Consider the following 51472-nt stretch of genomic DNA (forward strand, 5'->3'; position numbering starts at 1 on the left):
AAAAATCTTGATTACTCGAGTAACTGAACTTTTGAGTATTCATAATTTCTAATTAATCGAATAACTGAGTTATTTACTTTGTCATTAATTAAAATTTTGAGTAATCAATTAATCGCACAGCCCTGTTTTACAAGAAAAAAGAATAAGTTTAATTTTTTTTTACAATTATTTATTTAAACATAAATAAATGAATCGAAAACTTGTTGTGTTTAATGAAAAATATACTAATTTTTAATCAGTGTAAGAGTAGGAAATGCTCTTTAATTACTCCTTGAGGAGGTTTCGGGATGACTTTTATGGGAGCACTCCTCTATTGCTCGTTTTGGAGGAATGTGGGATGACTTTTATGGGACTGCTCCATTATTGCTCGTTTGAGAGGAATGTTGGATGACTTTTATGGGAGTACTCCTTTATTACTCGTTTGGGAGATTATTATGGGAGTACTCCCGTGTTGCTTCCTTAGGATGATATTTATGTGTATGCTCCCCGATTGCTCGTTTAAGGGGTGTCAAAGGGAGTATACAAAATTACATGCTTATACACAGAACCATAGGGAGCAATGGGGAGTATTCGTATACTCCTTAGGGAGTACTCGCGGAGCAATCGTACGATGCTCCCAAGTTCTAATGGATATGTATGTAAGTATATATGTATATAAATGATGTGGTAGTTTTTTTTTTTTTAAATATATCCGTAAATGAATTTGTAACATACTTACATATAAGCCATTCTTTTTTAAGTCTACCAAAAAGGCCAAAAAAAGTAAATCAATCGGCCCTAGGCTGAATATGGTCATAGTCAGTAAAATTGACGATACGGCCGTCGTCTGTCATTTTACTGATGAAACTTGGCGTAAATGGGTGAACTTTGAAATACACAGCTGTCGTGTGACGAACCTGCATATCCCAGAAAAATGCTAATGAACTTTTCGTTCTCCTCACAAATGCCCTGAAGAGACAAGCTCACATTCTCCATTCGATCGATGTAATCGTCTTTATATTTTGGCGGATCAATAACAATGTGGATTCCATTGATGCAACCTGCAGTTTTAATTGAATCGTATTTGTAAATTTATAGCGCAAGGCGTTTTTCACGGAAGCAAGTACCACTAACATATGAAAGTTTAAATACATACATGTGTTACCTATTACTCTAAAACAGGAAGGCACTTGCTTGTGGACTTCTGCTAGCGTTGGGCATGACTGCTCTAGAAAAACTACATTTCTCCTTCAAGTGTCTGCTGGACTCCAACATTCGCTCCTTACTAGGACTTTTAATTGTGTCCGGGCTTAAAGAACTCACAAACATTGTTACACGGAGAATCATATGGCCTACTGTTCCAATCCAAAAATTCAAGCGATCCGCGAGGTCTCTGTAGCTACATGCCTCATGGCCCGGGAACAATAACAAAAAACTGCAACTTGGACGGATGCGAAGACTTTTGTAAATATTGCTTTCAACAAATTTATTACAAGAAGCTTTCGTATAAGCTCCTCGAAATTCTGAAATGTTGACGAAAGTCTTCTTCCATATAGAAGGGCATTGTAGCATTCAAATAGTTTTTTACACAACTCCTTTTTATAAAGTTTTCTCCTTTCAAATAAGGAACATGCTTCAAGTAAACGCAGATTACTTTCTGTTATTTTTTGGTGCACCTTTAACACAAAATGAAAATCATCAACGTCATCATCATCATCGGATGTGCTACTACTCAAAGGTGCAGCTCTACTGTCCATGGAATAAAGTGAATCTATAATCGCAATAGCAAAATTGTATTAGAAAATTAAGATTGGTGAATGGAAATCGTGGAAACTTTCCATTACGGCAGATCATTGTGTGTACGGTGGAAAGAGGGTATGGCCCACCGTTTCCAACGATACCAACCCGCACCTCCCGGACCCCTAGGGAGCCCCTAGAAAAATAGGCAATAAAATGGTGGTGTCTTTCACACTAATTTCTTTCTGCGTGGACTTAAAATTTGTATAGAATTCATTAAGGCAAAAAACTTTGGCGGAAAATTGGCCGCAAAGTAAAGCCAACCCCAGAAATCATCAATATAGATGATACCCGCGGCGATGTGAATTTTAACATCGCTAAAGGAACAAAAATATACCTGCAGCGATTGCTAATTCGTTGTCCAAATTGGACGAACATATTCCTCCGGCATCAACTTCAAGTTTTACCCGCTTCTTAGACGGCCCTTCCTGCTGTAAATTTTATACAATTCAGTTTTACACACTTTTCTTTACACACAATCACTTACAGAGTCTAGAACATCATTAATATTTTGATTTCCACTCATTTTACTTTTAACTAATTAGTTTTAACTTTTAAAAATTTTGCTTTTGTTTACGTTCAACCAGTTCACCAAATGGTGGCTTCTTTGTTCTTGTTCTTCTTCCGCTCTTTTCTGTTTGGTAAGGGTGGTTACTTTACATATAAAAAGCATCTCAATCAAAGCTCGTCTGTTAATCACCCCGTTTAAACAGGCAAATATCAAATAAGCAGCCGTCAAATTAGTTGTACTTGTTATTTTCACAACCAAAGGAAAAGTTAGGTTTCTTCTCTGTGCCATCGAGATCGATCTTTTTGCTATATTAAGCAATTTAAATATATTTTAACTTAATATTTTATTAAAAATACCTTTTAAAATCTCTTTTCCGAACTAGCGTCCATTTTTGTTTACTTTTACATTTGACATTTCACCTCTTCTTCGCAAAAATAATAGGTAAAACCAAGGTACATTGAACAGGTAGTATCAGTAGAGCAGCTGATTTGATTTATTTTCAAATTATTTGGTCTCGAAAATGTCAAATATTTTTTAATTTTTTCTCACAAAAATTCTGAATTGTTAAAATCCATTTGCATGTGAAACCTTTTTCCATACAAAACAAGCGATTGAATAGCTGCTTTTGGAACGTTCGCCCAACTCGGCAGCACAACCGCTGATTACTGGGCCTTGCAAAGGATGGATCAATGCTTCGAGAAGCAAACAAATTTACTAGGAAAGAAAGTTGCATCAATTTTTATTTTTTCCAATTTCAATTTTTTATTTTTTATAATTTTTTGTATTTCACATGGCACGCTTTGATTTAGAAGAAAAAATTCAGAACAGTTTTTGACACTTTCGATACCAGAAGCAACAACAAAATACACGCAAATGTTGTTTTTGCTCTACTGATTTAATGTGCCTTGGGTAAAACTAGGTTGGACACCGAAAAGTTATCGGTTTATTCTGAGATTATTTCATAATTATAGATTACCGTGAGCCGAATTTTGCATGGCTAATCTCTTTTGCTAATTACAGATTTGGGAGTTAAGCTCGAAAATGAGTATAATCTACTTATATGTAAACCTATATACTATTAAATACGATTATCCCGACTTCAAGGATAGCGCATTGTTCCACAAAAAATGTCATATGCTTACTAGTACACAAACACATCGTTGGGCACCCGATCGCACTAAACACTTTGGGGCCACTTCTGCTCAGTTAGCATGAGCGCATTTGTTTATTTGTTCATGCAAACAACCTCAGCCGAAACTGCAATAGTTACCTACAATCAGCCTCACACAAACAAACAATTACAGACATACAAGAGGTCCTAATAAGCATTACATTTACAATGTCCTTAAGGTGACTGAGCCAACTCTAACGTAATCTGTGTTGATTGTATGGTCAGGTGCTCAATTGTGGGTGTGTCGTAATCAAATTTCGGTTGCATGCGGCTAAAAGGCAAGCAATCAGATCAGCCAATAACTTAAGCACAAATAAGTCGGTGATTTGGGGCAGCGACGCCGCAGAGGTAAGGTTTTCACATACATATACATATGTATTTATGTAGTATGTACGTACATAAGCACTTTACCTTAGTATAAATTTACAAACATTTTGTGCATAATAAGTACATATTTGTAATTGTACATATGTATGTATGTATGCAGTTGCTAGGCATTCCTTGCATGATTAATTGTTACATACAAGTAGGTCATATAAAGACCCTGCAAAAAAATTTTGCGACTAATCTCTAAAGTGAGTATTCCGAGATTACTCTCAACCGGGTACAATTGGGCATTCTCATACGGGTACTATTGGAGATCAATTAGTCTCGACTTATCCCTTACGGGTATAATTGGAAATCAGTTAGTCCCCGGCTCATCTCTTAGGGGTACTAAAGGGTGCTGAAGTACGGTTCACCGTTCAGTTCGGCACATTTTATTTTGTTCTGAAGCAAACAGCTGATGACATAGTTGTCTACATACGATTTTTGGCAAAAAATACATGCAGTTCGCAGCAAACGCATATAAAAGAGAACGCGGCAACCCCCGAGTCACCTAGTCACCTAGTCGTTCGGACAGAAAATCAAAATCAATTTGATTCGAACAAAAAGTGTTCAGTAAATTTTTGTTGCGCTCTCAGTGAGATAAAGTGAGAAAGGAACGCGTAAAATTACTAAAAAAAAGTTTCCGGACACAAACGGTGTCGGCGTTGGCACATAGAGAGAGTATTTGTCTAACAAAACTGAGAACCCCGGTTCGAATCGCAGCTGGCGCAAATTCTTAGTTTTATTTTTTAAAAGTGACTAATAGCTTTTTATACCCATTCGGGTATGAAGGGGAACAATTAGTCTCTTCATAGGACTTGCTCGAACAAAAGCGAACAGTTCATTCCATATAAAGATACCAAAAGTGGTATTAGTCGTATGTTCCTTTTGCGATTGCTCCCGGAGTCATCCCGGATTAGTCGCATTTTTTGCAGGGGACATGCACACACACACCCTCACACGCACAAACACAAACGAGCATGCAAAGTCAACCCTGCATAAAAAACTATCAATTGATAAACAAGTTATTTTTAGCAAAAAAAACCGACTTCAATTCTCATATAAAAAAAATATATACTATATCTCATGATCCACTGAGCGCATCTTAACCAGATTAGCATGGGACTACCTCTGAGATACTACCTTTCCGATGCAAATAGAATTATCGAAATCGGTTGACGTGGTCCAAAGCTATGCGGTAACATACATAAAAAAAATAAGATAAAAAATATTCCGACGAACTGATAACCTCCTTTTAAAAATAATAGCTATAATTGTAGCTAGCTTGTTTGCAGGATTTCGATAAATAACTAATTTTTAATTAGCTATAACAAAACTAACATTAAGAATGTTTTAGAGTCGTGCAGGAGTCGTGCAGACGTTACCATGAGTTTTTCTTTAACCAAACTTCTATTTAAATATCCTTATATAAAAATTGCTTTGAACACACTTTCGCTCTGCACTTTGCAGATTCTTTGTCGAGTTCAGGACTAATGAAATTGAATTTTCTATGGAAAGTGACAGAAAATAAAAAATCATTTTCCATTTAAATTGCTGGTGAAACCGGCTGTAAATATTTAAAAATATATAGAAAGTTTAAAAAATCTTTTTTATTGATAATTTATGTCCAAAAGTAGTTAACTACAAGTTAGCTCACATTCAGTGCAGAGGAAAGCAGTTCTCACTATTTTGCGCCCATTGCCCTTCAAAATTTGCTAGTTACGGCCGAAGGAAATAAGTAATAAAAAGTTACAACTAGCTGCCTGCTGGGTAGGTATAAATTAGCTATAAACTAGCACCGTTTCCTGCAGGGAAGTGACTTTCTACGCACACATGTGCTTATAGGACATTTGTAGATACATACATATGTATGCACATATGCATACTATATGTAATTCCCGATTCTTACTTAAACCGCTTTTGGGCTGTTGATCTCCTACCGCCGCTGGTTTGTAATTCATGTATGTACATATCTTAGCTGGCTAATTTGCATGCGGATTTGTGGCCATGCGGTTCGCAAATATACCGGACAATTTTGCTTATAAGCCATCAAGGCATAAGCAGATGACAGGCATACACATATTTGTATATAATAAGTACTTGCATAAGTTAGTTATTTGCAAATTGGCATATGAATTGTTAAGACATTGGATGGATTAGAGACATGTAATTATATATGTGTCCCTTAAACCTTTACTTTATGTCTCTGGTTATGAAGAGCGTCTTCAGTAAATCAGACTATCGTGGCTGCCCTCATTCAGCGTTAAATGGAGGTACTCGACATGATGCCATTGTAGTGCGGTATTCAAAGCTCTTTACATTTTTCCATTCTCTAAAAGTGGAACCAGTTTGTCGTTCATATGAAGATCACAAAATCATACTGGGTGTATTCAGTTCAGCCTGACACTCAAGAAGGTAATAATGGAAGAAATGTCGGGGACATAGATAACGTTATACGTGCAACAGAAGTCATTCGACGGTAGACGATTTTTATCAGGCTTCTGGTCTGTATTAATCCCGATTGCATGTCGAAGCACTTGTCTCACCATTCAGAAGAATAGGTTGTAGGTTTTCTTTCATGTAATTTAGGTCTGATATGTCTTGATATCCTACACGTAAGCTTTGCGGACTATCTTCTATTTACCTGTTCGATAAAGTTATCTTCCAGCCAATGGGTTGTAAGATCCTAGTGGCATGCCCTCGTGCACTCGAAGAATAGGCTCAGATTGGGACCTTAGCCGTTTCTACTGATGCAATAGTACGGCCGTAGGCCGTTCCAACTGCCAAGACGGTATCCCTGAAACTCGTCACTTCTGAATGCCTGCTCAATACGAATACCAGCGGCCGGGCTGGTCGGAATCTTTTTCACTTCGACCATTCCAACAAGAAGCACCTACAAGGTGTGTCACAGTTTTAAGACCACCATACGTACACCGACATCTTTGCACAATTTAGCAGATCAACGCAAGAGCTACTATAGTCGCGTACCTCCGGATACCCACGATATCAAGGTGTGTAAGTAGTCAACATGGGGAAGTGGATTTCCACCTAATCCAAATATTTACGGGGCATGGTTGCTTCAAACCAGCGTGGTGACGATTTCTTCTCCACTTTCGTTTCAAAGGATATTACTGAAGACGCTCAACACTGATTGTTTGTCTGGCCGAAGTGGACAAAATTATTTACGGATCGTTATGGTGTATAAACATATAAATAATATACTGGTTTCGGATATATTATCTGTTTTTTTAGATTGGTTCATGTGTGCGAATTTTGCAAAATTTTCGCTTTCTCAAATTCAGAACGCTTTATGTATTTTAAATCTGAAATGACACAGTTGGTACACCCTGTGCACAACGACACACATAAAGGGGATCATAAATAACTCAGCAGTTCAATAGGCACTGGACGGAATAGCTAGGGCATGGACAAGCCAAACGATTATCTGTCCTTCAAAAGAAGCTTCAATGAAAGTACTTAATTTAGGCACAGAGGGCCTCAAAACTATCACTGGGTATTACACGGAACGCTGTTTCCCTCGTTATCATATCAGTAATAGGTGGCATACACCGTGCGTCTGACTCGTGAGTCGGTTTGGATGTGTTTGTGAAAATAAATATGTTACACCGACGTGACTCCTGGCAACTCTGAATGACTCCTGGTGACTCTGAATGATTCAACTGTGTATAGTCGAAGGGGAGTCAACACGTACACTCGCGAGTCAGACGCACTGTGTATGTCGCCTATAAAATTAATATTTCTAAAACACTTCTGTCGCTTTTGTGAGTTGAACGAGGACAGAACACATTATCTTTGAATGTGACACTCTTGCTAAGCGTAGACTAGCTCACTTGGGTGGTGCTACACTTAAAGTGCTAGGCTATATCAAAAGCCTTTACATATAGAGCGGCAGACCCCGCAGAATAAGTGCATAGGTTAATTTAGGGCAGCCCTGCTTGAGAAGGCAGCGACTGGTTTATTCAACTGCCCGACTTGTTCGCACGAACACAGTGACATCACTTGCTCGCACACTACAAAAACGCTCCGCTGAGGCTGCTACAGAGATCGCGGTGTGTATGGCCCATAATTTTTATTAGAGCAACAGAAGCCAAATCAACAATGTTTAGAATTGTTGTGTGTTTGTATGCGCATCACTCGAAAACTAATGTATGGAATTGAATGCATTCAGAAGAAATAATTAGAGAGTTGCCATCTGTAGGAATATTGCAGTTTAAGCAAATTGATAAGATAAAGTAAATATTGCAATATAGCTGTCAAAAGAAAGAGGTTTAAGAAGGCTTACATCTGAAGATATTTTTGTGGAATGTTGCCACCTGTTTGAAAATTTTATCGTGATTTAATTGATAAGCTAAATTTAATATAGCAACATGGATATGAAATTAAAAGGTTTAGGAAGTTAACTGCTGAGAATATTTCTTTCTTTAAGGTTGCCACCTGTTTGAAAAATTGTATTCAATTAAATTGAAGTACGGGTATTAAACTTAAAAGGTTTAAGAAAGTTTTTGTCGAAAATATTTTTAAGCGGGTTGCCACTTGTTTGCAAAATTGTATTCAATTAAATTTATAGAATAAAGGAAATATTATAAAGGAAAGTTTTTATCGAAAATATTTTTTAAGCGAGTTGCCACTTAGTTTAGGAATTTAATTCTGTCAAATGTAAATATTGAATTTTGAGGAAAGTGTCGAGTTTAAGACTATAAATTAAATTCTGATGAGAAAGTCGATACTTTACCTACTTCCTAAGTACCTTCGCAAATATATTAACCCACATTCATAAAAAATAAAGAATAACATAAATCGAAAATTTGTTTGAAAAATACTTTTAAGGCGCAGTGAAGCACACCGGGTATTTGCTAGTGATTTTTATAATTATGTACATATATAAGCCTGTATATTAGTACCAGAGTTCAGATGTGTATTTGATAAAAAATCTCTAAGTTTGCAATATGTTAGGCAAAAAGGCTTCCAGTATGAAACAGCCTGCGGAATTAGTTAGTTTAATATAAAAATGCATATTCATTGTGGTATCAATTTGTGTAAATATGAATGTATGCCTTGAAATATTTGCTTTCCAGCAAATTTGCAAGTATAAACAGCATAGCTCTGGTGAGTAATTAAGCCACATTCTAAGTCCTATTTCATTTATTTATTACGACTTGATTTTTGTTATGATAAATGGCATTTACTGCTCGTGTTCAAAGAAATAAATAAACATATTTCTGATTACAAAACAAGGCAATAAACACAATGACCTTAAGCCACTAATAGCTATAGTCGACAGATACAAAGAGAAATTTTCACTAACATTAAGCTGCACACAAAACCATTACGCTAACATAAATAAATATTTTAAAATACCAAGCGCTATAAATAGAAATTCTCTGGTCTTACTGCATTTTCTACGAACACATAACTCAAAAGAAATTATTTATAATACGCCCACAACCCCCAGTCCCTCAAGTACCCAAATCTTTTGTTATACAAAATGTATACACACACACCCGAACAAGAATATGCTCCACCTAAGTATGTATGTTTAATATCTGGAATTTGGGCAACCTTGGATCTAGGTAAATGCACTGGCACACAACTAAATTCAACGGCCATAACTACCACTAATACTCAAAAGGATTAAATTTATACGTAGAAGCAGTGTAAATCCTTTAAAATGACCAACTGCTGGCATCACGAATGGGCGATTGGGTGCCTTAATATCGTGTTGCATGCCACAGCAGTAAACAGTCATAGCGCTGTTGAAGCTCATAAGCAGAGAGAGATAACAACTCATGCACTTGCAAACATAGCTTATGATGCAACAGTAACTGAATTATGGCCCAAGAATAAACGCAGCAGCAGCATAGCAACAGAGTTGCATTCTAACATAGGTATGTGTGTTGGTGTGTGTGTACATACCCAACGGACTGAAATAGACAGCAGAGATGCATTAGAGAAGAGAAAAGCTTTACTGGCATACCAAATAGTGCTTAGGAACACGAGGGTATTAGTTCATATTAGAGCACTTGGCGCTATCACACATACATACATACATATGTACATATGTACGCCATTTGTATGTTAGCGCGGTGCATCTGGCTACAGCCTTGCATGAATTAGTAGACTCAGACTTTTCTGGCTGGGAAGTTATTGAAGCTACCCAACTAAGCGGCACTCAACTGACCGCTCACCAGCCGGCCGCCAGCTGCCTTTGGCACACACATACAGCAACAATAGATTTGGTAGAACAATGTCGAGATGATATTGCCAAACCTATTCAGCTATTCACTGGAATAATGACAATGGCAATGGCAACTGCACCAACACAAATAACGGCTATGACAACGACAAGGACAGCAACAACTGTCGTTTACTTGTGGAGTAATGCTTGTGGCATGCATACTCATAGTATAAAGCATAAGTTATGCACTTCCGCTGGGCGAACAATGAGCACGGAAATTTCATTTAAGTATTTCTACACCTTCACAAAGTCGAACTATGTAGGTAGGTACTACTATACATAACAGTACAAAAAATGGCCCTGACCATGGTAGAGCCAGTATCCGCCGCAAAGCTGCTGACCGGCAACCACAAGAGCTGCAGTTGCAGCTGTAGCAGCACCAATAGCACCAACAGCAGTAGCAGCCTTTGGCCGCATTGGCATGGTCAAGGCACACAGCACCGGAAATTCTTCATTTGTTTTAACAGCTTAGCAAACAATAACCACAACAAAAACAACGACAATGAAGAATGCAGCTTCGTACAAATGACCAACAAAGAGCCACCGCAACCGTGATGACTCAGGCGAACTTTTAGCAAATTAACACAATGGCAGCCTGGTGGATGAGCGTGCCGCCCACAATTGGCCAAAGTCTGAGGCGTGTATTGAAAACCTTGCTTCCGATTCATATACATACATACTTACGTATGTGAGTGAGTAACTTTGCAAACTACGAGTACTAAGAGGTACGCTGGCATAAATTCTGCAAAGGGCAGTGCTTTGTTTATTGCATTCTTTGGATGGAATTGCAAAAAGGCGGCGAGGCGATTCTTGTGAATCATCCAAAATAATCGTCTAATAAGCAGGGATTTTTGGCTGAGTGTATTCGCAGTTATGCATGTTTATGCGCTTATCTATATATAAATATGTGTTGACCGTGGCGTGGACGTGCCCGAATGGCAGGATTTCCCTTTAATTATGACATGGCTTTGAATCGGAAATTGAATATAGCAAAAAGGGCGGAGAATGCGAGAAACTCATCTATGTATGTGAATATTCTTTTTTAGATTACTAATTAAGAATTATTAAGTTTTGAAAGGTGGCTAAAATTTGTAAAGAGATGGTTCTGAAATCGAGCTCTACTATGGTTATGAAATTCGGTAGTTTGGTTGGCCCCTTCTTCCGATGTGGTTCTGCAACCATTTGTCCCTTTGGGTTGAGTTCAAAAAACGTTTCCATTTTTCCAGCCAGGCGCTGCCTTATTCACAGTTTTGCCGGAATAGAGCGATAATAATGAAGAAAAAATCTCCCTCAAGAGTTTTTATTTATCTAATTCAACGTTTTCATTTTTAATCGACCTACTAAAGGCGGATATGTTTGTTACTTTTAACGGAGAAAGGAAACATCTTAGCTCTCGGTATGGGTAAAATTTGCGTTAACCTAGGAGAAAATTTGTAACTGCTTCTTGGTATCCCAACAGAAAATCTGTGATTGCTTTTCATGTGCACCCACCAACATTTCTGGAGTAGTACAAAGCTATTTCAGGGCCTTTGGGGGACTATTTCACAACTACTTTGGGATCATTTCGAGACTAATAATAATACAATAGATTGGGGCTTACACATACGTTAGTGTTTGGCCGAGCTTCTTCTCCGATTTGTGGCGTGCGTTTTGATGTTGTCACACAAAGCGGAGGGACCTACAGTTTTACGCCGACTCCGAACGGCGATTGTATTTTTATGAGAAGCTGTTTTTCATGGCAGAAATACACTCGGAGGTTTGCCATTGCCTGCCGAGGGACGACGGCTGTTAAGAAAAAACCTTTTTTCTATATTTTTTTTGCGATGTTACTTTGACCGGGGTTTGAACCCAGGTGCTGCGGAATGGAAGCGCGCACTGCTTACCACTACACCACAGCGGCCGACTAGTTCAAGACTATTTCCGAAATATTGTGGGAGTGGTGCGGTTCATTTTGTTACTAGTTTAGAACAATTTTGGGACTTATTCGGGCTGATTTTGGGACTAATAAGATACCATTTCGGGACGGAGTCAAGAGTTGTTCGATATCATTTCGGAACAAGGTCATGACTTTTTCGATCCCTTTTGTTTTTATAGATCCTTTTTGTTTTTGAAATACCGTTTTGCAGGTGTGGTATTCCGCTAGAACCTTTATAACTTCCCCTCAGATTGCTTTTGAAATTCAGTTTAGAGTTCAAAATGTTGCCAGAGTATTTCGCTTTGGAAGAGAGATTTAAAGTAGCTGCCCCTAACCTGGACAAGTAAAGAAAAGGTGGAAACTTTTGTTTTTCTTGTGAACAGCGCCAGATCTCTTTTGGAGATTTTAACTCCAAAATTGTTATGGTTGGCCGGCTTGGAGATACTGCCTTGTGTTTCTTTAATTAGCTTATTTATCGTGGACTGAACTTTTCCGAGAAGAAGTATTACCAAATCGTCGGCATAGAAGACAGATTTAATTCCGTATTAACTGACTTCAAAAAAAGTAGGAATGCATCGGAATATTTTTTCTATGTAGGTTACTTTCGTACGTCTCCCAGGGGGGGGGCCTTCCGCTGATTACTCGGATCAAAAGCCAGGGTATAATTTACAAATTAAGTGGCTTTTAAGGTTAGGTCAGGTAAGTGTTGGCTCTTCGCTAAACTACTGCCACTTAAGACAGCTTATCACTGAGTACTAGAAGCATTGTGGGAGAACATTGGAGTACTCATTGCTAACTGGAACACCTCGTTGTACCCTACCTTGGCGGGGCTTCCAGATTAAGCAGAAAGCCTGCTCCCGGGGAACTAAACAACAGTCTCCTAAGGGCAGAAACTCGTTCTTTCTGCATATCCAAAATATCTTATCATTGGTCAGGTCAAGAAGCCTTCTTCGGCAAGCCTGTCGGCCTATTCGTTGCCCGCAATGCCGATGTGCCCCAGGAACAGTACAGATGTACGCCATTACCCGTGCATAGCTGCCCTACGCAGACACTGCTAGAGAAATTGCTGCGCGAGATAGGTAGGTTTAGGTTTCTGCTAAATAGCTCTCCTTATGGTGAATACTTCCGCCTGGAAAATGCAGCAAGAGCTCGGCAGCTTCTCATGCCCTCATGTCTATAGCGGCTTCGAAGCTCGTCCCAATTTGCTGCCGTTGGTATAGTCCTGAGTGCCACTCTCATTCCAATCATTGATCGCCTACAAAACCAATATCCCATGGAGCAGTATCGGTCTGGCTCAAGAATGATAGAATACAAGATTGCGCCGATCAGAGAGGATTTTTGAGAATAACTTTTGTGTGACGTCACACTGGTGCAATTGCGAGAGAGAAATGCCAAAACGTGAGCAAGAATGGAAGAAGAAAAAATGTTGCAAGGAAAACGTAAACAAATTGCACAAGTGTGACGTCATGCAAACAACGATTGTGTCAAATTCGTTAAGAGAGGAATAGCGGTCCGAGATCGGCGCAACCTTTGTATTCTCTCAATCGTGGGTCTGGCTATCACCGTGAAGATCCAGTGATAAAGAGAAGGCGATAGGCCCCAGTTTCCGCCCAGCATCTTTTTTAAAGCATAGAATGACACTGAGGTCTTCTTCGCCCTCGCCTACACATTATGGTGACCACGACAGCTTACTATCGAGTATTGTTCCGAGGTACTTGGTGATTTCCTTCAGCTGAAGGTTCACCCTATCCATCTTGGGTTTAGACTGGTGCGGAACCGTAGTGCTTGACTTATAAGTGAGCTGAGTGTGGACAGACACTTTTCGCGTACTATAAAATTTCCATAGTATTCTGTTGATCACCAGCGACCATAGTAGCAGCGATAATACGCACCATTCCGGTGTACCTCTGTTAACCGATTTGGTGGTATTATGCCTACCCCATTGCGCCGAAACACTTCTGAAGCTCAACATACTGCTTATCGAGTTCGAGATTACGGGACGAAGGCCTGTCTAAAATGGCTTGCTTTGAGACATTTTTGAAAGACCCCGCTTTGTCCAGTAAGACACCGTATAAGAATAAATAGATGAATTTTTATCGGGATAAAGTCCTTTGTCTGTAGGTGATTTAGTTTTGTTTTCCTTAGGGAAGAATATAACCGTCATCCCCTCGGCTCCTCAGCCTTACATCCAAGTTTTCAGCAAATACAAATCTGTTAGGCATTTTGAGAAAATATGTATTTCTTAAATAAGCTACCAAACTGCAACTTGAGTCAGTTGGGGATCAAGCTAATGTTGAGCTATGAACTACAGTTTAAGATACATTCGAGTGCATACTTACACAGAGAGAAATATGTTTCAAAAATATGAAAATACTCGTATGGCCTCTCTTCTAAAAACTTACCACGAAATAAAATATTTGAAATCATTAGTCCCGGAAAACATTTCAAACCATTCTCGTCAAAAGCTGCACTTTTTGGTCGCTATCACCTTGATTTTGGATTCTTATTTATTGGTCTCTGCTATGCAAAACTTACAATAATACATATACTACATGTCTAAACCAAAGTTATTTACGTTACCAACACCAGAAAGCAAAAAAATATACTAACTCTAATACGAATACTTATTAATTTTACTAACGCCCATCGTACTACCGCTGCTGTCATAGCAAACGGCCACTTACATTTACCACTCGTGTCCATGGCCACCATCACTGCTGCTGCTGCTCTCCTTCTTCTCCGACTTCTTCCATTTCTTTTTCTCCTCTTTGCCCTTCTTTTTACCGCCCTCATGTTCTTCGCCCCACTTCTTCTTCTCTTCATGCTCCTTTTTATGTCCCTTATGTCCCTTCTTCTTGTGGCCTTTCTTACTGTGTCCTTTCTTGCCATACTCATCCTCGTGTGCGCCTTTCTTATGGCCGCCCTTTTTATGGTGACCACCTTTTTTGTGTTTCTTCACCTCTTCAAAGCCGCCATGTTTCTCTTCTTCACCTTCGTCATGGTGTTCGTCATAGTACTTTTTCTCCTTTTTATCCTCGTTCAACTTGTGCACATGATGTTTGCCCTTAATGGAATGGCCCTTCTTGTATGAGCCGTGATCTTCGAATTCATGTCCTTTCTCGCCCTTTTTACCCTTCTTGTGTTTCTTGTGGTGGCCTTCATCTTTTTTATGTTTCTTTTCATGTCCATGCTCCTCCTCCTTCTCACCTTTTTTACCCTCCTTATCGTGATGTCCCTTCTCGCCCTTCTCATGGTGCTCCTCCTCCTTGTGCCCTTTCTTACCCTTCTCACCCTTCTTCTTTTTATGTTCACTATGCTTTTCTTCCACAGATTTCTCCTCATACGACTCCTCCTTTTCTTCCTCCTCCTCTGCTTCTTCTTCCTCTACCTTTTTCTCATCCTTCTCTGAGCCAGCTACCTGCAAGTCATCGTACGTCGGCTGTATCCTGGCAATAATTGCAACTGCTCCATCCGACTGTGCCATCAATGCGGCCGGTACATGTGCACTTATGGCAAACTGCAACACATAGCCCAGTACAATAATGTATCCTATACCGATGCTAGTCCACGTCCATGGTGGGCGCAATTTGCTTCGCAAACTCACAGCTGCCATTTTCCATGCACAGCAGGCCAGAACCGCTGCGCTTTGTTGCAATTTTTCGGTCTTGCAGTCGTCGTCCTTGTACAAGTACCTGTTCGTTGGCGCGTTTCAAGTCCGCTGCACTATCTTCAATGCCGCTTTGAAAACCGTTGTGTGCGCGTAGGTAGGGAGTAGAGGCCCTATTTATGTTAATCGTCCAGTAATTTGCTGCTGACCACTTCGCTTTTCGCTTTTATGCACTCCCAACGCTCGCTGGTAACGGTTTCATTTCGTTTTCCAAGTACCAGCAACTTGTCACTTTGTTAATTGAAAAATCCAATTGGCCGTGAAGTTACTGGCTACGTGCGGTCACAAAGCTTAGGGATTGGTGCTGTTTTGGTCCGCAGACTCTGCAAAGTTACTTTGCGCTCTGCTGGTTTCTAGCAGACGGTGTTTCTAATTTCATAAGGAAATACCACATGCATCGCAACAAAAAAAATTAAAATGAATGAAGATGAAAGAAAGAGTGAGGAATATGTATGTATGTACAGAAATCTTTGTGGTACACATTCTTGTTATATTTTCATCAGTTTGGTTGATTAAAAACTACGCAACGAATCAAATTTATTGCAAGAAAATGTACTAATTTTGACATGAATTTCCGGGACGTACTGTGTTTTATGTTCGGCTTTCGTTTTTCAATTTAACGGTGGTCTATTTGACGCACCTTTCCCGGTAGGGCGTGAATTAAATTAGCAAGCGTAAAACTAACCATATTTATAGGGAAAACAAACTGGAAACTCTTCCTCAGAACATCCTACGAGGCGAGCTTTCGTCCATAGTATGAAGCTCTTGGTGGAAAAATAAAAGCTTATAAGAAGAAACGGTTGACAGATTTTAATTTGCTGTACCAAAATATGCAGGATAAGTGAACAATTTCTGGAAATTTTAAAATGTAAAATTTAATCAGACATACATATAACCAATTGCCTAGGTGCGCTGCAGTTCAGGACTAGATAGCATTTAGAGTTTGCAGGTAGGCAAAAATAGATATCGGTCTTCGAGGAGCAGATAGGACTATAAGCAACCAGTGGGTCATTTCTAATGAGAATGGGAAGATGAAGAGGTTTTTTGTCATTTAAGATTTTCGTTAATTTCAATGATCGGATTTAAACTAAATTAGTATGGGACCACTTGTGAGGTAACACCTTTCCTTAAAAAAAAGGCAATTATTGAAATCGGTTAACGGGGTCCAAAGTTATGCGGTTCAATACATAACAAAAAAAACATATTCCGACGAACTGATAACGTCCTCCTTTTTTGGAAGTCGGTTAAAACCAGAATATCAAGTTTTGTATTTTTTGATATTCACCGAAATTATAAAACTCTGAGTAAAAATGGGGGAATTATAAAAAAAAATTAGCTAAAATGGCTAACTCGATTTAAAAAAAAAAGCTTAAAAAGTAGCTAATAGTCAAACCAAACGCAAATTTCTTAGGTAAGCGTCAAAAATAATAGCTAAATCTAATACATATACAAGAAAATATCTGGCAACTCTGGTCGCTATGCACGGTTGCAATTTCTTCAATATTCACACAGTTGCATAAGGCAATTACGTAATTACGTAGCGTAATGTTTCAAACCCGAAATAACAAAATGAGAGATCGGAATTACCAGTTGTAATTCATAAATACAATTTTATTCTCAATAGGAATGTTCTAATCAAAATGGTTTGTATATTGAATTACCCCAAATCTAAAGCCATTCCACGATTCCGCCGAGAAATTCAAATTCCATCGAAATCGGGGAATTCTCTTGGGGTTGTGATCACTGGCAGCAACTACGAAATTCGAACATTCGCTCTTCACTACACATAAACTTCGAAGATTAAAATCTATTCAGTGCTGCCAGATGAAGGACGCATTTGGATAAGTTCCACTATAATGGCGAAGTGGAATAAACAAGAATTCTCAACTACATATTCATAAAAACTGTTTCTAATCGTAGGAATAAAGATGAAATATTTTCATTTAGCAAAAATTCCACCAAAATGCCTGATTATTTTACCAGTTTCGATAAAGTACAGAATCCAAATCGTGAATTCAATAAAAATTTACGCGTGTAGAACCGTTTAGAAAACACAAAATGAAAAGACAAAAAATTGCTTTGGAGGAGTTGTTACATGTAAAAGCCGGCAAAGCACTTTTTGCTAATTTCAAAAAAAGAAAATATTTAAAAAATCACGATCATTACGGCCAAACTTTGTAATCTATGTAGAAGAGTTTATTTAATGATGATGGGCAGTTTTCATTGGCAAGTTACTAATTTAGCGTGTGAATAAATTTTGTCAACTTTTGAATTTAAGAATTTACAAAAATTAAGAAACGGTATCATTATCTTAATTCACAAAAGCCCTAACCAACATTTTTTTGAAACTGAATTTTTTGCAGATTTTGGTAGGAGTTATTAAAGTGCACCTTCAATCAAAATTTCAAAGTGATAGTTCCAAAAACAACGGAGTTACATGCCACTTTTTAGTCCTACCTGTTTTTAATACTCTTTGTAAAATATTTTTTGCTTCTCCTGTAAAGTAAAAAATTTATGGGTTAGGGCCTTTGTGAATTAAGATAACGGTATAAACAGTTTAAAGAAACAAATAAATAAAAATAAATAAAACTATTTAATTTATCGCGTTTCTATAAATGGACTAAAAAGGAGAAAATAGTATTCCGCAGTCCCATAGAATTTGTTTTGATAACTTCCATTACATTTAATTGACAATATGTCTGTCATTCAATAGTCAAACTTATAACATAGACCTAAAATCCCTACAGAATAATTACAAATTTGAGATTGATATCCATATACCCATATTTGTATGTGCATACATACCTAGTGGTACCAAAAAAAGATTAAGATCTACAGGCCAGTATGCAGCTCTCAAGTAAAGCAAAAACTCTATATAAAATAGCGTACAAAAAATGGCTAAGGAATTTTCTTGTGTAAAATTTTCTTCAAACAGTACGCAGTTCTTAAGAAATTTGCTACACTTTCAACTACGGGTTTCTAAAGTTTTTTGTGAAAAAATAGCACAAGGCAACCCATGCTTGCAACAGTAATATATGCCTGATCCATTATTTCTTGACGAAAGAGTGAGACAACAGGCTGGTGAAGTATAAGATGTCAAAATTCCTTGGTCACACACGCGAAATAATGGAATTTTTTTTTTCTTGACCGTTTTCTTGAGAGCTGCATACTGGCCTTACGGTTTAACCAAAAGAGGCGTCGCAACGTGGACGCGCGTATGACGTGTAATTTTTGAAGCCACAAACAAAACAAAAAGTTTGAAAACTAATTCAAGTATGTTTTTATTACGTTATCTCAACAGCTGGTGTAGCCAAATGGATGCGTGTTCGACTTCCGTCTTGTTCGTCACGGGTTCAAAATCTGTAGCACGGACTTTATTTTTAATTTTAATTTTTTTTTTTTTAATTTTTATAGTTTCGTAAAACGACATGCGACAAATTACTTTCGTATGATAACGCTGTAGAGAAATTCTTGCATATTTTCATGCGTAGGTTATAGGGGCTATCCATTACCTTTTGCATTCCCAAACATTACCCTTTTGCACTGCGGATAAAACTGAAATACAATGAATACATTGAAATCAAACTGATTGTTCGTTAAATTTAAATTCTGCTTTTTATGCATTTTTAAACAAAATAACATAAATGTAACGGCGTGATTATAAAATACAGATTTATAAAGATTGCAATATTTTATGATATTTTGTCGTATTACTCGGCCACTGTTAAATTTATGCATATGAACAAATTACTTTCAAAACTATATAGACGGATAAGTAGAAAGAAAGTTGAGTGTAAACGGGTATTCGCTTCAACCTAAGACAATCCAGTTTTTTAGTTAAAAATACAGATTTTGATACCCATTTGAAAACTCTAATGCATTTTTTTTTTAATTTGAGCTAATCTATTTCCCATCCTCGAAAAAAATGCACATACACGTACATAAATTTTTTTCTTTTGTCACCTAGTCTTATTTAATAAGAAAATTTGATAAACGGAACTTATCACCGCATTATAATTTAGTTTTTAACTCTCTAAGTAGTCAAGAACTATAAATAAACTTAATCTTAGAACACAATTGAAAAATTATTAAGTAGAATTTTAGTTAAAACGATAAACGATGAATGAATAACTGTATGTAATTAACTAAACAAGTAATTTTTAGCAAAAAAAACCGACTTCAACTCTCATGTAAAAATATATATATATGGGGCCACCTCTGAGACCCTACTTTTCCGATGCAAAAAGAATTATCGAAATCGGTTGACGTGGTCCAAAGTTATGCGGTAACATACATTAAAAAAAATAAGATAAAATAAAATAAATATAAAAAAAAATATTTCGACGTACTAATAACCTCCTCCTTTTTTGGAAGTCGATTAAAAAAACGTCATTCCGCATTAGCGTTTAATTAGTGTCGCCTTTGGGGACTAAATACAATTTTAATGCAATAATTTGCTCTGAGATCAAATAGTCAAATATTTTGCATCTTAAATAAAATAATTTATACTAGTATGAATTTAAAATTCTTTACAAAAGCATATAATATATTCGGATTTTACGACCTGCTTTATTTTTAATGAATTCACCATTCTTTCACTGTAAATACTTGATTAAATTCTATCTTCGGTAACTGGTACATAAAAATTTAAAGCAGCCCTGATTAAAAAATAAGCAGCACACAACTTCTGGCAACATCGAAGCTTTATACAATTTCGAAAGAGCGAGAGAGTCAACGCTGAGCGCGAGCTTTTCGCTGGCTCAACTTCGGCGATCAGTGCGACATCGAAATTCGAAGTTCGAAACAGATTTGCTTGCGACGTCGGCGATTTTCACAGTTGGTCTTGTTCTGCTGGAGAAGTGCAACGTTCGTGTAGTTATTTCTATTGATAAGAAGTAAGTTTTGCCGCACCACCTGTACAGTGAAATATTTTGTTTGCTAAAAAAATCCAATTAGCGCGCATTGCTAAGCAGAACGGTAATTATTTGGTTTAGCGTAGGGCACACAATGAGAGTTTCTGATTAGATAATAAAAACAGGGCAGTGGGCATTTGCTATGCGTAAAATAGTTAAGCTTTTATTTCTAAGTTAATTGCGTTATTGTAATCTATTAAAATATTGATAAGAACTGTGAAAAGTGCTATGAAATTGTTGAAACAAACCAAAAAATTAAACACAAAAGTATATTTACGACTCAAATTTAAGGTTTTGAGCAAATACCTTCATATGTATGTACATATGTCAGCTGACCTCGAGTGTCTTGTGATCGCTAGCAGCAAAACATTGTAAAAGGGCATAATTTTGGTTATTGGTATACATGATTCAATAATACAAGGTTAGATAATTATTGACAGCTGCGGTTTGACACTCCCTTACAAAAGGTTGCATTTACGAAGGACAGAGAAAGGGCAAGAATGCAATCCCTTGTTTCGAAAATGGTAGTAGTAAAGTACGCAAAGTAGGAAATTAGTAGTGAAATTCCTTTCGTGAATTCTGATGTATTTGCAGGAAATCTGGCAATTTAAACGAAATGTTGAACGTAATATTGATATATCTACGTGAATTACGTAATTTATATGCTGTTTAGCCGTATAAAAACTGCAAAATTACTCAAAATTAAAATAAGACTACTATGAGACTGATGTAAACATCCAGTGCTTATGTTTTCATCAGCTAAATATGCTTCATATGCATATACAAATAAACATATTGCACAAAAGCTTATACTTTTATTTCACACCAAAGCTACACTGTTTCCATGTAAATTTGCAAAGAAGCAACACGGTGCCACTGCTAAGGGAGCGGTGCGAGAGAGACAACTGTCAGTTTATCGAACCTTGTATTATTGAATCATGATTGGTATACAAGTGAAAGATCAGTTTGCAAGCTTCTCCAAATGTGTTAAAAATGCAATTCAGTAGCAAAATTAATGAGTTTATTGTCGGAATTTCAAAATGGTTGCCTGCGTATTTTTTTCTCGCGTTCGATCGTTTGTAGTCAGCCGTCAGCTGACACTTGCAGATGACAGTAGTCTTGTGATCAACGTCAAATGCAACTGTCAAAGCTTCGAAGTTCGAATGTGGATCGTAGATTAGGCACATTCCACATTATTATTTTTTTTTTTATACATAGGTATTTAATTATTTTGTGCGCCGTAAGGTTTTTAAAAGAAAAAGTAAGTAGTTTACGTGAATTTGGGCTTTAAAGTATTAAATTGAATAAAAATGAAGATGTTATTGTCGCCCATTCGAATTCGAACATGAAGTTTCAACAAGTACGACACTGTTCATTAGCAGGTCACGTGAATACAAAGCTCTACTAATTAGCAATTATAAAATTTGGTTGCTTAGTTCTAAGTGGGTTATGAATTTTGTGATACAAACAGTTATTAAAAATCTAAATAAATTTTGAAAAAAGATTGTTTAATCTCAACAATTACGATCATTTCCTATCAGGTATACTTTGCTTCAGACCATGTGAATTCTAATCGGAATTGATAAGAGAAAATGGTTAACATCTAATTCGCTTATTACTGTCAGCTGACTGCGCATTTTCATTGGCTTCATTCCACCTGCTCCATAGTTATTCTGCAGTGATTGGCGATCACTTATTAAAAAAAGTTACTTGAAAATTTGTTTTTTGTTTTATTTTCCTAGTTGAACATCAAATAAAGCCAAAATGTCGAACTTGAAGTGCTTCGATGATGAGGAGAGCGAAAGCAAATATGGCCGCGTTTTTGCCGTGTCCGGTCCTGGTAAGTAGATGTTGCAGATCATTTGCACCGTTCTGGGAGCTCACGATTTTTTTCTTCTATTTTTTTTTTTTTACAGTCGTCACAGCCGAACGCATGGCTGGTTCTGCTATGTACGAGTTGGTGCGCGTAGGTTACTTCGAATTGGTAGGTGAGATTATTCGTCTGGAAGGTGACATGGCCACCATCCAGGTATACGAAGAAACCTCCGGTGTAACTGTTGGTGATCCAGTGTTGCGTACAGGCAAACCCTTGTCTGTCGAATTGGGTCCCGGTATTATGGGTAGTATTTTTGACGGTATCCAGCGTCCATTGAAAGATATTAACGAATTGACCGAATCCATCTATATACCCAAGGGTGTGAACGTACCCAGCTTGTCGCGTACGCAAGCATGGGAATTCAATCCTCTCAACGTTAAAGTCGGTTCACACATCACCGGAGGTGATCTTTACGGTATTGTGCACGAAAACACATTGGTCAAACACAAGATGATTGTTAATCCTCGCACCAAGGGTACTGTACGCTACATTGCTCCAGCGGGCAATTACATTGTTGATGATATCGTTTTGGAAACTGAATTCGATGGTGAGATCACTAAGCATACTATGTTGCAAGTGTGGCCTGTGCGTCAGCCACGTCCAGTCACTGAGAAATTACCCGCCAACCACCCATTGTTGACTGGCCAGCGTGTGTTGGACTCGCTTTTCCCTTGTGTACAAGGTGGTACCACCGCAATTCCTGGAGCTTTCGGCTGTGGCAAAACTGTCATCTCACAGGTGAGTAATATGCTTATTTATTTTGTAAAAGAAGTAGATTTATTTGCATTCTCAATGCACAATTGTGCCTAAAACTAGCAATTGCTTGTGAAAATGGTCTTTTTAAAACGGGCATTTAAAAATACGCCAAAACACAGTTAATTGAAACGGGCAAGGAGACTGTGAGGTTTACTTACGCGCTTAATGACTTCTCGTAATATTACATACAGAAATACATGTTGGTATTTCATAACTTCGCGCTAAACTCTTAACTATCTTTTGCAGTCTTTGTCCAAATACTCCAACTCTGATGTCATTGTTTACGTCGGTTGCGGTGAGCGTGGTAACGAGATGTCTGAAGTATTGCGTGATTTCCCCGAATTGTCTGTTGAAATTGATGGTGTCACCGAGTCTATCATGAAACGTACCGCTTTGGTCGCTAACACCTCCAACATGCCTGTCGCTGCTCGTGAAGCTTCTATTTACACTGGTATCACACTCTCTGAATACTTCCGTGATATGGGTTACAACGTATCTATGATGGCTGATTCTACCTCCCGTTGGGCTGAGGCTCTTCGTGAAATTTCAGGTCGTTTGGCTGAAATGCCTGCCGATTCTGGCTACCCAGCCTATTTGGGTGCACGTCTTGCCTCCTTCTACGAGCGAGCTGGTCGCGTTAAGTGTTTGGGTAATCCGGAACGCGAAGGCTCGGTGTCTATTGTCGGTGCTGTATCGCCACCTGGTGGTGATTTCTCCGATCCTGTCACCTCTGCCACTTTGGGTATCGTACAAGTGTTCTGGGGTTTGGATAAGAAATTGGCCCAACGTAAGCATTTCCCCTCGATCAATTGGTTGATATCATACTCGAAATACATGCGTGCTTTGGACGACTTCTATGAGAAGAACTTTGCGGAATTCGTGCCATTGCGTACTAAGGTCAAGGAAATTCTGCAAGAAGAAGAGGATCTGTCTGAAATTGTACAGTTGGTCGGTAAAGCTTCGCTGGCCGAAACCGATAAGATCACACTTGAGGTGGCGAAATTGTTGAAGGATGATTTCTTGCAGCAGAACTCCTACTCCTCATACGATCGTTTCTGCCCCTTCTACAAAACAGTGGGTATGTTGAGAAACATAATTACCTTCTATGACTTAGCCCGCCACTCTGTCGAATCGACGGCGCAGTCCGAGAACAAGATCACATGGAACGTTATCCGCGAAGCTATGGGCAACATTATGTACCAGCTGTCCTCAATGAAATTCAAGGTTTGTATGAGTTTTTTCAGACTTTGCATGCTTAGGAGAAATTTTTTAACTCGCATTTTGCATTACAGGATCCCGTGAAAGATGGTGAGGCCAAGATCAAGGCCGATTTCGAACAGCTGTATGAAGATCTGAACCAAGCCTTCAGAAATTTGGAGGATTAAGCTTCTTAAGCCATTCTACACAAATTTGCTTTAATTTTAAATTAAAACTTAAAGACAAGGAGCCTATCATAATGTTATATAGATTAATTAATCGAAAATTGTGTAAATGTGTCATTCCAAACAGTAATGAAGCAGCATCAAAAGTGGCACAAAATATTCCTTTATAAAAAATAAAATCATGCATTCCACATTTTGTGTTAAAAAAGCTGAATTAAAACGCTAGCTATACCATCGCTTTTCGATGAAAATATAAAACCCAAAAACATTCCCAACACGTTGGTGTTTATACAGTATATTAAGTGAAAAATAAATTGTTAATTCCAGGCAACAAAGTTAAAATACACACGAACGTCCTAATATGTACTTCTAATATTATTGTTAACATTTGTATTTCTTTTTTGGAATATGTACTATGTGCAGTTATTGTTTACATGCACACTTATATACAAGCAGAAGATATAAAAATATAATGGATATTTGTTACCCGCAAAAATGCACATTCAATTTACAGTATACATATAAATGCTAAACAAGCGGATTAAATACCAGCTTACATACACATATTTGCATACCCGTAGTATTATTTGTTTAAATGAATTTCTTGTTTGTCAAAATCTAAATGTATTGTTTTCGCTGCTAAAAGCTTACGTTTCGTTTGTTGAATGTAATGTAAATAATTTACCTTATTGAAAATGTATTGTGAAAAGTGCATTCTAAAATAAAAACTTGCAGCCTCTAGCTATATTTTACAGTATACATAAGGCAGCTATCTTGCAGCTATATTTAATTTCTACCGGTGAATATGATGTAGCGCTTGGAGACTATAGTGGTAATTTAGTAGCCAATTCATTTAATATGCGGCACAGGTGACATAAAAGGCGTTATGTGCTGTAACAACATAAAAATTATCCAAAGAGTTTTAAGGGGATGAGCTGGAGTTATAGCCGTTGGCCCGATTGTCGAGGAAACGATGCGTAATGTGCCTAAACTGCGGTTTCGCTCGAATTTAGACTTCTTTCATTGTTAGCTTTGATGCTCTTGTACAATTGCAAAATAATTCTTTTTAATATTTCAATAGCATACCTTCCATTTCATAACAGCTTAAAGTTAACTGCTAACTAAAAAAAATGTACCTTCATGAGTTTAACAGTAAAAGAAGAAAAAAGCAACTAGCACAACCTTTACAATTTATTACGCGAAAGTGCTAAAATATTAAAAACATTTAAACTCGCCACATTGTGGGTCGTCAATAAATTTCCGGATCCTACCAACAAACGCTTCTTCTGTTCAAGTAAGCCGCTCAGTAGGTGAAGTGAGTGCTTGTGGCATTTCACTTTGCTAAACATGACACGTCGCCACCAATGCATGTTTATGCTTTACACACATGCATACATATGTACACACAAACCTATGTATTTATTTCCACCTCCCCTGCCCGTTCAACCTACATGTTCGCAAAAAAAATGACCACAATAAAAATAAAATGCTCACGTCAACAAAGAAAATTTAATTTCCACATCAAAATCTACAGGAGTGACGAAGGGTACACTATGTGGTCAGTTGGGCGCTTGAGTTTGATAGCGTAATAAACCAGCCATGGATGGTTCCACCACTTCTGGTGACGGTCGTGTGTGTTAAATTGGAAAGAGCGGTTGAAAGGCCAGTGCCAGCACAAAAATGCGGAAAATTGCTATAACTGCCGGACTTATTTGTAGGCATGGCGCTTAATGGGATAACAAGTGGATAACAGTATAAAAGTCGGAGCTCTATTCAAGTTAGTTTCCGTTGTAGCTAATGTTTCCATGCAGCAAGCAAGTTTACGCTGGATTCCAAAATGTGTGGGCGGCTATTAAATGGAGTTTACTAAAGCACTCTGAGGCGCTTTCGAATAATTTTTTTTTTTTGTTTTTGCTGTTTCTATGTATGTATTTTGGGGCGGTTAATTTTTTACTATGCGCCTATAGCATAGGAGGGTTGTACGTGGAATTCTAAGCATATTTGCCGAAGAAACCATGGGTCTAAAAACAATTTAGAACAAAATGCTACGAAACCTATTTTCACAATTTGGTTAGCTTTAAATTTATGTCAGACCCAAAATTTCTCGGAGAAAATTTGCTTAGAATTCCACGTAGAATCCTTCTGTGCTATAAGCGCATAGTCGAAAAAATCTTCCATACAAATTGACCCGCCCTAATGTACCCACATACATGGCGATTTAAAATTCATTTCAGACTTTAAGGCGATTTATTTGCCATTTGGAAAAGCAAAGTAAAACGCTTATTATTTTTGAATACATTCGCTATCGATATTGCTCCTTTACTGTATGCGACAGATAATCAGCCTCATTGCGTAAGTCGTAAATTAGGCTGAATTGTACGACTCGACAACATTAGCATTGTCTACTGTCGTGCTGAAATAAGTAAACGACGAAAATTGTCGAAAACTATGCAGTGCTGCCAAGTTCTTCCGTTTTAATACACTAGTCGAGTGGAAATTTTAGGCAATGACGCTAAATTTTCGATACGATTCGACTCTCGAAAAACGACTTGCATTCGGCACGACTCTCGCAATGAGGCTGATTTTGGCTATTTCGGTTCGGTTCCGGTTCAATTGAGTCGCATCAAACCAAACGAGGCAAAATGCATACATACATACAAATATCTATCTTTGCATATATGTATATTTGAATGCATACATATTTGTTTGTACATACGTATATACATACATATATGTTATACAAAGGCATAGGCACCGTTAGAGGAGATATACATACGTAGATATGCAATAAATGTCAGTATATATAGTATATATTTGTAATCGAAAAAGTATTTTAAGTTTACATATGCACATCGATTGTATACCATTTTTCAATGCCGTCTATACATCTGTATGTGCTGTACTCACAATAGTGTGAAATTAAATTTTTGGTTGGTAAAAATGACCAAGTACAAATCGGTATGAAGGCCTCTGGGCCTTTTTGGTATATACATCATATACTTATGCATGTATGTAAAGGAAATTTATACAGGTTAGAAAGATTTTATAAATATTTTTTATTTCGCTTTTAAGAGTTATAACCCACCGTTTACTTTTTACGTTGCCTAGTAACTGTTATGCAGGAGAAATATGTTTTCCGTCACGAATAAGAGTTATTTCCACTGTTATTATCCGACGTTTATTTTTACGTTGTCTGATAACAGTTATTTCACTCCTCTTTTATTTTCATCATCTTTTCTTCTCCATCTCCGTTTTCGTCAATATTCTTATATTACAACGTTTATCAGACAACTTAAAAAAGCGTTGTAAAAAGAACGTTGGATAATGACTGTTATCAAGCCACGCAAAAAACAAACCTTGGGTTATAACTCTTATCGGCGAAATAAAAAATAGCTCTGATCCAATGCTTTTCGTGTAAAGTCCTGTAAAAATGTCAAACAGCAAAAATACTATCTGAAGTGAGAGTAAAAAGTGAGTAACAACAAAAACTACGGGAACAAAAAGAGCATTTTTCCTGTAAAAACGCCAACCAGTGATCGCTTGACACTTTTCATGATTTTACCAGAAGAAAAAGTTTGGGTAAAACCTTGCAACTTCATTCCCTACACAAGTCTCCAAAAATCGCTCTCATTTACAGAATTTTGGAGGAATTTGGAGTACGGGATCATTTTTCCTGTAACTTCCTGCAAGTTCGTGTAAAAACCTGTAAGTTCATGGAGTAATGGGTCAGAGCTAATATTTAATATTTATTCTAATAACTGTTATGAAACTAGGTTTTCATTAAATTTCAAAATTCGGGAAACGTTCTCAATTCGGAAAATTCGAGATAGCAGTTATTTTTGATCCCTATTTTATACATATCGTCGTTTAAAGTACAAAACCGCGTATCGTCATTCTGCAAAACTGCGTAAGTGGCAATAGCTGCCAAAAATTGGATTTGCACACACAAGCTCTGGGCTCAATCCGTATCCATTCGTCCTGAAATATACTGGCCAGGTATGCGATTACTTTATAAAAAAGAGAACAATTTTGAAATATGAGTGTTTTACTCTCTAGAAGATAATTTACATAATTCACATACGCGGTTTTGCATTTTGTTGATACACGGTTTTGTACTTTAAACGACGATATGTATCTGTAAAGCATGTTTAGGGCCAATTTCAAATGAATATTTAAACGGCACTTAAGTTTAATTGTGGATTATTGTTTAAATGCCATTTAACTTTCGTTGGGTTTCAGATCAACTTTGTTTGAATATGCCAAACAATTGGCAGCGCTGCTGCTTGTTCCTTGAAATTGTTGTTGCATTTGCTTGTTTGTTTACATTTTGCGCTGAACAGCTGATTGTTTTTTGGTGGGATTGATAAAACAACCTACCAATCAATCTTGGTTGTTTGGTACAAACACAGGGTTGCATATCTCATATTTAAATAGCCAATATTGGCCATTTAAGTGCAGATTAAATGTATGATCTGAAAATGAATAGTGGAAGTTAATCAACAGTCTCTACTTAAGTAGGCCATCTGAAATTGGGCCTTAATACTTTTGACTGTCAAGGAAAGTAGTCAAAGTGTATGTTGTTGTTGTAATAGCTATCCAATTACCCAGAGAATTTTTTGGGGAATAACGTTGGAATGTCCAGATATGAATCCGGGTCGTTTCGGTTATGTACACCCGACTGGGAACGAACTCAAATTACTCTAATGTTTTAGCAGAACTCAATCCATTGATTTCGACAGGTGATGTCCTCTGCATCCTCTGACACGCCAAGTCTAAAAGCGCTAGCAGTCAACGATGTAGAACGTTCAACGATGTCCTTAGAGTTTCCGGAGTTGAGCAAGTCCTTTCCACTTATGAGTTTGACCCAGATCAATGGTAGTAATTTATCGCAAGTGGCAGTGGTTTGCGCTGCGATATTCAGGGTAGTTATTAGCCGGTATTTTAGCGTCATAGGCGTACACGTCGAGTTCTAGTAAAATCTCCTTGGCCTTCGAGAAGAATAGTGCGGCGGTGGATTTTGGCTGTAAAGAAAGTTGAAAGATCAGTGATATGGCGAGTGTTTTTACCGCAAAGGCTCTTGTTGTTTGCTTCCGTTGTCATGATAAGTAAATCATCTGCATAGCTTACCAAGTTCACTACAGCTGGCGGCGGAGGGAGTTTGGTCATGTAACTTGGTTTCTGTATTACCCATCTTAAGGGATACTACGTGCCTTACACTTGCACAAATTTAAATGATGATTGGCCTCCACACAGATTGCTAGTTATCTACCTAATCGTCCCACTGGAAGTGATTAGCCCTGGATCTCCTGATAGAGGGTTGCATGGTGGGCATTGCTTTAGATCAGTGCCAGGCAGCCATTAGCCTCGTGAGGCTAAGTGCCCTAAGTGTGAGTTGTGTATGTGTGTATTTTGACTGGCACGGGTTTAGACCCTCGCTGATCTGTGTGGTGATGATGTATGGAGGTGTTTAGTTATGCTGGAGAGGTGATGTCTTTCCATTGTTTTTGCCACAGGGAAACATAAGGGAGATGGGTCTATACCATTCTCTTGCCATTCTCCGCCTTCTTTCCTGGCTTGAGAATGAGAATGATTTTCTGCTGTCATCAAATTGGTCAGTGACACGTCCTAGTTTTTTTCAGAATCTGCACGAATATTCCGCTCGGTCTTAACGCCTTATATGACAGCTGCATTTGCCTCTCTTGAGTACACTAAGTTCATGTGTCTCGTATGCGGAGCTTGTGTGCTTTACTTAGCATACAGCGGCAGAGTTTGTTCCCTTCAGATGTAAGATTAATCGCTGTCTGTAAGTAAGGCCGACATTGTCTTTTTGAGCTGTAAAGGTCACCCACGATCCTGGTAGGAGCATCTTTATTGATGGTGCGAAGCGTGGAGTCTCTTCGGAAAACTTTGTACTCGTTCTGACTCTGGGGGCTTGAATCGAAATGGAGTTTGGTTTCCTGAACTGCTGCGACTAAGATAACCCCCTCCGGGCTTTGTCACTTTTTTTGTCACTTATCTGCGAAAGTTGTTGTCATTCCAGCTTGTGCGTCCTCCGAACTTATAGCAAGCTACCACGAATTTAATAGTAAATTTAGGATACAGATTTTTTATTCCGACTCTCTATTGTATTATACTAAACGGTTACTTCAAAATAACAGATAAGGCATTATGCATTAAAAAAAAAACATAACAACAACGATTACCAAAATAATTTATTCCAACAGGCGACTGAATGCATACTGCATTTCATCATTCAATCTTTTATAATCACTCTTGATTCTTCGTTCTCCCTCTTTTTGTGGGTCCTAATAAGGAAGGAAAATACATCGCCCATTATATCCCTTTTACTTTTATGCAATTCCTACTCACCTTAAATTTCATCGATGACAACTCGTACAGTATATTTCCCATTTCTTGGCGTATCTCATTCCATGTAACACGATTCTCTTCTGTTGTTGTTGATTCGATAGCATTGCGTGATAGGTCGTAGAAAGTCATTATATTCTTTAGCATGCCCACAGTCTTGTAGAAAGGACAATAATGATCATACGACGAATAGGAATTTTGTTGCATAAAATCGTCTTTAAGCAGCTTTGCCACCTCTAGCGTCAATTTATCCGTTTCGGCTAGTGACGCTTTTCCTACTAGCTGCACGATTTCTGAGAGATCCTCTTCTTCTTGCAGTATTTCCCGTACTTTTATGCGCAGAGCAACAAATTCTGGGAAATTTTCCTCGTAATATTCGTCCAGTGCGCGCATATACTTTGAATAGGAAATCAACCAATTGACAGACGGAAAATGTTTACGTTGCGCTAACTTCTTATCTAAGCCCCAAAACACTTGCACAATACTGAGTGTGGCTGAGGTGACAGGATCGGAGAAATCACCACCAGGCGGCGATACAGCACCGACAATAGAAACGGAACCTTCACGCTCGGGATTACCCAAAGTTTTTACGCGACCAGCACGCTCATAAAAGGAGGCCAGTCGTGCACCCAAGTAGGCTGGGTAGCCAGAATCGGCAGGCATTTCAGCCAAACGACCTGAAATTTCACGAAGAGCCTCAGCCCAACGGGAGGTAGAATCAGCCATCATAGATACGTTGTAACCCATATCACGGAAGTATTCAGAGAGTGTGATACCAGTGTAAATAGAAGCTTCACGAGCAGCGACAGGCATGTTGGAGGTGTTAGCTACCAAAGCGGTACGTTTCATGATAGACTCGGTGACACCATCAATTTCAACAGACAATGCGGGGAAATCACGCAATACTTCAGCCATCTCGTTACCGCGCTCACCACAGCCGACATAAATAATGACATCAGAGTTGGAGTATTTGGATAAAGCCTGGAAAGGCGAAGGGGGTTTACTCTAACTCTGCTTAAATAAAAAAGTTTCTGAGAACACAAGGGTTTTCAGAATTGAAAAACTTAGACATATTTCTAAGGTTGCTGCACTTTACGGAATTCTCTGAATAAATACATTTTTGTTTAATATCAATATTAGTTGGGTTCCAGATACTTCACGATTTGCCGGTTTTTACAGGAAGCCGTTCCAGGTGTAATGGAGAAAACAGTTGTTCCTGCAAACCATGTAACTATTACCTGTCATGCTTCAGGAAGCCTTTACGGTGGTTTATCCGATTTTGGTACAAATTTTTAGAGGTCGCCTAAAACTGAACCACGTCCAGCTTAGCTAAAGCGAGAAAACGTGATCGCAACAATGTTACACAAGGCGTTTCAAATGCTTTAGTTCTGCATATTATGAACAAGGGGTCCAATCGATCGTACTCTCAACATGTCTACCTAAAAGGAAAACCAACGAATACTCGTCCTTCATGAAGTGGTTCGCACGAATGGGAACTCGCACTACCTCATACAGTTAACTATCCTTTATAAATATTGAGGACGCCTTTAATAATGTCAGTGTAGATTCTATACATGGGGCGCTTACAGAAGCATCGGTCGTGGATCGCTTCTCCGTTAAGGAGCAAAGTAACCCATGAAGAATTAGGTTCTCACTGCCAGTCCGTATATGCGGTGAGGACTACTTTCTCCACTACTGTGTATATATGACTCGTGGTTTTAAGCAAACTAACACCTAAACCTAAACTCCCCGAAAATCAACGTGGTGGCTTATGCCGACGATGTAACCATACTTGCATCGGGCCAATTTACTTCGGTTATAAGCGAAATTATGGAGTATACTCTAAAGAAAGTCGATTCTTGTGCTCTATTCGGCCATTGTGAATTCGAAGAAAAATAGCCTGAAGCTAGTTATGTACAAATAAGAAAAAATTGCCCAATTACACGCAACCTAAATTCAAGTGGACAGCGCTGGATCTTCCACAAAGTTGTACATATCTTAGATTTTGTCTTTATTCCAACTTTAGTTGGAGGCTCAGCACTGAGGAGCAAGCAAGCATAGGTAATAGTTGGGGGATTGAAGCCAATGTTTGTGCACTAGATCTACAAGCCAATAGTCTGAGCTAGGGACCGAAAATAACAGTTATTTTTTTTTAAGTCACCTTTATGTTTGAAATAAAAGTCATTTCCTGGCAATAAACAAACCGCTTATCCAAATTAAACAATTTTGGTATCAAATGAAAGAGGACGAAAATAGCTTTTAAAAAGAAATAACGAACGAAGGTTACCACCTCTAATTTCTTAAAATTTAATACAAAAGAAATTCACATATCCTACACAAGGTTGTCGCGGCTTTCCTCGTTTACACATTTCGGTTATTTTTGCCCTCTTTCATTTTATACCGAATTTGTTTAATTTGGATAAGCGGTTTGTTTATTATTCGGAAAAGACTTTTATTTCAAACTTAAAAAATATTTGGCCTAGGTGACTTAAAAAAAAATAATGTTAGTTTCGGTCCCATAGCCATACTTTCTTATGAAGTATGGTGGCCAACTCTAACTACTTAATTATCACATTCTTAAAAGAACTTACCGCAATTCAGAGGTATGCTGCTGTTAGTGCGACTGGTGAAAAGAGATCCCCTCGAATATCATAGGGTTATAGAAGTTTGGTTCAATATGCAGAAACTTTTTTTTTTTTGTAAACTTCAGTTTTATTTTTTCACTTAAAAGCTATAACAGCGTGATTTCGTATCCTTTTCAGAGGTGGCGACACCGTAATAAAAGGATTAAGTCCCATAATGTTCAGGTCAATTCAGTAGATTGCGTCTGTACGTCCTTTTCGATTTTATGAATAATCATTATTTTTAAGTGGAAAAACAAAACACAATAATAATTTGTATCTTGAGCGAAAAAATAAAAATCACAACATAATCAGTATTTGTGAACAATAAATAATAATAATTTCCGTTGAACGAAAAATAAAAATTCAATTATAATTATTATTCTTAAATGAAAAAAGAATAAAAATCATTAAATAATGATAAAATGCTGATTTCAATTATTTTATTCAAAACGATTACCATCCCTGTTTTATTGTAATTTTTGGTCATGACTTTATAATAACTTGTAAATTTTCACTGTAAGAAAACTATGTGAAATAACGCCGTTTTATCAGGTTTTTTCTTAATTTTTTTTCAAAGTGCAATTTTTTCGATTAACTCGAAAACCGGTTTTTAAAAAAAGACGAGTGATCGAACAATCTCGTAAATACATACTTTTATGTTTACAAGATTTTCGAATTAAACGAAGCCTTGCCAAGCAGCGAGTTTGCCTTTGCCCTGAGATAATTTACCTTTATATAGCTAAAACAATTACCTGTGATATAACGGTTTTTCCACAACCAAACGCTCCCGGAATGGCAGTTGTTCCACCCAAGGCACAGGGAAAAAGTGAATCCAACACACGTTGTCCGGTCAGCAATGGATGATTGCAAGGCAGCTTTTCTATAACAGGCCGTGGTTGACGTACCGGCCAAACTTGCAACATGCTGTGCTTAGTCACAACACCATCAAACTCAGTCTCGAGTACAATATCATCCACTGTGTACTGGCCGGCGGGCGCTATATACTTCACAGTACCTCTTGCACGTGGATTCAATAGTATCTTATGATTTACTAAGGTGTTCTCTTGTACTGTGCCATAAATATCACCGCCTGTTAAATGTGATCCTGCGACAATCTTTTTTGCTGGCTCAAACTGCCAGGATATATCACGCGATAAACTTTTAACATTTACACCCTTAGGAATGTAAATAGATTTGGTGAGTTCGTTTATGCTTCGCAGCGGGCGTTGTATGCCGTCAAAGATGCTGCCCATTATACCGGGTCCCAATTCCACCGAGAGCGGTTTACCCGTTTTTAGCACAGGATCACCCACTGTAATACCCGAAGTTTCTTCATACACCTGTATTGTAGCCATTTCACCTTCAAGCCGTATAATTTCACCCACTAGTTCGAAGTAACCGACACGTACCAATTCGTACATGGCTGAACCGGACATATTCTCAGCGGTAACGACTAAGGAAAGGTGAGCAAAAACACGGGGGGAGATACTCCATTGTTCATACATATGTACATATATTTTAAGCGATAAATGAACATTTACCAGGTCCCGAAACTCCAAATACGCGTCCATAACTGGTTTCATCTACTTCGATACGCCTCGTATCCTCCTCGCTTGGTGTCTTTTTTGGAGTTTCTTCACATATACATTCGGGAGGAGGTGCTACGCATCTACACTGGTTTTCAACGGGTATTGATCCATAACAAGTGCACCACTCTGACGACATAGCGAAAAAATTGATATTCTTAATAATTTATTTAAATTTTTTTCTTATTTGCGCCAACGATTTTATGTTTTAATTTTTTGATTTTTATGAAAAAAGGAATATCATTTTCGTAATTTGAATTTTATGGCAGTTGTGGATATGATTTTATATTATTAAATTTCGTCGAAATCCTGTGTCCAGATACACATTTATAAGGCGTTTAGATTAGAGCTCTAGATACCCGGGTATCGAGCAATGCGAGTAGCTCGATACTCGCTCGAAACTCGTTCATTGCTCAACTGCTCAAATGTTTGTTCAAAATTTTCGAGTTTTTGAACAATTTCATAAGCAAAAGAAAATTTGTAAATTGTATTTGTCAGCAGCTGCTTTCTATTTCATGTTAAATAAATTATATTATTAAATACCAATGTAACAATCTTTGCATTATATATCAATAATTTGAAAAATTTAAAAAGTTGCTACCAAAAATGTCAATATAATCAAAAAAAACTTTGCTGAAATTACTCGAAAAAACTCGAATTGCTCGAGCTCATGCTCGAAAATTTTCGAGTAATGAGCATTGAACAAGTGTGCGAGTACTCGCTGCTCATATACCCGGGCTGTTTGAAAATGTGCGAACAAAATCGAGAGCTCTAGTTTAGATACGTGACAATCAAGGTTTAGATACATCACTCAAAATATAAAAAATAATTTAAAAAAGGATTTTCTCTATCTACTCAACAAATTTGTGTTGTGTGTCTTGTTGTTGTTGCACAAAAATTGTACGCCACTTTCGAATAGCAGATGATATTTTATAAGAAGGAAGCGGCATGAGGAGTTGCTTTATACGAAGAACAAAGGTTTGTTTTGTATATCAAGTTCGAGTGCGGATAAGAAGATGTTTTTGAAGTAGCTGCAGCTTGCCGTGGACATCACATCGCTGACCCACCGTGTACCGTATATACCATCCAACTCGCCTAGGAAGTTGCTCAACTTCAATCAGGTTCCTGATGGAGTGTGTTTTATGGTGGCAAACAAGCCAAAATTGCTTGCTAAGAACAAATATGTGTTCTGTTCTAAGGAACTTTAAAGAAATCGCTGTTTTGGTGGTATTGAAGTGCCCGCAGAGAGCATCCTGTAGTATTCCGGAGGTTAACAATCGACGCGATTGGTATATTTTTGTGGTGAGTAAGACATTGTAGATAAGGCATAAGCGTTTTTCATAATCTTTTTTTTACTTACGCTGACGACACACAATCAGTTTTGCCTTTCAATTTCCTCACACTCATTGCTTGTCAAAAATCATCAAAATTAAAAGTCATTACGTAGGCTGCATTCAATTTGAGAAGCAATTTCATTATCAACATGTCGTCTTCAAGAAAACAATGTAACTAACTAGCTACTGAAGACCCATTTTCCATTTTTAACTCCATTGTAGATTAACATTTTAGCATCCAGAAGCTTAGTATTTTTTTATTTTCAAATAATTGAAAACAAAATTGAAACTCAATTGAAAGGGAAAAATTGAAAGCAAGTTGCCCAGTCCTCAGAGACTATATAACTTACAGTCTAAACTCAAAACTGGCGAAACTTTTTGTTGGGAGGTGGTAGTTTACTGGTATGTACTAACAGCCAAGCTACCTTAAGTCCTTGGCTAACTCTCTCACTACTTTCAAACTGATTCGGTAATATAAGAACTTGCCTTAGGCTGAGTGACACGTCCGGCGAGAGTACCTCGTTAAGGTTGAGATGTAGATGATTTTTTGCACGCTCCACTTTCTATATATTGCCTCAGACATAATGCAATTAGAGCTGTAGCAAACCGTATGAATGCGTTACTGAGTAACGGGTACAACCCCTGGACTCGAAGTACCGAATCGTTACTCACATAATAATCTTGTTACTCGCATGTTGCGTATATGCACCATTAACATGAATCAATACAACACAACATATTGTACGGGAACGAAACTGTTGTTCGTATCGGTTGCGTGTGTATGTACGAACATACGTGCACATGTACGAATGAACATTTTCTTACGCTGCAAGATTCGTTGCGATGATTCGTGTGAGGTACAAGTGCTTGTATCAAAAGTAACGAGTAAAGTAACTATATGAAATATACGGGTGTCGATTGGATTAGAAACGAATACATACGGGTATGCAAATTTTCGTTACTTTTACAGCTCTGAGGGCTCAATGGGCGCAAATGAAATGCGCAGTCCTTCCACTTCTTCTATAACCCACATTGTAGCGCGTCTTTCATGAATTCCATGCGTAGAAAAGGCAGGTCAAAAAGCATCTAAAGAAACGCGGTTGGTGTCGTTCTCATCCACCTAAATATGATGCCCACGTAAGCTCGTCGTTGTAGTTTGCTGAGCTTATGTTAGGATAATTAGTTTGAGTATTTTTTCGACAATTACTATTTTTCACCAAATTCGAACTTAAAATGGAATTCAATACTCTTCATACTTGAGTTAACCCAATTCGAAACCGTCTCCAATTGCTTTTCATTGGGACATCTCCCTTCCATTCGCATCAACCGTGTCTCTTCACACCGAAGTTTCTCATGAAATAATGCCGCAAACCTCGTGGGCGATTTCAAGTGCCCTTGAGCATAATGGAAACCCATCCAATGCTGGATCGGCGCCGTTACGCTGGATTGACAGCAGAGTTGATTGAGAAGGAATTTAATTTGCATTTACGTAATGTATGTAAAGGGATTTTTAAGCATTGCTTTGGCAGTTGAAAATTGACAGGTTGCCTGGACGGAGGCCATGTGAATCGAAAGGGTGAACGGCGACACATGCTGGTGCCCTTTTTCTTTGATTTTGTTGTTGATTAACTGCGGACCACTAGCAAGTGGGGTTCACTTGAAGTACACTCATTTAACATTAATTTTTTTGTTCGCAACAAAAAACGTAGGCCACTTAAAATATGAGCTGCGAATACAAAAAAGTAGCAAAGAGAAATTAATGAAAACACCAAAGTTTAATGAAAAAGTGGATCGCCTGCTGGTAAAAGCATAAACATCTCTTTATTACAACCACAAAGCAGCCAGACCAACAGTTACCACTTTCAGCCACCAACGGACTGCAGGCAGTTCAGCTCTCCTTGCCGCAGGTTTCCATGCTAGCCAGTATGTACTATGTTTGCTAGGTTGCCCGGTTGCCCGGTTTCTCGGTTGGTTGACTGCGTGACTGATGCGAGGGTCAATGCTGTTGCATACCACGCACTGTGCCCCATGCAACAGCAGTGTTGAAGGACATTAAAGGCGACGACGATGGACATTTTTTTATAAGCTTTTATTTTTTTAATATGTATGTGGGTAGTAACAGCCCAACGTCAACGCCAACGCACACATTGAGTTGAAAATTTCCTGCACTGGCGCGCGGCCGTCTCGATGCATGCAACAAAATTACTTAATTTCTCTGTTGCGTATAGCCATCAACATGCCACACGCGCCAGCATTGGCAAAAAGCAGGACACATTCTAGATGTGCGGTTGCAACATTTTTGCACACCGCATACTGGTTGGCGATATACGAGTAAGTATGTAACATACGATGACGTGTTGAAGGGAGGAAGTGTGCAAATATTCAACGTTAATGTGCCTGTAATATTAGGGTAGTCCAAAAGTGCATGTGAAAAAGTAAAGTCAGAATTTTTATGCTCTCACGCCCTAGGATTTTCTATACCGAAAAAAAGTATTCCTCTATTTTTTTTATTTTGAAATCAAAAAATATTTAGAGGTCGCCCAAAGCGCTCAAAGTTTTCCATGTATTTTTATATGGGGGAAAAACAGCCTTTCGTAGAAATCGTATAGAATTCTTAAAAATCAATATTTTTTGATCAAAACCCTCTGTTCTTTACAGGAGATTCTCAATAATAATACCTAATTGTTTATTTAATCATTTTTTCATCGCAACTATATTTTATAGGTCCACCAAAAACCCACAAAAACCCCGAAAAATGCAATGGAGGGACCAATAGAAAATCGTTTGTATTAAAAAATTGTTAAATAAACAATTAGGTATTGTTATTGAAAGTCTTCTGAAGAAAACCAGAGCTTTTCGATCGAAAAATATTGATATTCAAAAATTCAATACCATTTCTAGGAAAAGTAGTTCTTCCCCATATAAAAATACATGGAAAACTTTGAGCGCTTTGAGCGACCTCTAAATATTTTTTGATTCCAAAATAATAAAAATAGAGGTCAACTTTTTTCGATATAGAACAATCCTAGGGGGTGCGAACATTACAATTCCGACGTTACTGTTTTTGGACCACCCTACTGCACATATACAGTGCGTATGCAATATATGTAAGTTTGTGATACTTATGTATATAACACATCTCTGACGCAACGAAATGCGACGTGTGATTAATGAAACATGTGTTGTTACCAAGTATAGCGCAATATCTGTGTCAACTACGCAGCTACGTCAGAAGTTAATTTTCAGCGTCTTGCCTTTTTTAAAATATGTGTGAGTGCGTGAATGCGTTTTATTGCATAGCATTTAAAATTCGTATGAACACTTTAAGCTGCTATATAAAGTTCTTTAAACAAAATATCGCTCCCCAGCTCGCCATTAGTGTCATCGTGTTGATATAAACGCCCTACAGTATTTTTACTTTTTAGTACCTACGATATTCTTTTTTCTTCCATTAGTGCGCTGTTGATTTCTATTTTAAAATATGCAACGTTAAGCTGGTAACACGTGTGACCTCAATTTTTCACAGTTACTCAACAAATTATAAACATAGCGACGATATATTTAGTAAAATTGCTGGCAGTTGGGGGAGGAATATGTGCACTTATGTAATACTTCCACAAGCACTAAACTGTAAAGTGCGGGAAATGCAAATTTAGGAACTTAGAACTTTTTTCATTAAAATATAAGCCAATCCATGTCAAATTGATCAATGCGCCATGGGCCAGCGCTAATAAAAAGTAGCGAAATATGAAGCCTTTGATCGATTTTAATGTGACTTCCAATGTGAGATCCAATATGACAGATTACTTTAAAAAAAGATCAAATTTTTATAAAACTGTCTGTAAGGGGTAGCTGATTACAAATCTGTAGGATGGTTCCGTATGCAAAAGTGCACGTAACTAAGTGGGAAAAGCTTCTAACTGCCAGAAGTGATTTTTTTTGCGTACGGTTCAAATAGCAGCTCACTACGTCCAGATATTTTTATCTACGTATCCTCTGGGTAGCGACCAAACACTCGTTTAGGAGCGAGCTACAGTCAGAAGGCCAGGTTCAAACCCCGCCCAATGAAAAGGGAAAAAAAGCCACGGATGAGACCTTCTTATTTTGATAACGACCACGGCAAATGTATAAAGGACAATAATTTGAAGGTATGCACTTGGAAGATCCGGACATCACCGCCGTCCAAGAAATTCTATGGACGGGATTAGGCAAGGTAAGCGTGTAGCCTTGTGACATCTTCTACAGTTGTCACGTAAAGGAGCGGAAATTCGGTGTTGGAGTTGTGGGAGAGTGACTCCGTCGCCGAGTACTGGCGTTCACCGCGGTGGACGAACGTCTATCTACAGTCCGCATCAAAGCGAGAATCTTCAATATCTCGCTCGTCTGCGCCCGTACGCTTACGAAAGAGAAGGACGAGGCATCCAAGGATCTCTTTTACGAGCGCTACCCCCGACACGATATCAAAATTGTGCTTGGCGATTTCAATGCCAGTGAGCGAAAGAAAGGGTTCTTTGGTTGAAAAATTCAGCTCCATGACGAAATTTCCGACAACGGACTGAGGCTGATCGACTTCGCCGGGGCCCGAAACATGGTACAGACTACCATTACTAGGTTCATGCATAAAAAGATCCATCAAGCCACTTGTCTGTCTCCAGATCAGAGAACGAGAAACCAAATCGAACCCACGCTTCCTGTGTTTTAGACGTACGCACACTCTGAGGGCACTATCTGGTTGCAGCCAAATGAGCGCCCAACAATGCAATAACAACAGAGGGCCAATTTATTCACCACCTCTAAAGAAAAAAATGCTGGTATATTTATTTTTTTATAAGCAAAACAAATAACTGACGTGTTCATAGTTCATTCCGAATGGTAGACCTCTACATTTTGAGACACAATTTGGAACGAACTGTGATCACCCCAAATGAAAAATATTTCTTGTGATTTTTCTTGAGAGCTGGATTTTTAGCTTTAACAAAAAGTACAATTGTACAATTTCGCAGCTCTGCTCTAAATAAATGAAAAATATCTACTACATACATATGTATGTATGTATGTAGTATTGTAGTTTGCTAAGCTATCCTTTTCGCTTACTTAATCATAATATTTATAATAGTTTGTTTTTATGAAGTATTCTTCAATATTTGAGCTGTTTATTTTGAAAGTGACAGAGGTCACTTTGTAACTCTTGTGCTTAAATGGCCGGCTACTTGTAACCGAATTCATCTGTAAATCACTCTATCGTCATAAACTAACGTAATCTTCTACCTTTTGAACGAATACTCGACGCGTTCAGACATAAGTACCCGGTCATTTAAGCACAATAGGTGTGAAGTGACTTATGCCACTCTCAAAATAAACGGCTTATTTAAGTACATACTTAGAAAATGCATTGCAAAGCACTTAGTCAACTAATTAGACGTAAAAGTCACCATAATTTATTGCGATTTTAAATAAATTTAGGGTAGTAAATGTGCACACACACGTACACACGTATTCATATGATAAAGCTTTCCACACTAAACTTCTCTTGTTTGTTGTGTTTTTTTTTTAATGTGGCGTATTCTTGTTTTCGTACTAATCGATAACACAGGGTAACACTGATTTACTGAATACGGTAAATATTAGGGCTGTTTTTGATAGACTTTTTGGTGAGGATTACGAATCCATAAATATAAACTTTAATTCAGCTCCAGATTTTGAGAAAAAAAGTGTAAAAAAATCGCGTTTTTTGCAATATTTGAGAAGCTTTAGCAAAAAACAAAAGGCTGTAGAAACTTTCACTTAAACCTAACTCTGTTCTATCCCTGAAAACATCAGCCCTGCACCTTGACCTTATGGTCACTAGCGTGGGCCGAAAATCCGCTTTTTTAGAATTTTGATTAGTAATAGCAAAAATATGGTTCATTATGCTCTAAAAATAGTTTGTGTGAAAGATGACAAAGTCCATCAAAGTTCAAGTGCTAAAAAAATATTTGTTAACTTACTACGATTCCCTAAAAAAAGGTCCATATACCAAATAATGTTAGGCTAATACTTTCGAAAATACCTGCAATTTTAGTCAAAAATGTATTAATTAATGTATTTATTAATTTTTATTTTTAAGCACATTCAACTTTGATGGACTTGGGCAAGCCTAAGATATTGATAAGAAATTTTCATTTTTCACCCAAATTATTTTTAGAGCGGATTTTCAGTCCACGCTACTGTGTAATCATTATCCTATCATTCTCTACACAAAAATTTCAAATTTTCGATTCGTACGAAAACAAGAATACGTATCAATGTAATGCATGCATGGCCAAGGCGAGTTTATAAGGTGCTGTTACTAGAACAGCTGACACTGGTAGAGTAGAATGTCAGCCAAGACGAAATGGAGTGTATTTTTTTGTGCTGTTTATAATATATTAGGTGAACAAAACTAAATGATAAAAACTATATCCCAGTTTCTTTCGTTTGGACATCCCATAGTATCAAAAAGCAATAGCAAAATACACAGGATTTTTAGTTGCATACACATAAGTGCTTATACCTTATATTAATTCGCTTTGGGCACAGCTAGCTTTTAATGCCCGACTTTTTCATTAACATTTGTGTCATTTAATGTCAAGTGGAAATCCGGCATAAGGTCGCAAGGCACAGGTATTTCAAAATATGAATTTAAAATTTAGATGTGTATGCGCGTAGCACTCACGCGGCTTTTTTTGGGCCTTCACACAAAATTATTCCTTAGACCAGCGGTGCCCATGCCACCTCCGATTTGTGAATTTATATTTTATTTTTACAGTTTGACAACTTCAGCTCACGAGCAAGTTTTTCGTGAGCGTCCCCACCTTAGACCCATCCTAAATAGTGGCCACAATTGCATGCACATTGATGACCATGCGCTTAAATAAAGTTTGATGTTGCGTTATCAGCAGTTTGCAGTGAATTGATTTAAAATAAAACACTCTAAACTCACATCTAATGCATTGAGTAAAACTTTATTTGAAAGTTAAATATATAGACGCCTAAGTGGAAGAAGTTTAAATAAAAACTCTTTGCAGCTGCCACAAATAAAGAAGACAAATAATCAAAAGTCAATACACACATACACGCCTACTAAGCTTTTCATGCAATTAGGAAAATTGAATGTATTCATACGTATGTATGTATGTACTACATTAGACTGCATCACTCCCCATAAAAAAATTGGTACTGTGTTTCCATAAGAATTACAAAATCTATTATATATATTTTTAGACTTGCGCTAGAATGTTTCAGAAAAATATTAAGATTTATGTACGTGAGTTGGACCGATTTGGAAATGCACAAAAATAGTTTTTTTTTATTATCAGATGACAAAACAATTTAAGCTCAAAAAAAAATTTAAACAAATACTAAAAAAAATTTCAACGGAATCATAGTAATAAAATGTTTGATGCTGCTTTTGAAATTTCTTTGCAAAGATTGATTTGAAATAACTTGAATAACTCAGGCAAAACTTTATCCATTTACACTTAAGAGGTACCAGTGAAAAGGTATTTTCTCATCCTTTTTTATTATTACCAAATAACCTCTCCGAGCCGTTCGCCACAAAACGGGGTTTCAGACAGGGCGACTCCCTTTCATGTGACTTCTTTAATCTGATGTTGGAGAAGATAATAAGAGCTGCAGAACTGAACCGCTCAGGAACAATTTACTACAAGAGCGTGCAATTGCTGGCTTATGCCGATGACATCGACATCATCGGTAACAAAAACCGCGAAGTCTGTTCTGCCTTTTCCAAGTTGGATAGGGAAGCAAAGCGCATGGGTCTGGTGGTAAACGAGGACAAGACGAAGTATCTCCTGTCATCAAACAAACAGTCAGCACATTCGCGCCTTGGCACCCACGTCACTGTTGACAGTTACAATTTCGAGAAAGTAGAGAATTTCGTTTACTTGGGAACCAGCATTAACACCGATAATAATGTCAGCATTGAAATCCAACGTAGAATCACTCTTGCCAACAAGTGCTACTTTGGACTGAGTAGGCAATTCAGGAGTAAAGTCCTCTCTCGACGTACGAAAACCACGCTCTATAAGTCACTCATCATGCCCGTGCTGGTATATGGCGCAGAAGCATGGACAATGACAACATCCGATGAGGCGGCTCTTGGGGTGTTTGAGAGAAAGATTTTGCGGAAGATTTACGGGCCTTTACGCGTTGGCGACGGCGAGTACCGCAGACGATGGAACGATGAGCTGTATGAGCTTTACAACGATATGGACATAGTGCAGCGAATTAAAATACAGCGGCTCCGCTGGCTTGGTCATGTCGTTCGAATGGACACCGACGCTCCAGCTCTGAAAGTATTCAACTCGGAACCCGCTGGTGGTAGCAGAGGAAGAGGGAGGCCCCCACTGCGATGGAAAGATCAGGTGGAGAAGGACTTGGCTTCACTTGGCGTTTCCAATTGGCGTCAGTTGGCACAGAGGAGAAACGACTGGCGTGCTTTGCTGAACTCGGCCAAAATCGCTTAGGCGGTTACAGCGCCAAAAAAGAAGAAGAAGATATAAAAATGTGTGGCATTTGGCCTTATTATTTAGATATATATATATGTACTTACATACATATGTATATACGGTGATGAGTGCATGGTGTTTTTTTTTTAATATTTGCAAGGTTTTTTAAGTTAGTTTTAATTTTTTTTCATAAAAATATGGTTAATTCAAATTTATCAAATGATCATTAAAATTATGAGCTTTTAATTCTGATTTTCTAGAATTTTTTTGAGTATGCAGTTTTGTAGCCCATTAAATTTGTAAGTAAGGCATTTCATGGTATAGTGATAATTAGCTGTGTTAGGTCTAAAAAAATAGTAATTGACGATAAAAGCATAAAATAAATTTTAGATTCAGCCCGCGCAATTGAAGCAAAGATCAGTATTTTAGAAAAAGTAAGTTATTTTTTCAATAAGACTCCAAGTAGTTAATATATTTGCAAAGAATATGCAAAAAATATTTTTTTCTCAGTCATACTACATACCTAGTACATATTTTTAATATCTCAGTAATTCAGTAACCAAATGAATAAATATAATAAATGGTCCGAGAATTATTTCAAACTTTTGTATATTATATTTAAAGGACCATAGCTATGGTTACTACCGGATTTAGAAAGTTCCTGATATGGTGGTAATTGGCGTCAATGTGACTTGTATGGGATTACGTATCGTTCGATATTAAATTCGAATACTTACATTCCCTAAATAAAATTACGTGGAACCGCACCTTAAGCACATTATGTAATACATTTGATGTAATATACCATACCAAAAATTTTCGAAATTACTTGAAAAGTCACCAGAGTGGCACAGAGGGGAAACACAAAGATGTAACTTAGTAAACTTTATTCAGGAACTAACTCGTTCGAATTATCTTATGATTTCCTCTTAAATTATCATTTCCTTTTTCATGTGAGTTTGGAGCTGCTGTTCTTTCTTTATTTTGTATGTAGACCAACGAAATAATGACGAAAAAAATCTGCCGAATTGCGGGCTCTTGTACTTGAAATAAAAATTTAATATTTTACAAGTTTGTAACTGACCTCACAAAACACAATCTTTTCTCTATCACAAAAGGATTAAAGGGAAAAATTTTCGACCCGAACTAATGTATAGGTACCTCGATATCTGTGTATGTACCTTTGAGTATGTTTGCATAACTGTTAAGACAAAGTTTTACCACTGCACTTCGGTACTCCAGCACTCAACCACAAACGCACTTATCTAATATTAGTTCAATGTATAAACAATCAGAGTCACTTCCACATTTCGCCTTTTAAAATTACTTTCCAAACAAAAAACCACCAAAAAGGCAACAAAACCACACACAGAGTTTCTCCAACTCAGATGCTCTACTTATTGAACTGCCGTTTGTGAAAACAATCCGTGTCTTACCCCTCTTCTCTGGGCTGCCTAAACACATTTACACAGTTTCGAACTAGTTCAGCTCTAACTTCCACTTCCACTTCCGCCAACAGCATTCAATAATTGGTAAGTTCAATTGATTTTACTTCCTATTTTTCACATTTGCACCCCTTTTTGATGTGGATGTTGAACGACGGGCTGTATGACTGTGTGGCTGTACTAGGATTGTGTGGGAGGTTTTAATTTCATTCAGTCCTTATCGCTTGCTGACAACCATCATCGATGCCAAATTTCGTTTACTCCCATATTTCAATATTTTTGTTTGCTTTCTAAAATGCTAAAGTTATAGAATTTTCATGATTTCCGCCATTGTTAAGCATCAAAGTTTTCATGCCACCATTAAGGCGTAATGACTTCAGTTTGCGTGGGAAATCAGGAACACAATTAGCCGATAAACTAAATTCGGCGAGGAGATGTTTAGGAGGAGCTTTTACACATAAGCTTAGTATCCAGCTCTTAAGAAAAGCAAAAACTCCATATAAAATGACGTACAAGAAATGGCTAAGAAATTTTCTTGAGTCAAATTTCCTTAAGGCAGTACGCAGTTCTTCAGAAATTTAGTACGCTTTCTACTACGGTTTTCTAAAGTTTTTTGTGAAAAAAGAGCACAAGGCAACCCAGGTTTGCAACAGAAATATATGCCCGTTCCATTATTTCTTGAGGAAAGAGTGAGGCAACAGGCTGTGAGGTATAAAAAATGTCAAAATTCCTTGGACACACACGCGAAATAATGCCAATTTTTTCTTGACCGTTTTCTTAAGAGCTGGATACTAAGCTTTAACATTTAAAGCCTCTTAGCAGAGAAACATTTTCTTCAGCAGAGATAACTCGACTGAAGTACATAGATAGATATCTACATATGCATATGTATAAGGAAATTCCCATTTCTGTTGCAAGAACCAAGTGAGTTGATAAAAATTTGTTATAAACTACAAAATTCCGTTTACAAAGATCTTTCCGAAAATTTTGGCTTATAATCGCCTGCTGACATTATTTCTATCTAAGTAACTATCTACTAGAATAGTGAAAAGGCCATTCAGTTAGGTTGGATTCAGTGGCGGATTTGCCCTAAGGCCCAGTAGGCCCGTGCCTAGTGCAGCCAATATACCAAAAAATACGCCGACGGTAACAACGTGTGAACTGTGACACTTAATCCTTAACGCTTGAATTTTTATGCGCCTTACACTTTTATGCAGGGTTCAAAGTGCTGAAGCAATATTAGCAAAAAGTTGTCTGGCTTCAAAATAAAGTATAAAAAATTAGGTTCGAAAGAAGGCTATCAGTTCCCAGCCACAAAACAAAACAGAAAATGGATTCAAAGAACCGAAAAAAGGCTGATGAGATGCGGATTTTTGTCCGTTTACCGATTCCAATTTCGGGTACTTTGACAATCCATTTTTCCACTGAAGTATGCGGCTGAAACGTATGTACAGAAAAGTACCGAAACTGATTGTGAAACGGATACGTTATTGGCTGTTTTATGAAATTTTTCTGATTGACGACGGCTTTCGAACCCGGGACTTTCTGAAAGCTAACAAATAGTACTAGGATCCTCTGCACGTTCAGCCACAGCTGACTGCGTATACATGCTTTCAACAGCTTGAACAAAATTTTTCGAACGTTTTCCGGATACGAAAATGAATGCAAACGGAAGTCGATTTCGGTACGTTTCCGGGTATGAAAATCGCACTGTCGTTTGAACGTTTTTGGATACAAAAAATGTACGAGACCGGACTTTCGGCTAAATTTACGCTTCTCTGATGGCTAGGTAAGTAATAGGAGCTATGAAAGGACGGCTCGTACTTCTGGTGCTTTGACGACCAACACTGCAAATCCGCAATTAGATGGATTAGGTTGTAGTGGCTGCCTTCATACATATTCTGATACCATTTTAGCTCGATGTTGACCGGACTCTCAGAAGAACTAATTCAATTTATTTTTAAAGCGATGAAGATCGTGACATTTTGAAAAGCTTTTGATGAGCTTTCAAGACTGCCGCAAAAGTGTTTACGATGATAACTTTGCCCGAGTCTCAACAGTTTCGCACAGTGGCAGAGGAAGTGCTCGGCGATTTCGTTTTCCTCTTCGTCTCGGCAGCTTCAACATAATTCGTTTCTTGTCCTGCGTGCATTCGCATCAGGCAGTGACTAGTAGTGATTCCAACAACTATCCTGAGTAGAAGACGTTCGCAGAGAAAAAGAGCCCTGTACCTATCCTTGTCGATTTCGGACCAGATTTGACCGCACATGCTGATTCTCCGCTCTAACTTGTGTTAGCTTGATACATAGAGTAGTAGCCCCAGCTTGCAAGATAAAAAATACCCACTTCAGAGTTGGTACTATTTATGGTTCTAAGGAACGTGCCGGTCCTGGTTAATTCATCTAAATCGCAATTACTATGTGTCCCAGATCCCAAATCACCCTTGGCTGCCAGATGGTTTAAAACATGTATACATCGAAGCAGTCGAGCTGCATTCTAAAGATTTATTAGCGGCTGGACTTTGCGACGAAATGTGACTTCTTGTAGGTTAAGATCAGCCCTTATGAGCCACAGCTACAATTTGGCTAGAACTTCTTGCAAGTATACATCACTTCCTACTCTCTTCTTCAGCTTGCAGCCGTCGGTGTATATGGCACTAGAATAACATAGTAGAATAAGCTTATCAGACTGTATCTTTTTCCCTTTCGTCGCTCGAAGAAACCTGTATGGAAGAGCCATTTTCCAAACTGGCAGTCCGTGGCGACCAAATAAGCTGTCCCGTCATCATAGACATGGGCAATGGTTTGGCTGCCCTTCTCCAAACCCATGATCCGATTTTTTGTTGTTAAGTCCCAAACGAGTAGGAAATGCTCTAAGATCGAAAGTTGTTTGGCTTCATAGGATCTTCCTCCTTTTGGTATGAAGGCTAATATGGCCATTGTTCACATTTTAAGGATGTGGCACAGATTAAGGCAAGCCTTATAGACGTTTGTAAATAAAGGTCTCAGAAATCTCGGATGCTGCTTGAGCCTCGGTTCTATAGATGTTGCCTAACCCCGGAGATTTGTAAGTTCATTGCCCATTCTCCCTTTGATTGGCTAATGATGTATTCTGGGACCGCTGATAAAGCGGAACGTTCCAATTACGAGAATATCATTGCAAATTTCTTTCCATAATCTATTTAAAGAACGGCTTTATTTAATTTGGTTAAAGAGCCTCCCGTTCTCCTTGCTTAGGTAAGGCGACCATTAGATCACTGGATTACCTCAGATCAACGTCGAAAGGATATGCGATGCCCACATTTCTTTTTTTTCGATATCCGATACCTTTATAAGCTTTTGGATGGAAATATCTCTGACAAAATTTCTGCTCGGAATTCTATTGACACTGTTGGCACTTTTCGTCCAAAGATAATTGCATAATTTTAGCTAATGAACACTTACTTACGGTATGTATGTATGTCAAAAAGTTCACCATCTTCATCCTTTTCGAAGCACATGCAACTGCAACTGCTGAAGTAACTAAGAAAAGACCGAGCTATAAGTGGCAATTTTCAATTACAAGGCAAATAGTCAATTCCACTCCAAAGTGGTCAGTTGCACTTCACACGTCCCAGTTTTGCTCGTACTTTGGCACTAAGTAGATTGGTGATTGGATGAATGAGTGAGTGAATTTTCGTACAAATTGCTCTGCGGAAACGTTCGTTTGTAAATGATTGTGTTAAGTGCGATTCAAGTCATGAGTGGTATTTTAACGTACATATACAAGTACAGACATGCATACATACATTGCATACATATACCTTTGGATGTGAAAATTTTTATTGGTCATTTCTGAGTATATGCATTTGCTAAGGGAGTGTTGCGTTTGGGAAAATTCACAAATAAAATGCCAATAAATTGTACTGCTTGAAATGTTGTTGAACCTACGAATTTATTCAGAGACAGAGTGAATATCCAAATTTCTGAAATCCCCTAGATAAGGAGTGGTACAAAAAATTCATCAAAATGTATTTGATTAAATAATTTCGTCCAGCTAGATTTCCGTCTCGAACCACTGTGCAGCGTTAGCGAAATTGCTTCAGCTGGTGATTCATAAGCATAATATGCGTCGCTTCAGAAGCTGGTTAATCTATCAACTGCCAGTTGCTGTCAAAAATGCTGACAACTCTACATGGTTCAATAAAATTTGATCTCTAAAACTGGACCGACCCTATCCTATATGCACATATGTTGATGTTTTGACGCTGATTTCAAATCCAATTGCACCATACGCACACGTGGCGTATGAGTAACATTATTTTCTGTCCATATTTCTCAAAAAAAATAAATAAAAATTTATTTGACCATTCACTATTATTATTTATTTATTCATCAATTTTCTTTGTTGCTTGGTCATGGCGCAATAAGAAGGTGAATTATTTAATAAAACAGCTTTATGGCTTTATTTTCTAGCATTCGACATCCTTATAAATAGTCAAATTTTGAAGACAAATTTTCAAAAAGTCAGTTTGCAAAATAATGTTTCTCGCTCTAATTACTTCACCTGGTAAAACTGCATCACAAGCTTGGGTTTTTTACAAGCTTTTAGTTAACTTGCTCTGTATGTAAGTATACCGCTATGTATGTAATTTTTGACCAACTTCCCGATAACCTAGAGACTTGACTAGAGCTGGCTCAGGACCACCATTAACCTTTTACAAAATAAAAAATAAAAAAATAGAGTCAAGGGCCACGCAGAATAGACCACCCTAGAGGTCACAGTGCTCAAGGCTCATAATAATAATAATAAATTTGGGTGGTCCAAAAAAAAAAAAATTAAGTCGGAATTTTAATGCTCTCACTCCCCCAGGTCCATTTAGAGGTCGCTCAAAGCGCTTAGGGCCAGATAAGAGTATAAATGGCACTTGAGATTAATTTTGGATTGTTATATAAATGCCATTTAGTTTTCGTTGGGTTTCAGATCACCTTTATTGAGTTTTTGGGTGTACTACATATGTATAACAAGTAAGAAAGTCTAAGTTCGGGCGGAGCCGAACATTA

The 51472-nt window shown here is 37.8% G+C and overlaps 3 protein-coding genes across 7 annotated transcripts; 1 reads left to right on the top strand and 2 right to left on the bottom strand.

Moving 5' to 3' along the window:
* Nucleotides 1-14648: 14648 nt before the first annotated feature.
* Nucleotides 14649-15608, bottom strand: LOC108370633 (ABC transporter F family member 4). Its single transcript, XM_017626004.1, has one exon. The coding sequence runs from the start codon at nt 15606-15608 to the stop codon at nt 14682-14684; it is 927 nt and encodes a 308-aa protein (XP_017481493.1). The 3' UTR covers nt 14649-14681.
* A 4838-nt stretch (nt 15609-20446) lies between these two features.
* LOC108370634 (V-type proton ATPase catalytic subunit A) lies at nt 20447-25348 on the top strand. Of its 5 annotated transcripts, none has more exons than XM_017626005.1 (5): nt 20447-20557; nt 22318-22415; nt 22492-23189; nt 23454-24431; nt 24500-25348. In XM_017626005.1, exons 2-5 carry the CDS (start codon nt 22340-22342, stop codon nt 24590-24592), a joined length of 1845 nt encoding a protein of 614 aa, XP_017481494.1. In that variant the 5' UTR covers nt 20447-20557; nt 22318-22339; the 3' UTR covers nt 24593-25348. The 5 variants fall into 5 exon arrangements, with proteins under 5 accessions (XP_017481494.1, XP_017481495.1, XP_017481496.1 ...); XM_017626006.1 differs by having other exon boundaries at nt 20490-20639; XM_017626007.1 differs by lacking the exon at nt 20447-20557 and adding an exon at nt 21753-21836.
* A 4553-nt stretch (nt 25349-29901) lies between these two features.
* On the bottom strand, nt 29902-35308 carry LOC108370635 (V-type proton ATPase catalytic subunit A-like). The gene is made up of 4 exons (XM_017626010.1): nt 35121-35308; nt 34332-35032; nt 30959-31936; nt 29902-30894 (listed from the first exon to the last, which is right to left on the bottom strand). The coding sequence occupies exons 1-4, from the start codon at nt 35302-35304 to the stop codon at nt 30802-30804; spliced, it is 1956 nt and encodes a 651-aa protein (XP_017481499.1). The 5' UTR covers nt 35305-35308; the 3' UTR covers nt 29902-30801.
* Between the last annotated feature and the right edge of the window lie 16164 nt (nt 35309-51472).

The sequence above is a fragment of the Rhagoletis zephyria genome, unplaced genomic scaffold (assembly GCF_001687245.7).
Source record: "Rhagoletis zephyria isolate East Lansing unplaced genomic scaffold, Rhagoletis_zephyria_1.1 Rzeph_scaffold_04353, whole genome shotgun sequence".
NCBI lineage: Eukaryota > Metazoa > Arthropoda > Insecta > Diptera > Tephritidae > Rhagoletis > Rhagoletis zephyria.

Coding starts and splice junctions, on each gene's coding strand:
- LOC108370633 (XM_017626004.1), bottom strand. CDS start 15,608: ATGGCAGCTGTGAGTTTGCGAAGCAAATTGCGCCCACCATGGACGTGG.
- LOC108370634 (XM_017626005.1), top strand. CDS start 22,340: ATGTCGAACTTGAAGTGCTTCGATGATGAGGAGAGCGAAAGCAAATAT. Junction 22,416..22,491: donor TTTTGCCGTGTCCGGTCCTG/GTAAGTAGATGT, acceptor TTTTTTTTACAG/TCGTCACAGCCGAACGCATG. Junction 24,432..24,499: donor TGTCCTCAATGAAATTCAAG/GTTTGTATGAGT, acceptor TTTGCATTACAG/GATCCCGTGAAAGATGGTGA.
- LOC108370635 (XM_017626010.1), bottom strand. CDS start 35,304: ATGTCGTCAGAGTGGTGCACTTGTTATGGATCAATACCCGTTGAAAAC. Junction 35,033..35,120: donor ATTTGGAGTTTCGGGACCTG/GTAAATGTTCAT, acceptor ACCTTTCCTTAG/TCGTTACCGCTGAGAATATG. Junction 30,895..30,958: donor TGTCATCGATGAAATTTAAG/GTGAGTAGGAAT, acceptor CTTCCTTATTAG/GACCCACAAAAAGAGGGAGA.